Source organism: Sorex fumeus, unplaced genomic scaffold (genome assembly GCF_029834395.1).
Source record: "Sorex fumeus unplaced genomic scaffold, SorFum_2.1 ptg000086l, whole genome shotgun sequence".
Taxonomy (NCBI): Eukaryota; Metazoa; Chordata; class Mammalia; order Eulipotyphla; family Soricidae; genus Sorex; species Sorex fumeus.
Window position 1 is genome coordinate 36,294,030 of NW_026606143.1, and position 50,764 is coordinate 36,344,793.

General features: G+C 44.9%; 1 protein-coding gene across 1 annotated transcript; it reads right to left on the bottom strand.

The window, feature by feature from the left end:
• Positions 1-3,698: 3,698 nt before the first annotated feature.
• On the bottom strand, positions 3,699-39,723 carry ZRSR2 (zinc finger CCCH-type, RNA binding motif and serine/arginine rich 2). The gene is made up of 11 exons (XM_056131231.1): positions 39,666-39,723; positions 39,174-39,253; positions 34,980-35,058; positions 25,026-25,134; positions 24,752-24,838; positions 20,075-20,113; positions 19,120-19,238; positions 10,896-11,109; positions 8,564-8,619; positions 7,812-7,921; positions 3,699-4,285 (listed from the first exon to the last, which is right to left on the bottom strand). Exons 1-11 carry the CDS (start codon positions 39,701-39,703, stop codon positions 3,699-3,701), a joined length of 1,518 nt encoding a protein of 505 aa, XP_055987206.1. The 5' UTR covers positions 39,704-39,723.
• Between the last annotated feature and the right edge of the window lie 11,041 nt (positions 39,724-50,764).

The following is a 50,764-nucleotide window of genomic DNA, read 5'->3' on the forward strand; positions in this document are numbered from 1 at the left end:
TATGGCAATAATAGAACTGATCTGGACAAAAACTGAGTGTTGAAAGTAGGTAAAGGGATATACATGATCATCTTTCAGGATCTGTATTGCAAACCATAAAGCAAAGGCCCTCCCGTTGATCATCGATTTGCTCGAGCGGGCCCAGTAACGTCTCCATTGGAGACTTTGTTGTTACTGTGTCTGGCATATCCAATACTCTCGGTAGCTTGCCGGGCTCTCCGAGAGGGGCGGAGGAATCGAACTCGGGTCTGCCATGTTGGCTGCGTGCAAGGCAAACGCCCTACCGCTGTGCTATTGCTCCAGCCGGACATTATGCAAACCATAATGTCCAAAAAGCAGGAGTGGGGGAGAGAGATACCTGCCATAGAGTCAGGTGGGAGGGAAACTGGGGACATTGGTGGTGGGAAATGTATATGGTAAAGGGATTGGTGTTGAAACATATAACTAAAACCCAATCATGGACAACCTTTTAACTGTGATTCAATAAAAACAATTTTTTAATTAAAATTAAGTTGCTAGTCTGAAATAAATACCCAACTCGACTGATGAATGAGTAAGTTGTGCTGCATATATACAATAGAATATGCAGTTATAAGGTGAAATAATGCAGTTCACTATAAACTGGGCCAAAATGGAGGGCATCATGTTTAGCAAAGTAAGGAGAAAGCCAAATATTTCATGATATCACTCATCCACAGTATATGGAGAACAAAGACAAAAGAATGGAGAGTATCAAATGACAAATGCTTGTCCCTGGATTACAGGACTAAAGATGCTGAGTAAGGGGGAGAGAGAGGAGGAAGAATGAGGCAGACAGAGGACAACATAAGGCCACTGGAGGTTCTTGGTCACTTTGCTGGTAGTGGGGTAACCGTGTATCAAAACCAAACATATTAAGACTAGACATGACCCAAACTTCAATCATTAAAAAATTTCTTAAAGAGACTTAAGGAGGTGGGCAGTGGGAGAGGATCTGGACACTGGTGTGGATTCTGAACACCATCTGCTGGAAACAACATTATTATAAGCCACAGTGCTAAAGACAAAATTGGAAGGGAAAAAACTACCTGTAGGCTTAAAGAGCCTCCAACACAGCTACGAACTTGCCAGTAGTTTTAAAAACGCTGCTGCTCTCCGTATCACATTGCCCATTGGCACATGAGGGAAATGTCACCAATTTCTCTTAATTATCTTGAGCACAAGCTGGTGTTTATCTAATTTTTTCCTCCAGGATCTATTAAGATGATTCATCTTTGAATATCGTATTTAATTGAGAATATCTTGGCTGTATTTAGTAAAGTACTGAAAAATATTTAATTTAGTGGTACTTGTTCAGCATTAGTGAATGTAGTAATCACAAAAATTTCGGTCTTTTCAAGGGTAAAATAGGCAATTAAAATCTAGAGTAAATCAATTTTCAAAGTGAAATGTATTTTGGACCTTTATATGACTACAGATTAAAGGGCTCTTATTTTCAGTGGCTGTCACTGAGAAGTTCCAATCTTGAAGACTTTTTCCAATCTCATTTATTAGCTTGGTTTTGTGCATCTCTAAGTTCTTATTTCTAAACTGCAAAGTGCCAAATGTCACATACAATGAAATTTAAGATACCTGGTATATTTTTGGGAAGGAGGCTACAAGGAAAGTAAAAACTTTATGAAGATGTATGAGAGCACCTTTTCTTTTTTATGATCTGGAATATAAGGATGATACTGTAAATTAAGCCTCTGACGGAAAGTTCTCTGGCCAGTTTTCTGATTTCTTTTTCCCAGAAATACTTTAACATTAATCATCTTCAATAGCAATGACCTAAAAATGACCTAAGGTAAGCTTTCTTCATAAATAACGTCAAAACTATAAAAACTATAAACATGCTAATGGACCTTCCTGTGGATATGGGGCTGAAGAGAAAGAAATGGACTCTGCCCTTTAGTGCTTTAAAATAGAGAAAGAGAGTCTTAAAGTTGTTTAACTATCGCATGTAGAAAAATCCAATAGATGCAAGGACAAGCAATTTTAATGGAAGAGCCAAATGTAATGGCCATTCTATGCAGAAAAGGTTTGACTTTGGAGAAATAAACAAACATAAAATCCACCAAACAGCAAATAACCTGGTGGTGTCACTGTCAACGTCCTCCCATTGTTCATCGATTTGCTCGAGCGGGCCCAGTAACGTCTCCATTGTGAGATTTGTTGTTACTGTGTTTGGCACATCAAATACGTCACGGGGATCTTGCCAGGCTCTCCAAGAGGGGCAGAGGAATCAAACTCGGGTCGGCGGTGTTGGCTGCATGCAAGGCAAACGCCCTACCCACTGTGCTATCGCTCCAGCCCACCTGGTAGTGTGGGAATAGGAAACTTTGGGGTCAATAGAACTGTTTCAATTCTTCCAGGAGGCGATTTGAAATTCTTCACTATTCACAGTTCAAAGGAATTTTTCCTAAAGAACTGTGTTGTGTGGAAGCACTGAAAGTTCTTAATTCACCACACGGTGGTTCGTGGCATAGGAATCTTGAACAATGAAAAATTAGAATGACAAAGGACCAACAATAGGGCTATAGATGGTTGGATAAATGTGAGTAAAAATAACAGTAAGAATCGGGCTTGCTCAGAGGAAGAGAGCCAGATACAAAACGATCTCACTCATAGTGGGATGTAAAGAAACGTAAGAAGACACCCGGAGAGTCAGTCTATGGGACCGAACTCACCAAGGGGTGAAGAGGGTGGGCCAGGACCTTGAGACATTAGCCAGGGGACACCGACAGTCTCGTTGCAACACTGTATGCCTGAAACTTTATTCGTTGTGTAAATCATGGTGCCTAAAGAAAAAAGGATTTTAAAGAATAAGGCTTGCAGCATCCTAAGTGAATAAAAGTGCGTGGTAGATTTACAGAACGGAAACTCTGAAAAATGAAACCCTGCTTTTTGCTACAACACAGACGAAGCTGGAGGGGATCATGCCAAGTGAAGTCAGAAGGGCCAAGACAAACACCAGATGATCTCAGACTTGGGGGAACAAACGACATCCACTGAAAAGCAAACCTTAGACTGACAACAGAATTAGTTACCCAAACGGGTAGGGGTGGGGGAAGGGAATGGTCTGTGATGGAGGGTACTGGCACTTTGGTGACAGGCATGGGGTAAGAACCCTGGACCCCTAACTGTGAATTTTGGGCCACGCCTGGCAGTACTCCCTTCAGTGCCCCAGGGACTACGCAGCGCGGGAGATCATCAAATCCAGGCCTCCCTTATGCAAACCATGCACACTAGCCCTTTATTGCCCCCAAAACGACAAACATTTACACTCTTGGAACCAATGTTAAGTCGGTCAGTTTACAAAAACAGGGCTTCATGAAACAGGATAGTATTTTGTACAGGGGAAAACAGCATATTCAACCACAGCCACAGAGCATCTCTGTGTGAAAAATGTACACACACCCGAAGGGGGAGAAAGGCAAAGTCATACTGGGTATGGGTCAAGGGGTCATCGTTGAGGGGCAGGCAGGGTGACAGGAATTTTCACCTCACGAACACATTTTTGGTTTCCTAGACCAAAACAGCCAAGGTGATCATCCAAGGAAAGGGTTTCCCGAGAGGGCTGCAGCAGACGCCAGTAGGCCGTGGGCGCGGCGAGCCCAGAGTCAAGTCAGCAGCAGTCACAATAAATACCTCACACCATCGTCCCGAACACAAGTGCTTTACTTGGCTGTGGGGCTGTGCACGGTCCTGTCTCTGCTCCTGGACCTCTTTCTGCCGCGGCTCCTGGACCGGGACAAACTGCGGCTGCGGCTGCGGCTCCCGCTCCAGCTCCAGCTGCGGCTGCGGCTGCGGCTCTGCCTCCGGCTCGGGCTATGCCTTCGGCCCCGGCTGCGGCTGCGGCTGACACTGCGGCTGCGGCTGCGGCTGGGCCTGCGGCTGCGGCTGGGCCTCCCGCGGCTGTGGCTCGTGCTGCGGGCCCGCTTGCTCCTCCTGCCACGCGAACAGTGCCTCTCCCGGCTCCTGGAGGCGTGCCGCTGCGACCGCCTCTCCCGCTGTGCGCTCCTCCTCCGCTTCGTCGTCTCCCCGTTCCTCTTGTAGGCGTGGGCCGGGCTGGGGCTCCGCCGCCGCCGGGGCCGGCTGTGGCCCACCCGCTCCCTCCGGTCGGCGTTCTTGCCCGAGGAGCCGGTCCGATCCGGAGACAGGTGAATGTCCCGGTTGGCTTCCCAGAACTCATTGTTGGGGTTCCGGAACACGTGGAGGAAGTTGCAGTGCTTCCCTCTCGGGCACTGCTGTATTTCAAACAAACCTGCGCGGGAAGGAAAGAGCATTCACGGAGGGGCCTGCGTCTTTCCGTCTTGTCTTTCCCCCTTTCCCGAGGCGCACGTGGGAAACAACCATTTCCGTTACAAAGAAGGGGGTGGCCGGGCAGTGACAGCCTAGTTTCGTTTCCCAGAACTTCAAAGAGCCAGTGTGCAGGCCGTCCAGAGGGTCGTACACAGCATCAGCGACAACACAGATCCTAATGCACACTGTCGCTCTGTGCTGGCACACTCTTCAGGGCGCGGTGGGGCCAGGAAAGACCATGAGTCAGGAGGGCCTGTATTTCCTTTGTTGTTTTGTTGTGTTTCAGTTCGGGGGGAGGGGAGGCGGCTCACCCCAGTGGTGCTCAGAGCTTACTTTACTCCTGGCTCTGAGCTCAGGGATCACTCCTGGCACACTTGGGGGACCATATGGGGTACGGGGATCAAGCCTAAGTCTGCTGCGACAGGGCCAGCACTCAACCTGCTGCTCTATCTCTCTGGCCCCAAGTGTGTATTTTCTTTACATTATAAGGTGACGAGCAACTGGTCTAATGCTTCCACCTAACCACAGGCTTTTAACCCCCCTGACCAAGGACGGCATCTGAACAGAGAAGTCCTTCGCTTTCATTTGGTTTGTTTTTCAGGCCACACTGGCTATGCTCAGGCTTACTCCTGGTGAGCTCAGAGGACACAGATGAGGTGCCAGGGATTGCACCCAGGCCTGCTGTGTGCAAGGCAAGCACTCTACCCACTGTACTAGCTCTCTGGCGCCAATCGTATGTTTTCTCTTTACATTTAAAATGAGAAACTGGTCTAATAAGGATGCTGCTGACCGAGGTGACATCTGAACAGAGAGATTCTTTGGTTTGTTTTCAGGCCACATCCAGCTGTGCTCAGGGCTAACTCCTGGCTATGTGCTCATTGGATCATTCCTAAGCAGTGCTCAGAGACCACTTGGAGATCCAACCAGGGTCAGCTGCATGCCAGACAAGTGCCTAGGCCACTGTATTATCTCTCTGGCTCCCTTTTTGGAGTTCTAGAACTTACTTTTTGTTTTTTTTGGTTTTTGGGTGACACCTAGCTGTGTTCATGGTTACTCCTGGCTGTATGAGGTGCCAGGGATTGAACCAAACCTAGACACTTGTAAGGCAAGCACCTTAACCTCTGCACTACCTCTCCAGCCCCAAACTTTATCTTTAAACTGTAAATTCTCAAATAATGCAAAAATAGCTAAAAGTCAAATACCTCCCTGCTACATGCTACCTGTAAAAATTGGATGGAGTTCCAAATGTAAAAACATATCAGTACGTTTCTTTTTTGTTGTTTTGGGGCCACATCTGATGCTACTCATGGCTTACTCTGGGGCTTTGTGCTCAGGGATAACTTAGGCAATCCTTGGGGAAAGCATATGTCGTGCTGGGGATTGGACCTGGGTTGGCTGCATGCAAGGCAAGTGCCCTCCCTACTCACTGTACTATCACTCAGGCTCCGTAAGTCAATCTTTTTTAACATGGGGCTAGGCAATGGACTCCTGGAAAGGACACTGAAAGCATAAGCAACACATAAAAACCACATGACTTTTTTAACTTAAAAATGTTTGGGGCTCATGGTCAGAAAGATGGCTTAAAGGGCTGGAGCACATGTTTTGCATGCAGGAGCCCCTGGTTTTATTGCTGGGATTGCATGGTCTGCCCCAGCACCACTGGGTATGGGCCCATAACCAAAAAAAGGAAGCTGTCAAAATGAAAAGATAACTCACATAACGAGAGAAAATACTTGCAAATCACATCAGTGATATGGAGACTGTCTAAAGACTTTATTAAGAACTCATACCAGGGGCTGGAACAATAGCACAGCAGGTAGGGCGTCTGCCTTGCAAGCGGCCAATTCGGGTTTGATTCCCAGCATCCCATATGGTCCCTTGAGCACAACCAGGAGTAATTCCTGAGTGCAGAGCCAGGAGTAACCCCTGTGCATTGCCAGGAGGTGTGACCCAAAAAGTCAAAAAAAAAAAAGAACTCATACCATTCAATAACAAAAGTCAAAGTTAATTAAAAAATGGGGGAAGTATCTGAATAAACAATTCTCCACTAGTGGTCAATAATGATATAAAAAATGCTCAACATCATTAGTTACTAGATAAAAAGACAAGGCTATTGTTATTAAAAAGCAAGTGAAAAAACCCTACTGCCCTGGGTGTAGGGGTGGGGGAAGTCATATTCATAGGCAGAAGCAATCTGCTGAAATCACGCTGGATTCTCCAGAAGTGACAGACACTGAACGCCTTTACGGAGGCAAACTTTCCCTTTCTTGGGTTGCCCCATGCTTTTAAACTTCAGGTAGAAGGGCTCTTTAGGTCTGCCAGAGCAAGGAGTCCTCTCTCTCCTTTCCCCCTAAGTCCGTGGTTTTTGAACAGCATCCATTAAGACCAGGCTGCCAGAGATTCAGACTTACATAAGTGACTGAGAGTTCTTTGGCACTAAGAGCTTCCAAGCAGGTGAGTGTCAAACAGAAAAGTAAAGGGCAAGAGAAGCGTCCTTTCTTCCTTTCTGACATACTGGCCTCACCTCCACAGGGGAGAAATCATAAAGTAAGTCGTCTTCCAAAGCGTGGGGCTCTGGGGACTGACTCACTTCCTGTCTCAAGACCTCTCTCCAGTGAGTCACTCTGACGGCTGCAGTGTGACAACCCAGCCACAGCCCCAAAGCACACCTTGAAGTGAGACAGGAAATGTCTCCATAGTCACAGCTGAGGTGGCGAGAGACGACAGAGGACTCAGAATGCATAAAGAGGCAGTGAGACCCCAGCTCAGGCTTAGGGCTGAGTGACGATGCACATCCTACAGGGGGAAGGCCCTGGGTTCAGTCCCCAGCAGTGCAAGGCCAAGTGAGGGGAGCCCAAGATGGGACAACACCCCAGAGAGGCCCAGGCGCAGGAACGCCTTCCTGGGGATTCCACTCTACTGGTATCCTGGGATCTGAGAGCCCAGGCTGGGATGAGAAGACCAGCAACCCAGCGCCAACTGTATCACCACTACATTAGAACCTTAGTCACCTGTCCTAGAAAGTAACCCACAAGGTCTGTGACAGATTTCAAATGGGAGGCAATGGGTTCTGTCCCCAGTCTCCAAAAAATAATCACATGTGACACTGTAGCACTACTGTCCTCCCCTTGCTCATCGATTTGCTCGAGCGGGCCCAGTAACGTCTCCATTGTGAGACTTGTTGTTACTGTCTTTGGCATATCGAATACGCCACGAGGATCTTGCCAGGCTTTGCCATGCGGGCGGGATACTCTCAGTAGCTTGCCGGGCTCTCCGAGAGGGACAGAAGGATTGAACCCAGGTCGGCAGCATGCAAGGCAAAAACCCCACCTGCTGTGCTATCACTTCAGTCCATCACATGTGACACCCCTTATATAATGATCCCGACCCACTTACTGCATGAGGAAAAAGCCCCCCCCCTTTAAAGGAGTGTTTCCCCCTGAGAATGTTCCTTTGTACAGTAAGGCAAGTGTCATGCTGCACTTTACCGCAAATTGCCATTTTCCATCGGGTCACCGGGCAGAATTCACAGTGAAGTTGGCGGCCTGCATACCATCGTCCATTAAACACAGAGAGGGCTGCCTGGCACTCTTCTTCCCTTTAAACCACAAAGTAAAGGACACATGTTACGCTAGGGCTCTAATAAGGAGAGTCCTCCCATTGCTAACTAACACTGAGGACTGTTTGTACTACCCAGCGGTTCCTCAAGCTCCAGAAGCTCACGGTTTACTCAGGAAGCTTTTTACTAAGTATCCCGGCCTTGCCTTGAGTTGAAGTGTCTTCAACCAAAACACAGAACCATTAAAAACACAGTGTTTCCCATGGTCATAGTCTGTTCCCTCCTGGCCACGACTATCAGGCCTTTGATTACAATGGCACAAACGGAACCCAGGCCAACAGCAAGACTAAGCAAAAATGTTGTGATTACTTGTAGGGGACAAAAGCACACTCAGATTGTAAGTCAGGTTTAATTTCTGGCTGTCAATTCACACTTTTCCATTCTCTAGTCTAGTTACACCCCTTACGTTTGTACATTAATTATTAAAATTCTACAAGATTCCTTGTTACAAAAGTATACAGAGAACAACATGCAAATGTATTATTTCTGAATCCCTGCTGTATTTCCACATCAGACCTTACAACTCTCATTTGAGAAAATACCCCGCCGATAAGAGATAATACTCAGAAGGAAAATCTCCCACCTGAGGAGCGCCACCATAGTGTTTGACCAAATACTCACGATTGATACTGAACATACACGTTGCCCCTCAGATGCGGTTCCAGGTTGCAGCTGACCTAAGAAGCAATGAAGAATTCCATTATTAAAAGCAACAAAGAAGGGACACCCTTCAGTCTCCAAACACTACCAGTCCCAAAGGTAGTTTCCCTCCGAAGTTCCTGATATCGCGATCGTACCCCATTTGCAGGTCTAAGGGAAAGCCGACTTCTGGGTGAGCAGCCTCACAGGCCCAAGCATCTGATCTCTGCCGAATGGACTCACTGTTTATTCGCTCTCTCTTTCCTCACGGAGATGAGCAATCTTCTAGGGCTGGGTGCATTCACTCTCCAAGAGCAAACACACATACACATACTACTCTCTCTATATATACAGACATTCCTACAGGCACCAAAAATCATATGCTCACTTAGCTATACATGCCCTCTGGACTTGTATTATGGATACAGATCATATATCACATCTATTACGCACATATGGGAAAGCACAGATTACATACACATGGGCAAAAGAAACATGGAAATGTAAACAATATATACATTTTCAAAATTTACATAATAATATTCCCGATCTTTTCAAGATGTAGTAACATAAGCTTAATGACTCATTTTCATTATGTGCACTGGAAAGAACAAATTATCAGAATTATTTATGCACTACTCTGCTGATGAATATTCAATGCCTTTCTCGGCTCGCTCCCCGCCAGAGCGGCCGTCTGTGTCTGGACCCCCTCTTCGGGCAGAAGGATTTCTCTAGTGTGTACAGTGGGAGTCACAGGCCTGCTGCTAGGTCCCAGATGGCTTCTGCGTCCATAGGTACTGAGACAGAGCTCTCAGTAGTTGTTTTACTGACACATCCTTGACCCCTCTCGGTATAAGTAGAATTTCTCGTGGGTTACCTGTTAGGTCTAAATAACAGCTCATAGTAATATGCACTGTCCCCACTACCAATTAGGTAGAACGTTTGGTCTTTTGTTTTGCAAAGTAAGAAATGTGGGCCAGAGAGGTAACTCAAAAGGCTGAGTGCAGGGCCTGATCCCCAGCACCCCATGCTCCTCTACACCCAGAACCAGGAGTGACTGCTGCAGCCTCCAAGCACTGCTGCCCATGGCTCCGAAACTGACAGGCAAATCTGATAAGCTTTTATAGAACAGTATAAAAAGATCTGCAAAACCATAAGGAACAAAAATGGCGGGGGAGAGAAAGAGAAAAAGAGAAAGAAGAAAAGTACTTGCCAAAAAAGTAAAGCGGGGGGCTGGAGCAATAGCACAGCGGGTAGCACGTTTGCCTTGAACGCGGCCGACCCGGGTTCAATTCTCAACTTCCCATATGGTCCCCTGAGCACTGCCAGGCATAATTCCTGAGTGCAGAGCCAGGAGTAACCCCTGTGCATTGCCAGGTGTGACCCAAAAAGAAAAAAAAGCGGGTAGACATTGCCTCTTTTGTAAACCACAACACCCAATAGAGAGAGAGAACAAAAGGGAATGCCCTGCCACAGAGGCAGGGTGGGATGGGGCGGATGGGAGGTGGGAGGGATACCGGGATCCGTGGTGGTGGGAAATGAGCACTGGTGGAGGGATGGGTATTTGATCATTGTATAATTGAATCCCAAGCACAAAAGTGTGTAAGTCTGCAACTGTACCTCATGATGTCTCACTATTAAAATTTTTTTTAATAAATAACTTCAAAAAAAAGCGGGCAGAGGGGAAACTGGGACCATTGTTGGTGGAAAATGTATACTGGTGAAGAGACAAGTGCCGGAACATAATATGACTGAAATACAATCATGAACAACTTTGTAACTGTGTATATCACTGTGATTCAAAACAAAAATTAAAAATAAATAAACAGAAAGGTTTGCAAACATTCACACTAATGTTTAGATCTGCATTTGCAAAGTGAGACTGGATGCCCACATACGCTTTTTCTGTTGTTCGTTTTGGGGCCACACCCAGCAATACTCAGGGGTTACACTTGGCTCTGCACTCAGGAATCACTCCTGGTGATGCTCAGCGGACCATATGGGATGCCAGGTATCAATACCCAGGTGAGCTGCATATAAGGCAACTGCCTACCCACGGTACTATCTCTCCAGCCCTGAACTCACACAAATTCTCAAGAAGCTATGTTTGTTAAGAGCAGCCCCAAAGAGGCAAGATGTACACTACAGGGATGTTACCACAGCATCCTCAGAAGGGAGACGGATGCCATGCCAGCCAGAACACTACCAGGTCACAGGTCCCACCCAGGCAGTGAGCCGGGCCCAAGCTTTTGGTCCTTGTGGGTCCTTGAGTGGGAAGTCCCATGCCCTGCTTCTCTGCACCGCACATGCCCACCTTGAACTGGATCACTTTCCCCACATTCTTAAATTCGGGGAGGACATCATCGTAGAAGTCGAGGAACTGCTGGTAGGTTTCCTCTTCACTGTACTCCAAGCCGGCATCGGGGTCGTAGTCATCCCTTCGACACTGTTCCATGCCAAATGTGGTGAACATGCTTTTAATAAGCAGGGTGGGGCTCGATGTTGGTAAAGTGTGTTTCCTCGAACACCTGCATACCAAAGGAAGAGTTCAAGTCAACAGTGATAGTCAGAACTGACACCCCAGAAGTTGGTTTTAAACACTATTTGAATAAAGACTCCAGTATCTGCACCATTTCAGCTTCACAGAAAGGTCCAACACCTCATTGCGATATGAATTTCAAAAGTAACCACCACCCTAAGGGCTGGGAATGTGGAAAAAATAGTGCCTGCCAGAGACCTAGGTTTGATCCCTAGCACCAAAGAAAAAGAACTGAACTATGAAGGATCAATTATTTACTCTCATTAAAGAGTAAAGCTGCAAAATTATTTCCAAGTTCATGCACCATGTAGCTGCCTTTTGGTACTATGTGTGTGTAAGACCCTGAAAAGAGAAATTTCTGCCTGCAAGACTGTGGAAACTGACAGGCACAAGTTAGCCTTGGGAGGAAGGGGTCTACACAATTTTCATTTTGCTCACTACTTGGGGAGCAGGGTAATTTAAATCTCTAGGTCAGGGGATCGATGTTCTCTGGCTGGAAAGCACTTCATGATGTCCATGGCATTCTTCTATTTTTTAATTTTGACTCTTGCAGGGTGTTAGGGTAGCGGAGGCTACTATTTTCCTCACTTTGAAGAGAAGGAAGAACATATAGCCATGTCAGAGATGACCCCACGAGAGCTTAGTTAATCTAGAGCCTGTTCAATATACTGTACGATAAATGTTCTTGAAGAGCAATTTTTCAGTTTAAAATAAACCAGGTTATGCCTAAGTCATTTGTAAACTTTTTATTAGTTAACTTTCTAATTTACTTCCTTCTCTGAAAAGAAAAGACAGGGGAAAAATGAGTTCCCAGTTCCAAATCAACATTCTCACAATTAGGTTTCCCGTTAAACTGGTTAAAACCAAGTTTTAAGCTGCAAGAACAAATACCAAAAAACCACCCCCAGAGCCTCAGGAGAAAAAGAGATGAACAGGTCCAGTGTTGGCAAAGCTGCAGCGACTCAGCACACTCAGTTTCCAGGTCGACAACACACATCTGCACCTCGAGACCAAAGTGGCCAGAAAGGCCGGTACACCGTGCACCAGGCGTGGGATGTGCAGCCAGAGTCACTAAGGGCATCGACACCCTTAATGCTCCTCAACGATTCCGAGGCCATAAGCACGACCACAGAACCAAGGGGGCGAGTCCACCTGGCTGGCAGCGGCCACTGGGCATCTGAATCTGACAAGCAGAAAACACTCGGAAACAAGGAAACAAGACCAGATCTCTTTTTGTGATGAGTGTAGCTGAATGACCTTGCCTCTCGGACAAACGATGTCCGAGATGACAGGATCTCGTTGAAGTCTGGTTTTTAACAACCAAACTCTTAACGTTTGGCTCTCCTGATCCCAATGATGCTGCCTCTGGGGTTTGGATATTCGGCTCTACAACACTGATGTACCTGAATCCCCCTGACCCCTGCCTCCCATCTTTCTCCTTTCCCACACCGTCTTTCCTTCTCCTACTTATACTCAATAAGCCCAGAGTTGATTATAGAAATTATGATATACTGTCCTATTACTTTTGCACAGTAATCCATGAGAGAAACATTCAGAATGTGATTATCAAGGAAATAGTTGTCTTCCTCGAGATAAGACCCAATCATTCTACCTTTTGGTAACAGCTACATTTGTAGCTCATTTCCTACCTGGGATACAACAACCCCAAGAGCCAACTAACTGTATAATACATTCACAATAACTCACTCTCTCCTCTTTCCTTGATTACAATATTTTTTATTAAACTTTGTGCAGCAGAGTGTCTCTTTTTCACACAACAAATTCGTCATTGCCTCGAGCAGGCCCCAGTAACGTCTCTTCGTCCTAGCCCTGAGATTTTCTTTTTTTTAAAGTGCCATATTCAAGGATCTTTCAGGGTTAGGAGAATGAGACCCATCCTTGTTACTGGTATTTGGCATATTGGGTAAGCCACGGGGAGTTTGCCAGACTCTGCCGTGTGGGCAGGTTACATTCGGTAGCCTGCCAGTTTGTCTAAAGTAGGAATGAGATGATAAGATGTCGCGCAGCCGCGAATGCACCGTGTAATCCCATCAACGGCCAAGACCCAGAGACTATAAAACCCAGCTCCCGGAAGAGAACAGCGCAGAGTCTCCTGACCCCTCGCCTGGCTGTCCTCGCTGGGGCTCCTTGGAGGGGAGCGGGTTGAGTTTCCTCCCCACTCCGACCAGGGCTCCAGCAGCCAAAGACCTCCAGAACCAGCCACCACCATGCTGAGACCACTCTCCGCACACATGAAGGTACCGGCAGAGGGACAAAGCCACGCGGGTACCGGGGCCAAGATCTCCAAGCCTACTCGGATTTGGGCCGAGCATCCTCCACCCAGATCCTCCAAATTCCAGTAGGCGGGGGTCACACCCACCAACTGGCCCCCTGGCGCCGTGTAATCCCATCAACGGCCAAGACTCAGAGACTATAAAACCCAGCTCCCGGAAGAGAACAGCGCAGAGTCTCTTTTTAATCACTCCCATAAACAAGTGAGGTATAAATACTCTGGTTTTACTTTTCATAAGTGCTTACTGTTTTTTGTATGTGGGGCCACACCCAGCTGTGCTCAAGGCTCCCTCCTGGCAGAGCTCAGGGGACCATATATGGTGCCTGGGATTGAACTCAGGTTGGAGCGTGCAAGCCAAATAACCTACCCATTCTAGTATGATCTTTCCCACCCAGTGTCCATGTTCTTTTAAAAGAAAAAAAATGTAGAATTCACTTCTACGCTGTGATTCCAAAAATCTCAACTCCAGAAAGATTCTAGAATGGAACACTACTAATTACAAAACAAACTCCCAAAGACATGCTTAGGTTATGGGAGGGTTCATGTGATAACGTATGACAAATTTTCACAGAAGTAATGTTTAATTCAGAGATCTCTGTGAAAGGTGGACAAGGATCTTGGTTTGAAGAAGAGGGACTGGATTTCGTAACTAGTAATTTCATAGAACACTATTTTACAAGTAATTTCTTGAACAAAGCAATACTCCACTTGCTCTCATATTTTTATAGCTGTAAAAGCATTAAGAAATTCACACAAACAAATCTTTTGTTTTGGTGTGGCAGTGCTCAGGGCTTACTTCTGGCTCTGTGCTCCAGGACCACTCCTGGCAAGGCTGAGGAGATCCTCTGGGGTGCTGGGAATGGAACCCAGGTCGGCTGTGTGCCAGGCAAGCACCCTTTCCACTGTACCATGACCCTGGGCCCCTCACAAACAAATCTGACTGCTGCTAATATTTCCCTGAACTATCAAAAGTGGCTCTGTTCCGGACTATGCATTGACCCAGGCCATCAAGTCTGCCGGAGGGGAAAGGGTGTTGCCCCATTCGCCCTCTCCTCTCTGGAAAGAAAGATGGCGGCCACATGGGAGCCTTGTGGACAGCAGGTATGAGCCGGGGGTGTGGGGGCGACTAAAACCTCATGGGAAGGGGGGCGTTCCGGTCCGTCCTTCACGCCCTACCAAGGTCACCAGTTGCCCCCCACGAGCGGCTCTCCAGCACGGCCACAGCCCCAGAAGCACAAGGGCTTAATGCAGAACCCAGCAGCTTGGAGCAGAAAAGTGAAAGGACTATGCGTTAATCCAGGCAATCATTTCTGCCCAGAGGGGAAAGGGTGTTGCTCCCTTCCGCCCTCCTCCCTCTGGAAAGAAAGATGGCGGCCACATGGGAGCCTTGTGGACAGCAGGTATGAGCCGGGGGTGTGGGGGCGACTAAAACTTCATGGGAAGGGGGGCGTTCCGGTCCGTCCTTCACGCCCTACCGAGGTCACCAGTTGCCCCCCACGAGCGGCTCTCCAGCACAGCCACGGCCCCAGAAGCACAAGGACTTAATGCAGAACCCAGCAGCTTGGAGCAGAAAAGTGAACGGACTATGCATTGATCCAGGCCATCAAGTCTGCCGGAGGGGAAAGGGTGTTGCCCCATTCGCCCTCTCCTCTCTGGAAAGAAAGATGGCGGCCACATGGGAGCCTTGTGGACAGCAGGTATGAGCTGGGGGAGTGGGGGCGACTAAAACCTCATGGGTCGGGGGGCGTTCCGGTCCGTCCTTCACGCCCTACCGAGGTCACCAGTTGCCCCCCACGAGCGGCTCTCCAGCACGGCCATGGCCCCAGAAGCACAAGGACTTAATGCAGAACCCAGCAGCTTGGAGCAGAAAAGTGAATGGACTATGCGTTGATCCAGCCCATCAAGTCTGCCGGAGGGGAAAGGGTGTTGCCCCATTCGCCCTCTCCTCTCTGGAAAGAAAGATGGCGGCCACATGGGAGCCTTGTGGACAGCAGGTATGAGCCGGGAGTGTGGGGGCGACTAAAACCTCATGGGAAGGGGGGCGTTTCGCTCCGCCCTTCACGCCCTACCGAGGCCACCAGTTGCCCCCCACGAGCGGCTCTCCAGCACGGCCACGACTCCAGAACACAGAAACCAATTTCTTAACTATCTGACTTTCAGTAGAAATACTTCCAGGGTCAATAAGTAAAATAGCAGAAATCCAAAACCAACATTTAATTCTTGAACCCAGCTGGAGAAAGCAAATCACTTCACAATGCTTTTTCAGCATGTCTGATTTGGGGGGGGGGGTAAACTCTAAATAATAGTGGTGAATCTTTTATTGAAACAATCTAATCAAAGCGGATAGAGTGTTAACTAGAATTCATCTGCCTCACAGGGACGGGGAGGGGTGGGGGGTGGGGTTTTATTGGGGTTCTTCATGGGAAAAAATAAGTATTGGTAAAGGGAAATGTGTTTGATATTTGCATGACTGAGACATAAACCTGAAAGCTTTGTAACCTTTCCTACAGTGATTCAATAAATAAAAAAAAAAAAAAGTGGCTCTGTTCCTCTTTCCACAAATAGGTACTGACAACTGAGTTCCTGAAACCACTTGAGACATCTCCCCTTTTCATACTTATGCCCCAAAGGAGACGAGACTCAGATGGTCACTACTTTTAAAATTCAGTGGAATGTTAGAGATACAGTGTGAATTAGGAGTCCTGCAGCAGAATCTGGGTGAACTACCTGTGAAAACATGGAACTCACATTGATTGGAGCTTGAAGGTGTTAAGCTAAGTGAAATTACAATGAAGACAAGTACTGTAAATCTTGACTTCTATTTAGAATCTGAAAAACCAAACAAACAAGACCCAAGTTTATAGATGCAGAGAACAGATGGGTAGTGGGCTGAGGCGGGAGTGCGAGAAAGGGGTGTTATTTCCGTCACTAATATTTCTGGGGCAAATGAAGCATAAACTAGATGAATACTAGGTACAACGGGGAACAAAATATGCCTCCCCCAATCCTGTATTAGTGCCTCACCATCCTGGAGGTCACAGTAGAAAACCGAAAGACATTTCCAAACTAAGGCTGTCAATTCTCAAGAGAATCTGATTCACTCCCTCTACCCCTTTTTCTGGGTCTCTGAAACACACCTGGCTGTGATCAAGGGTAATGCCTGGCAGTGCTCAAGGGCCTATATGCAGTGCCAGGGATCAAAGAGGGGGAGCAGCATGCAAGGCAAGCACCTTCACCCCATACTATCTCTCCAGTCTCCACGCTACTTTTTAAGCATAATTTCTTTTTTTTTCTTTTTTTTTTTTTTGCTGAGTAACCCCAGCAATGCTCAGGGGTTATTCCTGGCTCTGCAGTCAGAAATCACTCCTGGTGGTGTTCAGGGGACCATATGGGATGCCGGGGATGGAAGCGTGCAAGGCAAACACCTTACCCCCTGTACTATTGCTCCAGCCTCTGACATCATTTCTAAAACGTTTTAAATGATCCTAATGTGCACTGACAATTAATAGTTAGGAAAAAAATCTTTAAAAACATAAAATATTATGAGGAGTTAAATAAAAAAAAAAGAAGAGAGAAAAAATTCATATTTTCAAAGAAGGAAATCAAAGTTCCAGCATGGATGATTTTATGAATAAAATAAATAAGAGAGACAACATACAGTTTCTCATTAAATGATAGGAATTTGCCTATTCATATCCCTTCTGAGGATTAATAGTACTCTGAGATTAGATCTTCTCTTCTGTAGCATGCACAGTAATAATTAGATTTTGCTTCGAATGGATTTATTCACCACTATGAATTATTTACCTACTTAGAGTTATTCATTCATAAAGAGGACAAATTATAAAAATCACACCAGGCCTGGCCTGGCAGATAGGAGGTATTTAAATATTTGCGAAATCAGGCATTTACATTAAGTTCTCCACACAAACATTTGGGTTCAAAAATCAGATCCCCAAAGGGCAGGGGACAGAAGTGTTTAGAAATGAAAGCAGCAATGAGGAGAGGATGGCAGCCGAGACATCCACCACGGGAAAGCGGCCTTCCGTGCATCTGCTCGGCCCCATGGACCCCTCAGAAGGGGAATGGTATTTTACAACCTTGGGAGGGGGCAATCCTGCAGTGCTCAGGAGATCCTGAATTACCAGAGATCGAACCTGGGGCACCCTCATGAAGCAAACTCTCCTTTGAGTTATCTCCCTAGTCTGAATGGTATTTTTATTTTTTTTATCATTTCACTATATTAAATATAGAGAGGTAATAAATTGCTAACTATCACCAAAAGGCACTTGAAAAAAAATCAGGCTAACTCAATGCCTCTCTTGCAAACCACAGAACCCAAAAGGAGAGAGAGAGAACAAAAGGGAATGCCCTGCCACAGAGGCAGGGTAGGATGGGGGGATTGGGGGTGGGAGGGATGCTGGGACCCGTGGTGGTGGAGGATGGGCGCTGGTGGAGGGATGGGTACTTGATCATTGTATAACTGAAACCCAAGCACAAAAATTTGTAAGTCTTTAACTGTACCTCATGGTGTGTCTCACTAATAAAAAATAAATAAATAAAAAAGAAAAGAAATAGAAACAATTTAAAAAAATCAGGCTAGTTTAGTGGACCAGAACTCACACTTGGCACGCAGGAGGCCCAGGCGCAGTCTCTGGCCCCACACAGCCCCTGAGCACCAGCTGGCCCGGAGCCTCCCATATCCCAGTGGCCTCCCAGAGGCTGCTCCCCGGGAACAGATGGAGACCAGAAGCAAAGAGCTGAGCTGAAGTGGAGAAAAGCTGACCCTGGAAGTGCTGAGAGAGATGGTGAACGCGACAGCACCGGTGGGTGCCAGCCCCAGGCCTGTGTTTCTCTTTCCCAAATGCTACTGAAGTTGGTAGATCCACTGCTACCTCGAAATGAGAGACGGACGGACGGGGACATGGGGGGAAGGGAGGGAAGGGAAGGTGATGCTGTTCTGTATCCCCATTTTAAAGATGAGAGAACTAAGGCACACAGGGGCAGAAGTAACTGACTTACAAAAGGCAGTTTTTAATGAGCCAGGTTCATTCCTATGTGGACGCTGAGCAACTGAGATGGGTGAATTCGAACCTTTTTCCTCTACACACTAAAGTGGATCCTGTCTTTCAGTCATCCTTTTCGGCATGCCTGTTTTATGAAGCTTCTTAAAAAAGTTTTATGATGCCTTGGGGTCACAGACAACAGGCTTCTGGGTCAAAGAGCAAAGCGGCCACATTAGCTCACTATGAATGTGGGACACCAGGGGTTTGGACTCGTGACCAGAGGCTTGGTAAGCTGCAAGACAGATGCTATAAGTCACTGTGCTATTCCTCCAGGCCCCTAACGCCTCTTTTATGCAGGGTTTGCTCTTCAAATACTAAAGCCCAGGTTGCTGGAGTCTCTGTTAAAGGGATTATCTCCCAAGCCAGGGTATCTCTTGTAAACCAAAGCAAGGACACTAAGGAAATAGAAAGCAAATGGTCTTTAGGAAGTGATGGAAGGCAGGCCAAGACAACCCTGTCAGAAACTCAAGCCAGGGCAGAGGCCTGTGGAAGCAGAGGGTGGGCCACAGGGATCAGAGAACTGGCCAGAACACAGTACACACCTGATTTGGAACACCTTAAATTCCACCACTCCCCACAGGAGAGCTCAGGAACCTTGTCCTTTGACTCAACTCCGACAGGACGAAACAAAATTAGTTACCTGTCTCCAAAACGGCAAGCTCCTGTTTTATTGTAGAATGGACAATTAGCACGATCCTTCTCCATGACTCTTGAGTCCGTGGGTGGTTCTGGGTTTTGCCACATGTTGGTATTTTCCAACTGTTGAAAATAACCATGACTTTACTGGCAGTGTCAAAATCCACGAAGAATTTAAAGTTTCAGCGTCAAGCATTTAGTCATGCATAAAATACCCACATTTCAGTTTTAACAAGCGAGTGAGACTGCAGAGGCAAAGTTTGGGTGACACCAGCTGCATTTCTCTTGCCTCCTGGGCACCGCCCCATCACTAGGCATCACTGCAGATACTAGGTGTCACAAGGGCTCCTGTCCATTCATTCTGAAAAGTGACAAAGGACTTGAGGCCGGGGGCAACGGACAGAAAACTAAGTTCTTCTGAATTCAGGGCAACCACCCACTTCAAGGTACATGTGATGCACTGCACAATCTTTCTGGACTTCACACAAGTTTAGTCCATGGGGGGGCAAGAGAGGTGGGGGGTGGGGGAAATACCCTACTACTGACCATTGATTTTTGTCCATTGATAAATTTTTTGGGGGGTGAAGAAATCACAGCAGCAGAGTGACTTCCAGATACTCAGATGTGACACTGAGTAAATCATCTACCTCAAAAGGAACATTACAGAAAACACTCCTTCTGGGCTTGCTCTTCAAGCCCGTGTTCTCCACAAACCACGCATCCCTCCTGCTTTCTTTGATGCTTCTTTGCCTGCCTTTTTCCACTGCGGAGAAGTCTGTGTTCTTTCTCGAACATGTACTTCTCTCTTTCTCCACCCTCACACGTCTTTCTAAGTAACTTCCAATAAAAACTATCTTGAACACCCACACTCACACCCACCCACGCCCCCACCACCCCAATCCCATTTTTAAAGAAACAATCACTGGTCTCAAATTCTTAGTGAAAGGTTTTGACAATACCTCATTTTCAGCTTGCTCCAGCATCTTCTGCACAGCTTCCTACAAATGGTGTAAAACACAGAACTAGTAAGAACCTGGAAATCAGGCAAGGCACATGTTTCCCCTCTGACAGGGCCAGTGGACCCCAGAATGTGCCCCACTCCCGCCCCCCTGCAGACAGCTCTCAGCTCTCTGGCCTCCCTGACTGTCATCCCCCCGCCCCCCAAAAGTGAAAACGACTGTTCCCTACCTTCTTCAGCTCCTCACTCAGACCTCTCCCCCCGGCCTGGACTCCTCCCTGTTCTCCTTGCACTTGGGTAACACTTCAAATTCTTCAGAAGTCTTCCTGGACCGCGTGATTTACAGTACTTCTCTACCCCAGCTCCATGTTACATGACCCTGCATTTCTTTTGATAATACTGAAAGTATCTTTTTTTGCTTGCGTGTCCTTCTAAATAACTGAGTCAATCGAAGCAGGGGCTGCGTCTTTTCCAGGATTCTGTGTCTGCCCAAGTGCACTAGAGAACCTAGCGCATGGCATAATCGGTTTCGTCTTATCCACTTGTCCCTGATGTCTTGCCAAACTGCCTTCAAAAATGCTTTTCTTTTCTGGTTTGGGGCCACACTTGGCAGCGTCCAGGGAGCACAGCCGGTGGCGATGTAGGAATGACACTGGGTGCCAGAGATCATACTCGGGACAGCCACAAGCCAGTTAAGAGTCCTATCTGCTGTACTCAGCCTCTGGCCTTGCTTTCTACAAAGAAACCTTCACTTCTGAATCCAGAAAGACTTCAATCGACGAACACTGTATACTCATCATCACTCTATAAAAATGACAAGTTCCCGTTTCCCTGCCCCCTAAAAACCTCGTGTGATCTGGCCTCAGCTGGAAAGCAGTGCTCAGACAAGGATGCGTGAAACGCACTGCAAAAAACTGATCGCTGAGCAACACACACCAAACACGGTGGCAATACCTACTCCTTCGTGACATACAAAATGAACTTGTCCCCAAGTGATGAACTACCCAATTAGCTGCTATTCAAACCTGGCAGTGTTATAGAAAATGTACGCACTGATAACCCAAAGAACGATGAGCTAGGAAACCTTTGAAATAAAGACACGGCCGGGTTTGGGGAGAGACCCTCAAGTTGTGGAGCAGACATGCTGTGTGTTCAAGGCCCTGAACTTGGATCTCTGGCAGTGCATAACCCCTACCCCCAAACACGGTCGGGCGGAGCTTTGGCGGCCCCCGCACTATGTGGAAGCCCTATACTGCCATGCCCAAGAACTGCTCCATCGGGCCCACCTCACTAGGCTGAGTGCTGCGAGCACTACTGGGGAAAGCCTCTCCCCACTCCCAAGGAAATACATATACTGCTAAGAAACAACAGCAACATATAACGAACAAATGTTTAAACGATCCTGGAAGACAGAGAGTCAAAACAAGGACACAGACAATGGCCAATCCTTTAGTCTGGGTTAACAGAATGGAGCTTATGAAGCAGAGGAAGGGAATGGCGAGGTAGACTAGAACTAAGCTAAGGGCAGCGTGGACACAACTGTGCACTGAGGTGTGGCAACCGTATATCAATACTGTAAATGCTAACACTACTGTCAGCAGTAACTTACAATAATACAGTAACATTAACTATAAGAACGTCTTTTTGGAAAAAAAAGACCCTGGAAGATAATAGAAAATAAACACCTACATGATAGATTCTTTTTTAACAAGCAACTACACGTCACCTATAATGTCCCTTAGAGGTCACACTGGAAAGGATGTCGGTGGGGGTATGATGCCACCAACAGGTCAACCTGTACCTGTGGGGCGAGTGCATCAGCAACCTGATGGTACCTTCAGGCTTCCTGACACCCCAAAATTGCCGCTGTGCCTTTGGCTGGACCCTAACAACTTGGAACCAAGTTTACCAAGAATTTAAACAGCCAAAAGTTAGGTATGTAGGAGTCACACCCACAAACCACCTCCGGCTCAGCTATACAAGCTCACTTACTGGCCTTATCTCAGAGACCCATAGATAAATCTCCAAAGAGATCAAAAACCACAGTTAATCTTGAACCCAGGCATGGCAGAACAGACTGGGGTAAATCAGAGGGGGGCAGGTTGGCCTATGCCTGCCCAAGCAGAGCCTTCAGCAGTCATGTGCTTCCACAATCCAAAACTACCACCATACCGCCAGCCTAACTCCACTGTCCCAGAACGAACCTCACCAAGATATAATCTGCTGAAAATTCGGGTACGTGGGTTTTGTGACTAAAATCTCCAGGCTTCCATGGAGTTGGGGTGGGCTACCTCCCCCCGACTTCCCAATACACATGAAAGCGCTGGCAGTCACCCCCACAAACCAACTCCAGCACCACCCTATAAACTCTATTACTGACCTTGCTTCAGAGACCCATAAACAAATCTTGAAAAAAATCAAATGCCAGACACATAGCAACAAGTCTCAGAAGACACCATAGAGCCAGAGATCTCTCCAGGCCCCATACCAAGCCAATTTCACTAGGGTACTCCAGAAGGAGTAGGTGTGGTCTCCCCACCTACTCCAGATGGAATCTCTGCGACCAAGAGCTTCCACAAGCAAGGCCCAGGTATGCAGGTTCCAGGACTAATCTCCGTGCCGCGTGGCAGCAGAAGTGCCGGGATGTCCCTCCCCAGGTCCCGGCCTGCACATCAGCCTGACTGTCACCTCCACAATGTGCCTCCGGGCACCATCTTAGAGCACCAACAGCCTTGGTCCAGAGAAGCCTAACTGAATCCCAAAATCGATTAGTGCCCTAGAGAAAGGTCTCTGGAACCCAACCATTTACAATCTAAGATTCCAGAAGAGTGTGGCCACGGCACCCAAGATATTAAAAATGAGCAACGGACAATAAATGATCTAGTATCTGCCCCTGGCATGCAGGCTGAAAGGTGGTGGGAAAATTCAAGCAAAACATAATGCCCAAAAGTAGAGAAATTGGGGAAATTGCCTGCCGCAGAAGCAGGGTTAAGATTGGGATGGGGTAGGGTGGATATACAAGGGACACTGGTGGTGGAAAGTGCACTGGTGGAGGGATGGGTGTTTGATCATTGTACAGCTAAATCTCGAACATGAAAGCTTTGTAACTGTATCTTATGGCGATTCAATAAAGAAGAAAATAAAATAAAAAGAAATTAAGGATTAGTAACAACACAAAAACAGTCCCCTAATTCCTGATTTGAGTCCACACTTCCTTCAATTAATTTTGCTCACATTTTTTATTAGCAGTTAAATAACTAAACATACTTGGCAACTACGCAAAATGTTAGACTAGGAGCCCAAGAGATCGCTCAAAGGGCTGAGTACATGCAAAGATGCACAAGGGAGGCCCAGCTTCAATCCCCAGTACCACACAACTCCCCCGAGCACCACCAGGAGGAGTGACTTCTGAGCGCAGAGCTTGGAGCAGCCCTTTGGACCACAAACAAAAAGTGCTATGCTCTAAATAAGTTCACCTCAGAAAAACATCATTTGCTCCAGTGGTACACAATGAAGCAGGGACCGGCTGTAAGCTTTGGGAAACAAAACAAAATTTACTTTTAATAAACAAGTTTTATTGAACAAGAAAACAAACATTTATTTATGTATTAATTAGGGTCGCTTGCAGGGCCAACTGGCAGGATATTTGCAACCAGAACATGTGGACCAGAGAGCCCCAAACATTTACTCTTTGGACCTTTACAACATCTGCCAGTCCCCGGTGCAAAGGAGATGGATAAAGTGGAATAAAAAACTAAATTTAAGATTAACTCCTACTGCACAGACCCACAAAACAGTAACATAGAAAGGCACAACATTGTAACTATAAATAAAATAAATAAACAGTTGCTTATTCAGCTGACGAAAATATATTTCTCGTATGAAAGTGGTCTTCATCCATAGATCCTGGCTCAAGTTCTGAAAAGCCTCAGTTTCCTAAGTGCTGAGAGTGATAAAGAGGTCTGGTTAAGTAAATGAAGTAGTTAACTGCAAAGTGTCAGATGATGGCAGGGCTGGCTGCCAAGAGAACCAACTCCGTGATTGGTGGGTTGGAACTTTTACTGCCACCCCAGACCTCCGGGGCGGGAAGAAGGGCTGGAGGTTAGATTAGCCGCGGATGGTTTAATCAATCATGCCTACATAATGAAGTCTCCATGGCAACTGAGGGGAAGGGGTTTGGGAGAGCTTTACGGATTGGTGGACACGTTGGAGATTTCGGGAGATGGTGTGCCTCGTGAGGGCACAAAGGCGCCGTGCCTTTCTCTAAACGCGCCCCAACGTTTCCTGACTTATGCACCGTAACAAACTAGTGATCTGGTGGGAAAACCGATCCCCTGGGTTACGTGAGTTACTCTAACAAATGAACGGAAACGAGGAAGTGGGAAGCTCTGTAAAAAGCCCAGGTCCCCAGGAGACGAAGCCCTTCAATGTGGCAGTTGACGCTGGAGACAGTGTCAGTTCTAAGGGGACCCCTCACACACCCTGTTGGTGTCTGGGAATTGCTTAGCGCGCGAGGAAGCCTCAGCACCCACACAGGACGTAGCAGCAGGACAACGAAACATGCAGAAATACGCTGCTTCAAAAGAAGCAAAAAGCTGCAACTCTAGTCAGCCCAGAGCCTGTTATGCTCACGATGAAAGCCATGCATGTGCTCATCCGCCCGACCGCGAGCAATCACCTCTCTCTCTCTCTTCTCCTGTCTCTTCTGCTCTTCCTCGGCTCTCTCTTTTCTCTGCTGTTCTTCCCATTCTTCCTTTAGTTTTCTCTTCACCGGAGGTAAAAAAAAAAGAAGGAAAGAGAAATATTTGTCAGGTTCATTCTTTGAAGACGTTTAACATACGAGGCAAAAAAATAAAAGGCTTAAACTACAATGGTAAAACGGACAATGCCCATCCTGTAAAGATACGTACCCCTTACCAAGAGCCATTCTGGTTAACTGGTTATTATCATACCTCCTGTTCTTCCTGCCGTTTTCTAATTGCCTCCTCTCTTTCCTTCTTCATTCTAAATTCTTCTTGTGCCTTCTCCTCCCGCAGCAACCACTCCTTATGCAATCTTTGCCTATTGATAGAATGAGGTAATCAAATTAAATGAATGAGCTTTAATGTGTAACACACACACATGATAGCAAAATTAGACATTTGGGAGCCCTCAAGTTATCATGGAAGCTACTTTGCAGAAAACCGCTGAGTGGGAGTTAGTGAAACAGAATATTTAAGTAACCATCCTGGATAATCCCATTTCAGCAACCATTCTCTTCGCGGGTTGCAGCTTAAAAACTCTATATCTACATTACGTGGACAGTGATAACTTTTACATAAAACAGTACGGAACTACAACCTTCCCTTCAGGTTGATCGTAAATGTTTTTAAGTGCCAATAAAGTCAGTAAGATGTTTCAAAGCAACGTTTAGTTTCTCATCTTCAGTCCTGCCCTTCTTAGGGTGTGCTCATTTTTTTCTGGTACCTGGGAACTCAATCTTTGGCCTCATAAACACAGGCACACACTCTACCTGAGCGCATCGGAGCAGATCTACCCACATGCCATGCATTTTCAAAGAAACAATCACAGGATTGCAGCTTCATGAAAACCTGGTATCCTATGTTATAACCTGTCCACCGCTACTTTGTACAGTTACAGGACTCCTATGGTTTACCACCAAATCCTTAAACTGAGGAAAGAAAATTAAAACAACATTGTAATATACCTTAAAGGAAAAAGCTATCATTTTGAGGGGGGCAATAACTGGGAGTGCTCAGGGGCAATCTCCTTGCTTGAGACTCAGAGACTGCTCCTGGGCCTCTTGCAAGCAGAGCGTGTACTCCAGCCTTTGTGCTAATTTATTGGACCATTTTGCTTTTTAAGTGGAGGGGGGGTTCCCAAGCAGTGCTCAGGGAACAAGGGGAACCTCTCCTAGTAAGACAGCCAACCAGACTGAACACTTCTTTTTTGTAATTGTTTTGGGGCACACCCGGCAGTGCTCAGGGGTTACTTCTGGCTCTATGATCAGATTTCATTCCTGGCAAGCTTGGGGGACCGTAGGGGATGCCAGAATCAGACACGGGTTGGCTGCAAGCAAGGCAAGCACCTTAGCTGCTGTACTATCTCCCAGACTGAACATTTCAATGCTAGGGCCTAAAGAGGCAGTACTGCTAAGGCCCCATGGTGCCAGGGAACACCAGGACCACATCTAGAGATGGCTAGGATTATTCCCAGGGCTACTGCTGGCAGCGTGGGGGTGCATAGGCTGCCGGAGATCAATCCAGGTGTTAAGTATGCACTCCTGACCCCTATGCTATCTCCCTGCCCTAACCTACAGGTTTTTAAAAAAGATGAGTACAAAAAAATGAGTGGGTTTCTGATTTATTTTGCTAAAAGACCAATTACAAACACCAACATTACCTTGGAAAAACAAATGTCTTAGAAACTCTATATTATACACGATGGGTTATATTTCAAAAGTTTATTAGCAAAGTGAGTGCTAGAAAACACCACATTTCTTCTGAATTTATAAAAAAAATCAAATTTTCTCTATTACTTCAGTAATAAAAACTCAAGGTTTTATGCTACTCTGGGGGATCCTAAACTAAATTTCAAATACCTTATGAGAAAAACATATTCCATCTCCAACCTCAGATGCCAAGAAACCATGTTTTAGCCATGGTAGAAACTGCCAGATTGCATGTGTCTTAGAGGGCAATGTTTTTCCAACCTCCTTTCCAGTGTTGGGCCACAGAAATTACCTGCCATCATGCAAAAAAATTGTTGTTTCACTAACTGGGTTTTCAACCATTGCCCCAGGGACTAGTGGTGGTGTACAGGTACCAAAAAAAGGCTGAAAAGTGTGACAGGGTCAGGGATGTTCTCAGGCCAGAGTGTTCTGAGATACACTGCCGAACGACATTATGGATCCCTCTTCCTGCATTGCCCACAGGGTACCATCCATCTGTTTCCATCAGCATGCTGGAGTCTTGCCCTTCTATGTCCCACAGAGCTCCTAATATCAGAGCCTCTCCAAACCCTTCATCTCCAGCTTTGAACTTTGTATGCATTTCAGAGAGAACATCCCTTCCTGTATATGGGGCTAATGAGTATGAATTCTCTGTTTTGTCTGTGCTTAGGGTCCAGTTCCTGGAGCATAAGCTTGGCAGGGTCTGCCATCGTAAACAAATCCTGCTTCCAAAGCTTTACAGTGAGAGCTTGGTTTTTCCTAATCTAATTAAGCAAAATTCCACAACAATGAGCATGTACAGATGCTTCCCAGGGTATCAATTACATATAAGCTTAAGTGTACATGAACTTAAGACCAAAAAAAAATAAAATATTACGTTACAACTTAATAACCTGAATATACTATTGAAACTGGAATTCTGAACACATATAATTCCATCAAATCCCTGCATTATGAGTATGGCTTCTGGCAGAAGGCAGTGTCTCTAGACTGGCCCCAAGCCCCTAAATAGCCCCCTAGCCACTACTAGGTCACATGATGATAGGTCCCTGGAAACCTTCCAAAGGGCCTGTGATTGTGATTATGTTCAGAAGCACCTCTCCTAAGGAACAGAGGAGCATTCTTCGGGAAATGTAACCACCGAGAACAAGGCTAAGCAGGGCTGTAGTTCAGTGATAGGAGGAGTGCCTGGCCTTGGGTTTCATCTTCAGCCCACACATTCCCCCCACCTCACATGACTAAAAAGGACAAGGATTTTGGTGCAAGTTTGAAACTGAGATAATGGATAAAACAATGCTACTTTAATAAACAAAATTAAAAATAAAAAGATAAAGCTTGTCTCCCAGGCTCTGTGGGAACAGACTGTCCCACCTTCCCTAACTGCAAGCTAACAAACACAATAGCCTAGTTACATTTACTCCAGGCAGCCCTTTGGTATTTCTTCCTCTTATCTGAGTCTCCTGGGCCTCTGCACGCCTGTGTCCTCATTCTGCTTTTCAAAGACCTAGAGCACCTCTGCACAAATCAGAACAGAATTTAGTTCTTTCTTTCCTCTACTGCCAGGAGGAACTGAATAAAATCTGTTCTCACCCCTTTAATGCCTGGCAAGGGCTACCTCTGACACCGTATATTGACTTAAAGTAGTACAGAAGCTACATGATATTTTTGCATCATTAAGTTTCCAGCTTTTCAACATAACTATTAACGCAGAGGAACAGACAAAGAGCAAAGGAACACAGATAAATGCTTTGTGATTTAACACATTGCCACTGGCACTGCAATTTGTGTACGTCCAGCCACACAGGTGCAAGTCACAAGTGGTACACACTGGCATCAACGTGTTAAAAGAAGCATTTCCCGAAAAAGGGGGGGAAGGATTTTAAAAATCGCCTGCCAATTTCATACCACATATATCATTTTCTCCTAACAGAAAACTAGAACAACTAGAGTTATCACAAAATCTTCAACCCGTCAGCACCATACTATACTCCTATAACCGTATTTAACCATCCCAGTTCTATGAGGTAAGTATAGGTACCATGATTGATTTTACCTCGTTTATGGTAAAGAAGGGCTGGAGTGATAGCACAGCGGGTAGGGCGTTTGCCTTGCATGCGGCCGACATGGCCGACCCGAGTTCGATACCTCCGCCCCTCTCGGAGAGCCCGGCAAGCTACCGAGAGTATCTCGCCTGCACAGCAGAGCCTGGCAAGCTCCCCGTGGCATATTCAATATGCCAAACACAGTAATAATTGTCACAATGGAGACGTTACTGGGCCCGCTCGAGCAAATCAATAAACAACGGGAGGACAGTGACAGTGATGGTAAAGAAACATAAGCTGAGAGAGATGAAATAGCCTGAACATAGCTCAGGGCCAGAACTGGAATTCAGATCTGGCTAAATCTAATTGTACATTTCTGCTCGCTACTACACTTTTTGTGGGTTTTATTTTTTTTGGTCTTTTTAGTAACTCTACCTATTTATGTAGTTAACTAGGTAACTGAAATTAAATACAAGAAGCAGTATTTCCAGTGAATGCACTCAACAGCTGGAAGGTGTATACAAAGTTTTCCTCCTAATTGAAAATTTTAATCAAATTTTATTGTGTAAAAAATATATATATAGATATATACCACAAATGTTACCATTTTAGCCCATTAAAATGTACAATTTAATACCACTAAGCCATTTAACATTACTGTGTACCATTTTAAAAACTTATCCCCTGAAAAAGACTGAAAGATAAAATAAGGAGGGCCAGGGAGACAGGACAGGGGTCAAACTCAGCTTCAATCATTGACACCACACGGCCCTGCAAGCATTGCCAGGTGCAGCCCTGGAAGCTCCCAAGCAATACTCGAGTGGTCTGTTCTCCAGAACCACAGGGCCCAAGAGGTATCACATCCTCAGACCTTAGCACTGAATTGCAACCCAGTTGGCAATCACCAGGACCCAGACCCCTTGAGTACCACCCCTTTCCAGTTAGTACATTTTCATCATCTTGGAATGGGAGAGAACTTTCTAAGTCAGACACCAAGTTCAGATACGTTAAGTGATATGAAAAATCATACCATGATAATGCCACGAGCAAAGAACTGATGGCAAATGACAAAAATATATATAACACATATGACAGATAAAGGATTAATATCCATATTCAGATAATAAAGTGGTGAAAGAAACTGAAGATATGAAGAGAAAGTTATTCCATGCTCACAGATAGAAAAATACTGTTAAAGTCTCTAAATGACACACAGCAATAGAAAGAATCAGTGAACTCCTCCTTTCACCAAAACAGAACAAATAACAAAAGTTGTGTGGAACCCCAAGAATGCCCAATAGTCAAAGCTATCTTGAAAAGTAAGAATAAAGCTAGAGGCACCACATTTTGTGCTTTCAAACTAGACTGAAGAGCTGGGGAGCTTACAGATTCCACATGCTTTGCATGCAGACGCCCTGAGTTTGATCTCCAGAACCACACAGTCCCATGAGCACAAATGGGAATGACCCCCCACCCCCCAAGCAATACCCTAGGAGTAGTAAGGCCCCAAGCACCGCTGGGTATGGACCAAAAACAAAACCAAAAATATCCAAAAACAAAGCTACCTATAACTATCAAAATAGTATGGTACTGGCAAGTAAAACAGGCAGATATCAACAAAATCAAGTCAAATAATCCCACACACACATTCCCAATTAACTCAAGACAATGGAGTCAGAAATACACAAGGGCATTAATAGTCTTCGCTGAATGTCAGAAAAACGGGCCTACAAAAAACTCAAATGAAGACTGAAACATTCATGGGCCAAAGCAATAGCACAGCAAGTAGGGCGCCTGCCTTTCACACGGGCCCATCCAGTTTTGATCTGCCGCGTCACCTATAGCATCCCATTAAGTCCCCTGAGCACCAGCAGGAGTAATTCCTGAGTGCAGATTCAGAAGCAACCCCTGAGCATTGCTGGGTGAGGCACAAAAACAAAAGAATGAGACAGTCATACAAACGAATAACATCAGATTACCATTTTATACATATACATTTAATCCATATTGAAGTTAATTCAATATGGATTAAAGACCTGAAAACGAGCCTCAAATCCAATCCATCAGACTCTGAAAAGAGACCTCCCCCAGCAAGTGGGGGGGGCGTAGAGATATTACAGTGGGTAAGGTTCTTCCCTTGCATGAGGGTCAAACTGGGTATGATCCTCAGCACCAGATATGGTCCCCCAAGCTCCGCAAGGAGTAGTGCCAGGAGAAGTCCCTGAGCACCAAACCAGGAGAAAGCCCCAAGCAATGCCAGATGTGGGCCCCCCACAAAAAAACTGAAAATACAAGCAGAAAGCTACTTGATATAATCTTGGCAATGATTTTCAGTTTCAGTTCCACAGCAAAGGAAATCATCAAGAAAAGGCAACCTGTAACGGGAAGAAATTATCTGCATATCTCCAATAAAAGGTGACTATCCAGCACATAATGAATTCACATAACAGCAAAAGGGCAGACATTCCATGGGACCCCCCCCCAACCACTCTCTTCTCTCTCCATAGGGCCCCTCTTCTTGCTCACAATGCGGACACTCCAATTAAAAATGGGCAGATGGTCTAAATAGAATTTTCCCGCAAGGAAGACACACATATGGCCAGCAAGTTTAAGAAGAGACAAGATTTTCAACATCACTACTATCAAGAAAACACAAATAATGAGTTACCACCTCAATCCTGATAAAATAGCTGTTATCAAAAAAAATAAGAAATAACAAGTGCTGGTTAGTGTGTGAAGAAAAGGGGGCCCTCAATGCACAGGAAGGTAATGTAAACTGACAGGAATATAAACTGGTACAAACAACTATGGAATAATGTCACTGTCACTGTCCTTCCGTTGTTCATCGATTTGCTCGAGCGGGCCCAGTAATGCCTCCATTGTGACACTTGTTGCTGTGTTTGGCATATCAAATACATCACAGGTAGTTGTTTGCCAGGCTTTGCCTTGCAGGCGAGATACTCTCGGTAGCTTGCCAGGCTCTCCGAGAGGGGCGAAGGAATCAAACTCAGATCAACCATGTCGGCCGCATGCAAGGCAAAAGCCCTACCTGCTGTGCTATCACTCCAGCCCATGGAATATGAAAGTTCTTTTTTAAAAAAGTGGACCTACCATATTATGCAGTCATTCCACCAAGCATTAACCCCAAGATGAAAATTCTAATTAAAAAATGTACATCTCCATGATCACTGAAGCATAATTTACAATAACCAAGATACGGAAACAACCTATGAAGTCCATCAATGGTTGAATGGACAGAAAAAAATGTGATATAGGCCCGAGGAGACTACTCAAAGGGCTGGAGCAAATGCTTGTCATGCTGGTAACCCAGGTTCAATCCCAAAACTGAATGATTCTCACAGAATCTATGTACTAAGAGGAGTGACCCCACACACCACAAGGTGTGACCCCCCTACAAACAAAAATAAAATCTGACATATACACAGGATAATATTTATTTAAAAAACCTGAAAGAATGCAATCTTGCTATTTATAACAAACGGATGGGACCTGAGAACGTCATGCTAAGTGGAATAAGACAAAAGTCACAGAGTATGATCTCACTTCAATGTGGCACCTGAAACAACCACCAAATTCACGGAGAACAGATTTGTGGTGGTGGATGGGAGAAAAGGATGAAGAGAATCAAAAGACAAAAACTTTCAGTTAAAAACTAAGTCCAGGGGCTGGAGCAATAGGACAGCAGGTAGGACATTTGCCTTGCATGCAGCCAACCCAGGATCGATTCCCAGCATCCCATATGGTCCCCTGAATACCATCAGGAGTAATTCCTAAGTGCAAAGCCAGGAGTAACCCCTGTGCATCGCCAAGTGTGACCCAAAAAGAAAAAAAACAACACAACCAAGTCCCAATGTCCATTCATGTATAAGCAAATTTCGTGACTTCATTATTCCTATGAAGTCACAGTATTCAGCTGCATAGTATTCCATTGTGTAGACGTAGCAAGTTTCTTTATCCAGTTGTCTGTTCTTGGGCACTAGGGTTGTTTCCAGATTCTGGCTATTCATGCTGAGTGAAATGAGTCAGAAAGAGAGGAACAGACATAGAATGATTCCCTTCACTTATGGGATAGAAAATATCCAAAGCCAGGGAAAACAGGGGCCAGAAGGAAATGGGCAATCATTAAAAGTGTGTGGGGTGCAAAGCGTAGTTAGGATAGAGAAGGGAGCAGCATGACAATAATAGTTGGAAATGATCACTCTGGACAAGAAGTGAATGTTACAGAAGTAGAGAAAGGCATTTACATGATAGCCTTTCAGATCTGTATTGCAAACCATAATACCCAAAAGGAGAGAGAGAAGAGAAAGGAGGGAGGAGAGAGGAAAAAGAAAGAGAGGAGAAAGAGAGAAACCCAAGTCCTTGGAAGTAAAATATATATCACAGTGTATATATCCTACACTGCATATTTGAAGTTTCTAAGAGAATACAGCTTAAAAGTTCTCAACACTGGGGCTGTAGCAATAGCACAGCAGGTAGGGCATTTGTCTTGCACATGGCCGACCCAGATTCGATTCCCAGCATCCCATATGGTCGCCTGAGCACCGCCAGGAGTAATTCCTGAGTGCAGAACCAGGAGTAACCCCTGTGCAATGCCGGGTGTGATCCAAAAAAAAAGTTCGCAACACTAAAAAAATTTCAATTTATATACAGAGCTGGGGCAATAGCACAGCAGACAGGGCATTTGCCCTGCACGCAACCAACCCGAGTTCAATTCCTTCGCCCCTCTCGGAGCCTGGCAAGCTACTGAGAGTATCTCGCCCGCACAGCAAAGTCTGGCAAGCTACCCGTGATGTATTCAATATGCCAAACGCAGTAACAAGTGTCACAATGGAGACATTACTGGGCCCACTTGAGCAAATCGAAGAAGAACAGGAGGACAGTAACAGTAACAGACAGAGACATATTAACAAGACTTATGATGGTGGGAATTCAGTGATATATAAATTATGAAATCATGCTATATATCGGGAATAGTCATTTCCCCCAAAATTAGCGACACTGCTTATAGAACTTTTAAAATGTATCCCAAAAGAAAATGGTAGAAGACACAAGCAATCTACAAGTATGTAATATGATAATAATCAAAGTTACCAAGAAATATAACGAAATATTTAATTAAAACATTTCATCATATGAATTGAAAAAGAAATCACTGTCAACGAAAATATGGGGAGATGGTTATCTTAATATGTTGTCAGAAGGGCTGCAAACTCAGAATCCCATTTACCCAGTCACCTACAGTCTATGTTTACCTATCCATTAGCTCCAACAACTTAATTTCTAGGTGTTTTCCTCAGGAAACAATTGGACAATTACCAGGGAGATGTATATGAATCAGTGCTTCCTAAAAACGGGTGGTACTAGCCCCATCCAGGGACGCTGGAATTAGTGCTGGGGCAGTGGCCTTGGGAGCAACTGGAAGGCACTAAGTGATATTTTTATATTTTTCTGAAAAAGGAGTGGTAGCTCAAGGAAGTCTGGGAACTCAAGTGCTCATTATTTTTTTGTTTGTTCGTTTTTGTTTGGGGGCTACACCCAGTGATGCTCACATGGTACTCCTGGCTCTGCACTTAGGAATTCGTGGTGGTGCTCGGGGGACAATATGGGATTCTGGGGATCAAACCCGGGTCGGCTGCTTGTCCTATCTGCTGTACTATGGCTTTGTTCCGCCCTCCCCCGGCCCTTATTCCACCTTTAATATAATTGTGAAACACCTTGATGTAAGGTAATGGTAAATTAACAATAAAGAATAATATTGGGTTTTATTATTTTTTATTAATAAAGAATAAGCCCTGGGTTCAAATCCCAGCACTGCAAAAACAAAAGAACTATAAATAGTAAGTGAATGTTATTTAATAGTAAATTCTCTTGAATTCTATCAGAGGAAATAAAGCTCATAAATAAATTATGTTACTTCTAGTGGGTAACTGGATACTACATCAATAATTGGATACTACATTGATAAAGTGACTGAATCAGACCTCTAATCAGCTGTGAAATATGTCCTGTATTCTGAGCAAAAAAAGTAACTTAGAAAAATGCCTAATTATAACAACATTTAGAAATAGACATGTACTTATCAACTGAACTTTCTTAACACTCTAAACAGTTGTGTATCTTAGGGTCTTTTAGTCACTGAAGTGATTTCATTCATTTGAATGTTTTTTCAAAAACACTTTGAATCAGAAAAAAAGTGAAAAATACCACCATTTATTAAAAAAATAACAGCATCTAGGTTTAGTCTGTCAGCTAAAAATTTAAATGGTTTATCTGGAATACTTTATAGACCTATTTCGAACAGGAGTTTATGAATAAGGCCTGTACTGCATGGTAAAGACTTTCATTATTCTAGAAAATAAACAAGATCATGAGAAGTGTGTATCAGTGCTGACCTCTCCATCTCCTCCAGCCTCTCTTCTTCCAGTCGTTTTTCTTCATCAATGGTATCCTCTTCCTCCTCTTGTGCAAGTTCTGAGGAAAAGTTACATGTTTAATTAAACTATCTGAGTAGTACAAAAGCCTTGATCAATAATCTAGGGGGGCAAAGTAGTTTTACTCTTTCTTAGAATCATGGTATGAAATGTGCTTTAAAACTTGTTAATAAGGATTCAACAATGCGGTACAATGTGAGCACCAATCCCCTCCAACCCTCCCACAAATACAATAGTAGAAAACATGTTAAACTTTAAAATATTGGGGCCAGAGCGATACTTCAGGAATTAAGGTGCTTGCCTGCAATGCGGCTGACCCTGGTTTGCTCCCTGGCACCATATGGTCCCTGAGCATGACATGCAACCATGCAGGCCCCTGGTACCATCGGGCCCTGGCACTGAACTGCTGGACTTCCAGGAGCGGACCAGAGGCCTCCTGAGCAATGCTTGGGAACACCCTCCCCCAGGCCAAAAGCACCCGAACAGCTACACAGTTATACTCAAAAAGATAGTGCGGCTTGGGCTAGAACAACTCCCTTCTTTCAAGAAGAAAGGCAGCTAAGAATTGTAGAAAAACTTGAGAGATAAAAGTCATCGTTTTGCAAACACCCCACAGGGAGAACTGAGACCAAGATATGAAAATTAGCAGATAAGAGCTTGTTAGAAAGAAAATATTCATTCCATCTCAAAATGCACCCACAGATGAGTACTTCTTACAAAACAGGGGGAAAAAAACTTTCCAAAAGAGCAATTTGACGGCAATACTTGTTAACACTTAGCTGAAGAGTGAAATGCCTAACACAGGACCCTGCTGTGTACTATGAGAAGCAAACAGCAGCTGCTTTAGGGCAACCTCAAGCTCATTAGGAGATGCAGGCTGAACTATTAGGAGGGAGGGGTCATGATGCATGCAACTCATATGCACAGGGTCCGGGGGAAATTATTTTTCTATATGCAGAGAGAAGGAGAGAAAGTATTAAAGGGCTGAGTGGCTTGGGATCAAGTCTGAGTTCCAGCCCCAGCATTGCACGGTCTCAAGGAGGGATCGCTCGGGATGGGAGATGTGTGCTGAAAGTAGATAAAGGACTAAACATGATGGCCTCTCAGTATCTGTATTGCAAACCATAATGCCCCAAAGTAGAGAGAGTATGTGAGAAATTTTCTGCTGTAGAGGCAGAAGGAGGAGTGGGATGGAGAGAAGGGATACTGGAAACACTGGTGGTAGAAAACGTACACTGGTGGAGGGATGATTATACTGAAACTCAAACATGAAAGCTTAGCGACCAGGAGCCCAGAGCTGGGAGAAGTCCCTCAGCACACCAACTGTTGCACAAAAACAACTTTTAAACCAAGCTGAAGGGTTCATGGATTTTTGGGGCGCTCAGAGCCTCTCAGACCACAGTCAGCAATGGCTGGGAGCCCAAGTGGTACCCAGGATCAAACCCAGGTGCCTTATCCCCTGTACTATCCTCCTGACCAAGTTCATAGATATTTATTGCACCCCCATTTTTCAATTTTCTATAAACTGAATTTTTAAAAATTGAAACATAGAATAATAATTTTTAATAGCACAAAAACATATCCTCTCCTATTTAAAACAGAATTTTGAAAGGAAAAGGGGGAACCACAGAAGAAATTCATTACAGATAGATCTCAGGGTTAGAGGAAAAAGATTCTGTCTGTCACATACATTACAAAGTTAACCAACAACCAACTCACCTAGTCCTAGATACTTTTTTGGTTCCTAAGCGGGTAAACTATTATCTCAGCACCCAACTTAATAAGATGCTTAACTTTATTTTTAGTTTAAGGTAAACTGTAACTCACATAAATATTGAGTTATTCAGATAAAATATTCATGGATAGGGCTATCGAGGGTCCTTGGACTTACAGAGGTATACAGTAGATTAGACCCTGTCTGGAAACAGCTGATACTTAAACAATACCAGCCCCCATCCTCCCTCACACCAGGCTCATGCCACAGAAGCGATCACCACCAACAGTCCTAAGAAGGAACATTCTCTTCATGTATAAACAAAGAGCTTTGAGTATAATATATCTATACAATATCCACCGTGTGCATGTTTGTAATATATTTATCTATCTATGCTTCAGTTTTATAACTTTTTATACTTAATGCTATTTTTCTTTTTTGGCTTCGGGGGCCACTCCCAACAGTGCTCTGGGGTTGAAGTGGAGGCACGGGGGACCGAAGCCAGCTGCAAAGCATGCACTTAGCCTGTTGAGGTAGCTCTCTGCCTAACTTAATGTTAATTTCTGACAAGCTCAACTCCTTTTAGATTATTTTAAGTAGAACTGGGTGCTAGAGAGGCAACATGTAGTTCAGACGGATATTCCAGAAAACCCCACCAAGGACTTGCAGCAATGATCTTTCTAGTTTAGCTTTCTGAGTATTATCTGCCTTGCCAGTGTGTGCCACCATGTCACAGTATTTAGGGGGACACGAGATCCATAAAGTACAACCATAAGGAATTGGGTTAAAGTGGGCAAAATAAGAGTAGTTCAGAGACAAGTGTTTGCGCTAGATGGATCATTATCTCTGTCATTTGGAGCAGACCAGTGACCTGCATTCTTCAACTGACAGCGAGATCCACTTGTTGCTACACTGTTACTGCAAAAGCACATACCCGGTAAAGCAAAACAGCATTTTTCAGATTTTAAATGAAGGGAAGTAAAAATCAAAGAGGCATTGTTTGTTGTTGTTTTTTTTAAAAGCAGGGGCCAGGGATGCAGTTCAGTGGTAGAGCCCTAACCTAAACTTGCATGTATGAGGTTCCGGGTTTGATCCCTGACGCCACAAAGTCAGTTAACTTTACTTTTTTAAAAGCACATTAGAAGAAAACAGGTTGCTAAGAACTTTACGGCCTTACTGGACACACTAGCATTAGTGTTAGTGTGGGACCTTCTGTCCTATTTTCCCTTTCATCCCAGTACTTTATACCACCTCCTAAGGAATAGTTCTGAATTCCTAAAAAAGAAATGCTTATTGAACGCCTCTCTTGGAGAGCCCGGCAAGCTATCGAGAGCATCTCGCCCGCACAGCAGAGCCTGCCAAGCTATCCCGGATGTATTCGATATGCCAAAAACAGTAACAACAAGTCTCACAATTTGTTGCGAGATGCTACCGGTGCCTGCTCAAGGATGAACAACGGGAGGACAGTGCGACAGTGCTACAGTGCTAATACGAGTTGCAGAAAAAAAAACCCACAATGCTGATAAGCATCCCAGCCACTGCTACAAAAATCCTTGGTGGGCAACCAAGATGGTCAAGAAAGGCTCTACGGGCCTGTTTCTCAGGCCTCAGGATCCTAAAAACGAGGTAATGGGCTGCTGGACTTCCTAGAAACTGTCTAGAAAAATTTAGGAAGCGGAGTCTGCATAACCTAAATAGAAACATTACAACCGCAGTACTGCAGGCCAGTTCAATATTCCCATCTGCCCTCTATTCCCTGTTTCATTTCCTTCAACTTATAGTACCAATACCATTGAATTAAAGTCAGGCTTATTATATAAATTCTAGGTTCTGTCCTATAAAGGCCCAATGACGCAATGGCCAGCACAGATGAAGGTGCTGGGGCATTTTAACGACACCGCCTCCGACAGTCGAAACTCAACATCAGTGCTATCTGCATCATCCCTCCCCTTCAGCGACAGGGGTCTCTCATCTTCCTGGCAGTGCCATGTCGCTGGTTTTGAGACCCCCCCTTGGAGTCCAACAGAAACTGCCTTTGCGGAGGATCCACTGATCAGCCCCCATCAAAGCCGCGCAACAAGAACCCGGAGCAACGAAGGGTGTCTTGGGCCACTCGCGTTGGACCAGAGCTCAACAAGTCCTGCGAAAACCCCCCGGACGGTTACTAGCTGCACAAAGACAGTTATTCCCAGGATCCTCCGCGTGGAGCCGGCGCTGCGCAGCTGCCCAGGACCGTTACCCCAGCGACAACGGAAACACAGGCACGCGACCGCGACCGTTATTTCATTGCCCCTCATCGGCAACGATCGCTGTGGTTCTCACCAGCCCCCCTGTCCTACTACGACCCCTGAACTGTCACCTGGCGGCGGGGGGGGGAGGGGAGGGGAAAGCCAGCGATTTCGCCCCGACGGCACCCCCAGATGGGGGGAGGGGGGCATCACCTGCATCTCTCAGGCGGGCGCGCTCCTGCCGGCGCTTCTTGCGTCTCTCTTTGTTCAGCATCGCCCGGTATTTCTTGTGGCTGGAAGAGAAGGGAGACAAGCGGCCGCGAGGCGCCGTCAGTGGCGGCGGCTCCCGCGACTCCCCTCTTCCCGCGCGCCCCAAGTCGCCGACGGGCTGGAGAGGGAAATCTCGCGCCCCGGGTTCGAATGCGTGCCACGGACACGAGCCATCACTTCGCCCTTCCACTCCCAGCCGGAGCGTCGTCTCCGAGCCGCCACCTGTTTCCCTCCGGACCCCCAGCGCCTTCGCGAACTCACAACCGTCGGGGGGGAGGGGGCGGGGCGGGACCCCGAGAAAGAGCGGCTCGCGCGGCCGCCGTGGCCCGTTCACTCGGGTCAGTCCCGGTTTCCTCACGGCCCATACAGTTTCCACGCCGAGGCCCAGCCATCCCCTCTTCTGGTCCGTTCACGGCCCGCTTCGGTCCGGCTTACCTCATTTTCGGCGGAGCACCCGGATCAGGGGTCGCCATCTTCGCGGCGCTGCCACGCCCCCGAGAGCCGAGCGGAAGAAGCGGGGTTAAAGAGGGCGGTGTTGCGCGTGCGCAGAGCGGCGGGGCCGCTGTGAACTTCCGCCGGAGCGAACCAAAGACAGACCAGGGGGTTCCCGAAAGTGACTCCTCTTCCAAAACCCCGCGCAAGTAAGCATCTCCTTCCAGAAAAGAAGTCGTCCGAGGTTTTTTCCACGCTGTGAAAACGATTCTTCCCGTCTAACGCTCCTCGATGCTTTGTTACTACCTCTCCCACGTCATAATAGAGTCACACCCCTCCTACTTCTCATTCACCCACGAACCCTCATCCACGCCCACTGGACCGCCCAATTTCCCAGTCAGTCTCCTCCCAGCTCAGCCTCCTTCCCACGTGTCTCCCACCCTGGGAAAGCTGATCCCACTCATTTCCGCTCACACTGCTGGTCCTTAGACTCGGGAACTCGACCCCCTGGGGTGGCAGATTTACATCTGTGGGATTTACACGCTAAACTCGGCTTCCATGGGATTGACATCCCAGTGGAAGACCGGCAGGCAGCAATCCGTAGATTATATGGCACTAAAGCAGCAAGCAAAGGCGACTGGAGGGGTGGGGGAAAAAGGATTATTGTGAATACACGCTAAATATATGGGACACTGTAAAATGTTTTCAATGCTAAGAAATATAGCACAGGAAACTAAGATGACTTACTGTTGGTCCGTCGGGGATTCGAGAAACGCTTTGTGAGGCTTTGGGGGAAAGTGGGGATGGGATTGCAGCTGAGTGAGTTTAAGGCAAAACAATACGAAACCTGTCAGAAATCCCCAGAATTGTGGCCATAGAATTTAAAGGACATTTCAAAGCGCCAGGAGTGGGTTAGTGCTGAGGAATCTTAAGTAGGCTCTGTGGGCAACAAGGAACCCCTGAAAGCTTTTAAGCAGAGACGGGTTCTGGGATATTTTCAAATTGCATAGATTACTCTGGTTTTACAATTTAAAAGATAGAAGATAAGACAAACATCACAGTCTAATAAGTGGTGAAGGGTCCGAGAGATACTACAGGATCCTTAAGGCACACACCTTGCATGTGGCAACCTAGCTGGGTTCCTGACAGCATGAACACCCTCTCTCCTGCCACCCCAGTATAGCTGGGGTATAGCAGGTCCCCCAGAGAACATCCGGGTGTTGTTCTGGAGGCCCCAGGGATAGGGGATAGGGTATCCATTCAGGCTGCTGTCTTTGTAGTTAAAATCCACCGAGGTAGAGATTATGTGAGCTAGAGCATCCCCTGAACCTCCCTTGATAGACAATTGGAAGATCAGTGCTCACTGCTCCAAAGAACTTTGCAAACTTAGCACCATTTTCTGCCCTAGCTTTATGCCAGCCACCAAGTAAAAGCCTTGCTAAAAGAAATTAAGTTTAATATTTCTTAATAGTTCTCTTTGTTCTGTCTGAGCTAGTTTATAAAACCCTTTGTGTATATTGCTTCTTCCTTTCCTGAGGGCAGAGCATCTCCTATGATCTCTCGTGCCTTTCTAGACTTACGTCTTTATCTTATAACTCGCTGTCTCCATGTTGTTCTTTAATATCTGTGCATTCAATCCTCTCTGACAATGGTGGCAAACTCTGTTCTATCTCTGTTCTCTCTTCTATCACCGAGCACAACTGGAGTGGCCCTGATAATCCCTGGCATAGCAGGATCTGAGCAGCAATGTATCCTTGGGCCATAGCGTGATACTGCGGGCCAGATTGCTGAGAATCACAGAGACCCTCTGCGCACTAGTTGAGAGCCACCCTCTTCCAATGAGAAGGGATGATTTAAGTGGGTATTGACAATAGGGATCAAGAAAGTAGGAATGAGCCCTGCAAACGACAACTATGATGTTTACATATGAGGCCAGTGACAAGACCAACAAAGTGTCTCCCAAGGAAGCAGCTGCACAATTCTGATGAACAATTCTGCCTGTTAAATGATGGAATAACTATCCTGGCTTGGTTTGGCTCTTTTCTTCCACAGTAAAATTATTAAACTGCCAATTATTAAACTGCCCCTGATTCTACATTAAAACCTCGCTTGTACCCTCTAATGGACACACCACCAAGTTTACGTTGTCCATCTCAGTGTATCAGTAATTAGGGTTCTAGAGTTCAGGGTCGGATGGTCTATTGGAAACTCAAGACTTAACTCTCTGATCTCCAGTAAATTATGGTGCTCTCTAGTCCTTAACTTTCTCATCTGTAGAAAATCAAGATGGTAGTCTCCAAACGTATGCTGTATGTTTCCATCATGATTAGCAATCATGTTCCCAAAACATTATTGTGTCACCATCATTATCATCATTATGGGTGTCAAAACTTCCCAAGCTCTTAAAGAGTAGGTTAAGTACTTGCCCTTTTTGTACTCGCAGATGTATTCTACCCTAGTTTCTAAGACCTGTCACACTCTAATGCACTGTGTTGCCTTCACAGGGGTTGCACAAAATCTGAAATTCTTAAAGGGATGTTTAGCAATTAGAGACCTAAACTAGAGAATATCCTCAGTGGCTGAAATATAGTATGCAAATCAGGTTTGCTGATTCCTGTGAGTCAGACTGAGAATTGCTGTCATTCAGGAAGCATCAGTGTTTGGTAATATTTCTTGCGAATTACACAAAACTTGCACACCAGAATAATACATGACACTATCATCGTGGAAGATACACCTCATTTTAAAAGTTATATTTTATTAATTTAATAAATTAATTTTTTGCCTGGGGGCTAACCACTAGCTACTCCCAGTAATGCAAAACATGTGCTCCAGTACCTTAACTCATCTCCCCAGCCCCTATTTTGTTTGATTATGGCTCAGAAATTCATCTAAATCTCCTTTTATAGTAATTAGAGATTTATTTTCAACCATTAACAACTGAATTCATTTTTATGAACAAGCTGAAATTGTTCAAGTTAATTTCATTATGGATATTACTCTGAAAGCCAGTTTTATTTCTTAATGATAGGTACCGTCATTTGAAGTTGATAAATTATCAGGTACAAATAAAGTATGTAGAACTGGAGGGATAGTACAGAGATTACGGTGCTTGCTTTGCAACAGTCAGCACCACATATGATCTCCAAGCACCACCAGAAGTGATCCTGAACAGTCAGGAGTAAAGCCCTGAGCACTGCTAGGTGTGCTCCTCCCCATCCAAGTGATAATAATAACTACAAATTGAATATGAAGATAGTTTGTTATGAGATTCCAATAAATAGAACAAAAGTATCTCTTTTGGAACCACACACTTCTTCCAAGAAGTTCTCAGGACCCTTGTGGACACTTCCAGAGATACCTGGCCAAATGAGCTGGACAGTTTAATGCTTGGGCCCAGTGGTGCTAAGGATCATGAGGGCACATGAAGAAGGACTCGGGCCCCCAGGATTACCTCCAGCAGTGGTCAGGGGGGCATGTAGTGCCAGGGATCAAATTCAGGGCTTACATATAATCTGATATGAGTTCCAGAACCTTGATCTAGCTCTCCAACCCTAACAAAGGTATCTTTATTCTGCAACACATTTTATACTTTATGGTGCCTGGAATACATTATCTACTTATTTTTGAATATATGTATGTGTATATATATATGTATATTTCAGTCCTGCCATGTGAGGAAATTGCCTAACTTTTAAATTTTATATTGTCAGTAGAAAATAGAAAACTTTAAAAAGTTAAAGAAAAAAGTTTACCTACATGATTTACATAATGTAATAAATTATGTTACTCCAAATTGAACCCACCTATATAAAATGACCACAGAAGGATCTATAATACATTTTTCATTTTTCACAAGCCTAAGAGAGAGCAAGGAAATTGCCAGATTAGGACACTTCCAATTAACCAGCTTTTTTCTTCTTCTAGTAGTAAACAGTAGTAGGGTTCATTCAACGACCAATGCAGAAATTCTCCGAAAAGATTTTTTATTTTTCATTTATCATCAACATCAGTCTCCAAATTTATAATTAGCTCAGATCTCCTATTATCTCACTTCTTCCTGTAAAATTTAAAGTAAATCATTGATGTGGTTTTTTTCTGTTCGGTTATCTCTTTCCTTCTAGAAGACTATCCCATGGATGGTTTCTGGTCTAAAAATCAGACCCACATCATCAATGAAACTAAATATTTAGGTTATAAATCCTATCATGAGGCTAAATTCTCATCGGATCCTGGGATGGGTGGTGGCTTTCTCTCATTGAGGACACAGCAAAGGTTCGGAGAGCTTGTCCAATGGATCAGTTTTGAAATTCCTGGTACATTTTTTCTCGTAAATATGCAAGAAAATATGCAAGTGGGTGGTCTCAAGTAATCTCCAACACAGTGATATGCCAAGGACTTCATACACTTTTTATATTACAGTGATAACAAAATAGCAAGACCAAGTTCTTATATAATATATATTAATATGAAAATGCATACAAATTGATATCTGTAGAGTTGATTTAAAATTTTCTTTCAAGGTCCGTAGAGCTAATGTAGTGGAGTGGGAGGGCATGCTTTACATGTAGGAGGCTTGAGTTCAATCTCTGGCACCATATGGCTCCCTGAACATGGTCAAGAGCAACTCCTGAGCACAGAATCAGAAGTATCCCCTGAACACTAACAAATAATCATTTTTTTCTTTTTGGGTCACACCCAGCGATGCACAGGGGTTACTCCTGGCTCTTCACTCAGGAATCACTCCTGGCGGTGCTTGGGGGACCATATGGGATGCTGGGAATCGAACCCGGGTTGGCCGCGTGCAAGGCAAACGCCCTACCTGCTGTGCTATCAGTGCTCAGAGCTTACACCTGGCTCTTCACTCAAGGTTCACTCCTGGTGGGTCTTGGGACCCCCCAATGGGGTTCCAGAGACTGAACCCAGTTCGACCACATGCAAGGCAAGCACCATATCTACTGCGCTATCACTCTGGCCCACAGTGATATTTCTTATTGCTGGATATTTTGTGTGTCTAATGATAATCTCACTGTCATTGTCACTGTCCTCCCATTGTTCATCGATTTGCTCGAGCGGGCCCAGTAACATCTCCATTGTGAGACTTGTTGTTACTGTGTTTGGCATATCGAATACGTCATGGGTAGCTTGCCAGGCTTTGCCGTGCGGGCGAGATACTCTCGGTAGCTTGCCTTGCTCTCCGAGAGGGGCGGAGGAATCGAACTCGGCTCAGCCCGACCGGTCTCCACAAGGCAAATGCTGTACCGCTATGCTATCATTCCAGCACATCTTCTTAAATAATTTTTTTATTGTTATTGTTTTCATCAACCTATAGATTTAACTATTTTGAGAGACCTCAAAGGAAAAAATAATTCCTTGAATCACTTAAAAAATTGTATCAATTATTATTACTAAGAAATCTGAAAGCAAACATCTAGGGAATCCCTGAGTAAGGATTTCATAACCAAGTAATCAATTCCGTATTTCACAAGCCAATATTTCTCATCTGTTTCTACACCATCTGGCATTTTGACTTATGACAAACCATTACTTCCTCAATTCTTCATTCATGCTAGAATCATACTGGCATATTCCTTACATTTTTAAATTTCATATACCAAGAAAGAAACTCTGAGTCAATAATTTCTTGATTGTCAGTCTATATTCTCAGCACTTGATTTGGATGATCTAAAATCCAGCATCAGAGGTATTTTTCTAATATACTTTCATGTAGGATAACACTGTTTTGTCCTTCCTCAGGTAGCTTAGGTCACACCCATTCCAGTGCTCCTGAGTCACTCCCATTCCTCTGTAAGCTCTTCTCTATGCTCTCCTCCCCAGTCAGTTAATCACCTTTTCTTCCTAATAAGATTCTGTTAGCTTGTAAGATCAGATCCTTCTAGGGACACTGAACTTGTATTGTAAGCAATGTCCTTTGTGTATGGACACAGGAAGTCAGTTAATATTATGCTTTGTAACTTGGGAGTTGATTGACTCTGAATAATATTTACTCCTGGGCATCTGCTTTCTTGACTCAGTTGCCCTTAGTTCCTAGCACCCCAAAAGCAGGGTCCCGACAAAGGACTGAATGGACCCAGGGCAAGCTGTGAGCTACCCTGGCATCAAAATGGGCCAGGCCAAAGAGCCACGATACTCAACTATAAATTGAGGGCATGATCATGGACAAATGCTGACATGATCCAAAAGTAACTAACGATGAGACAGGACCCTTCTGGGCCTAGGAAGACTAACCTGGTGTGAGGACTGCGGAATGTATAGTGAGATGTTTATATCTCTTCCTGTGCTCACACAGAATGACATTGCAAGAAATATTTGAAGTAGATTTACTACAACTATTTAAGTAGATTACTAGCTGAGGAAATAACACACCCTTGTTAGGATCCCACCCTTGAGCAGATCTCCTGGTAATCTGGAGTAATCTCTTTAGATGAGATTTTATCCTTGAATTAATCTCCTGGAGGAGTGGTCTTAGCTCTCTTTGTTGATTTGTCATGTTCAACCCACCTTTGTGTCAGCACCCTATGTGATTTCTATATAAACTAAGAATGTAAGCTCGGAGAGAGCAGAGTCAGAAGTGAGAGAGTTCGGATTCCAGAGATCCAGAGTCAGAGTCAGAAGGAGAAAGGGTTCCATATTGGGGCCCAGGAGAGAAGGAAGCAGAGGAGAGACAGGAGTGAAGAGGATTGGAGTAAACTACAATTAATATCCTTGGCCAACAGCCGTCCTGATCCAGGCCACACACAGCGGCTCAAAAGCACCGAACACAGGTGGTGAGACAGTGCCATCCAGTGAGCCCGCAAACACACAACCTTCTGCGTGCTAAGATTTTACACTTTCAGGCTATTTCTTAAACATCTTGAAGACAAGAGATATGCATATCCCTGAAAATCTTGGCTGTACTGAAATTTATTTCCAATGGCAGTCTGGAGAGAGTAAGAACACTTCTCATGGGTCCTGTTTGGGAAAGGGGAGATAGGGTTTTTTGCTACATTCTTCCTGCTTTGGAAAAGCGATAATTCCTTCTTTAAGGTTTTTGTTCTGTGTTGAAAGACATGAGAGTTGTGAAGGTCTACACCTTAATTTTTAGGATTACTCAGAAATTTCCTTTATGTATTCTTTTAAGTCCTTTTACAGACCTTTCTCCAACAGAGGATCATGGGATACAATAGACCTGACTTCCCTGAACATTTACAAGTTTTAGGATGCTACTAAATCCTGAGCTTGCCCATTAATGATGTCCTTTTTCCCACCTAAAGAGAGAAAGGGATAAGCTATGATACCCAAGCAAGTTCTTCAAAAGTCTGAGCTGAAATATTCCAAAGAAATTATCTTTACTGTGCCATGCTTTTACATCATTTCTCTGCCCTTAAGTTTAGGGCTAACCATTGGCAACAGCTCAATTTGATTATAGAGCTAACTTTGTTTTCTTCCTCATAAGGAACAGGACACTGCTCTGTTTTTTTAGTGACAGAAACAGTTGATCCATGCATTGTTTCATTAAAGATAAAAATCAGAGTGTTGGAACAAGCATGATACCCATCCCTTTATCAGAAAAAAAAACCAGAATTTCATTTACAAAATAATACTCACTCCCTCTTGATGTTGCATCCCATGTAATGATTAAAACATCTAATTGTTAGGAAATGTTATTGATAAATACCCATGTAAAATTTGGGCTGGATAGATATTAAAGCTGATAGCGTTCTTACCTTGCATGCAGCAGACTCAGTTTCAACCCCTGCATCCCATATGGTCCCCCAAGCACCACCAGGAGTGATATCTGAGCACAGAACCAGAAATATTCCCTGAGTGTAAAAAATATATTTTACGCGCGTGGGGGAGGGACGCGAAGATGATGATGTGTTGTTAGCAGGCTCTCAAGGCAGCTCTCTCTCGCTGCCCGCATTTGGTGCTCTTGAGCTGCTGTGTATGGACTGGATCGGGATGGCTCCTCCTTTGTGCTTTGGTTCTGTGTGTGCTGCTGTGCTCTCTTCTGTCTGTCTCTCTATTTCTAACTGTCTCTGTAGTCTCTCCTCTGGTCTCTTCCGATCTCTCTCTCTCTCTTTCTCTCTCTCTCTCTGGAGCTCTTCTGCTTCTCTCTCTGGAGCCCTTTGCTCTGGATTCTGACTCTGCCACTGGATTCTGACTCTGCTCTCTGGATTCTCATGATAAGCTCACAGCAATAAAAATATTAGTAGTTTGAGAAGGGACGATCTCTGCACTCTGGATTTAAACCAATGGACCAGTTATGAAGAGTGGTAGAATTAGAAAAGCAGGAGTCAACATTTACATATGGATAAGTGTCTTTTTGTCCCTGAATGCCCTGTAAACAATAGCATTTTATTCATCAAAGGTTTGGATGCTGCGAATGGCTAAAATGCACATAAAAAGGTAAAGGTAAAGGCCCTCCCGTTGATCGTCGATTTGCTCGAGCGGGCCCAGTAATGTCTCCATTGGAGACCTTGTTGTTATTGTGTCTGGCATATCGAATACTCTCGGTAGCTTGCCGGGCTCTCCGAGAGGGGCGGAGGAATCGAACTCGGGTCGGCCATAGTTGGCCGCTTGTAAGGCGAACGCCCTACCCACTTTTTGTTTGTTTTTGTTTTCAAACAAAATGCACATGAGAAATGAAAATGCTCTACATCACTAATCATCAGGGAGATGCAGATCAAAACAACAATGAGATATCATCTCACACCACAGAGACTGGCCCACATCCATAAGAACAAAAGCAACCGATGTTAACATGGATGTGGCAAGAAAGGGACTCTTCTTCACTGCTGGTGGAAGTGCCAACTGGTTCAGTCCTTTTGGAAAACAGTATGGACGATTCTGAAAAAATTAGAAATTGAGCTCTCATTTGGCCCAATATGTCCCTGGGAATATATCCCGGAGAGGCCAAAAAGTACAGCCGAAACGACATCTGCACTTCTATGTTCATTGCTGCACTATTCACAATAGCCAAAATCTGGGAAAAAACCCGAGTTCCCGAGAACAGATGACTGGTTAAAGAAACTTTGGTACATCTACACAATGGAGTACCATGCTGCTGTTAGAAAAGATGAAGTCATAAAATTTACATACAAGTGGTACTACATGGAAAGTATCATGCTAAGTGAAATGAGTCAGAAAGAGAGGGACAGACATGGAAAGAGTGCATTCATATGGGGAATATAAAGTAACAAAATAGGAGACTAACACCCAAGAATAGCGGAGATAAGTACCAGGAGGTTCACTCCATAGCTTGGAGGCCAGCCGCACATGCTAGAGGAAAAGGCAGCTCAGATAGAGAAGGGAACACCAAATAAAGGGTGTTGGGAGAATCCTCTTAGGATGAGAGATATATGCTGAAAGTAGACTATAGACCGAACATGATTGCTAGTCAATGTCTCTTTTGCAAACCACAGCACCCAAAAGGAGAGAGAAAACAAAAGGGAATGCCCTGCCACAGGGGTGGGGTGGGATGGGGGTGGGGGGTGGGAGGGATACTGGGAGCATTGGATGTGGAGAATGGGCACTGGTGGAGGGATGGGTACTCAATCATTGTATAACTGAAACCCAGGCACAAAAATTTGGAAGTTTACAACTGTATCTCATAGTGTTTCACTAATAAAAATTTTTAAAAACCCTCTGATTTGAAAAAAAAAAGAATGCTTTTGACTTGTAAGAAAAATGCTGCCTGTGTATCCGGTACCATAAATATAGGCTAACATTTTAGGCTTATCAATGAACTCAACTTAAATTTTATTTTCTGCTCTCTTCTTCACTATTAGCACCAGAGTATCTGTGAACAGTACTCTGTTCCTTTAATGTGTTTCCTATGTGAATACATTCAGCTCATTTCTTTTGTACTATAAACATTCCTATATGACCTGTTTGTAATCTATTACAATAGATAATAAAAAAAATTCCTATGACAAAAAAAAGAAATGGATGGGTCATTTGAGGTTATCAGCTGAATTTCTGAGTTTAAAAATAAATGCAATTTTTTCAATCACAAAAAAAACCAAAGGTTTGGATGCTGGAAGTCTTCTATTAGATGGTGACAGATGTGCTGGCTGAATCCTTCCCGGTTCATAGATGGTCGGTCATCTTCTTGTATTCACACAAGGTGAAAGCGGTAAGAGAGCTCGTTTAGGTTTCATATTTTATAAAGGTATTAATTCCATCATAAGGCTCCACTATTAAGAGTCCCTTGGGCCAGAGTGATAATACAGCGGGTAGGGCGTTTGCCTTGCACGTGGCTCACCTGGGTTTGATCCCTGGCATCCCATATGGTCCCCCAAGCAACACCAAGAGTAATTCCTGAGTGCAGTGCCAGGAGTAACTCATGAGCATCAACAGTGTGACCCCAAAAGCCAAAAAAGAGCCCCCAAAAGCCCAACTCCCAGTACTATCACATTGGGAGGTAGGTTTCAATGTGTGAATTTTAGAGGGACATAGCACTGAGGCACGGTCCTCCCATTGTTCATCGATTTGCTCGAGCAGGCACCAGTAACATCTCCATTGTGAGACTTGTTGTTTACTGTTTTTGGCATATCTAATAGCTTGCCAGGCTCTGCTGTGCGGGTGGGATACTCTCGGTAGCTTGCCAGGCTCTCCGAGAGGAGGGATGGAGGAATCGAACCCAGGTTGGCTGCGTGCAAGGCAAAGGCCCAACCCGCTGTGCTATCACTCCAGCCAGTAAATATAATTATCTAGTAAATGATAGTAGTCATTCATCAAATTATCTTGTAGTTCATCTAATTGCCTAGCAAAAATAGAGCTGATTTGCTTAGGTAAATGATGGCCAATTTTGATTAATACATTTTCCCCTCTTTTGTGGTCTTTTCCCTCTTTTGTGGTCACACCCCCAGCAGTGCTCAGGGCATACTCCCGGCTCTGCACTCAGGGATCACTCCTGGCAGGGGGAAGGGGACTAGATGGGGTTCTCAGACTCAAATTCAGGTCAGCTGCATGAAAGGCAAACAAACACAGAACCCCCTGTGCCGCTTTGGCTCCTGGTCAACACATTTTTATATGAAAGAATTTAACAAACAAAATTGAACACAAATTAAGTAGAGTATTTATCAAGTAAAGAATGT

Bases quoted from the DNA above. Each gene is read 5' to 3' on its own strand.
- ZRSR2 (XM_056131231.1), bottom strand. From the start codon at position 39,703: ATGGCGACCCCTGATCCGGGTGCTCCGCCGAAAATGAG. The intron at 19,239-20,074 runs GTATTGTCAAAA...TATTTTCAACAG, and splicing joins TGGAGCAAGCTGAAAATGAG to TTGGAAAATACCAACATGTG. The intron at 7,922-8,563 runs GTGAGTATTTGG...TGTGGTTTAAAG, and splicing joins GTGTATGTTCAGTATCAATC to GGAAGAAGAGTGCCAGGCAG.